The 57,415-nt window shown below is 42.9% G+C and overlaps 1 protein-coding gene and 1 long non-coding RNA gene across 2 annotated transcripts; both read right to left on the reverse strand.

Annotated features, from left to right (window-relative positions):
• Nucleotides 1–787: 787 nt before the first annotated feature.
• Nucleotides 788–54,173, reverse strand: LOC143295384 (uncharacterized). Its single transcript, XM_076607050.1, has 14 exons — nucleotides 54,040–54,173; nucleotides 46,289–46,464; nucleotides 44,762–44,989; nucleotides 43,614–43,776; nucleotides 43,283–43,491; nucleotides 42,710–42,854; nucleotides 41,587–41,758; nucleotides 40,956–41,205; nucleotides 38,467–38,643; nucleotides 16,112–16,253; nucleotides 4,930–5,134; nucleotides 3,848–4,028; nucleotides 3,154–3,321; nucleotides 788–2,535 (listed from the first exon to the last, which is right to left on the reverse strand). The coding sequence occupies exons 2-14, from the start codon at nucleotides 46,343–46,345 to the stop codon at nucleotides 2,374–2,376; spliced, it is 2,259 nt and encodes a 752-aa protein (XP_076463165.1). The 5' UTR covers nucleotides 46,346–46,464; nucleotides 54,040–54,173; the 3' UTR covers nucleotides 788–2,373.
• LOC143294849 (uncharacterized) lies at nucleotides 19,856–23,460 on the reverse strand. The gene is made up of 2 exons (XR_013056941.1): nucleotides 22,204–23,460; nucleotides 19,856–21,251 (listed from the first exon to the last, which is right to left on the reverse strand). It is a non-coding gene; the product is annotated as an uncharacterized LOC143294849 (long non-coding RNA).
• Nucleotides 54,174–57,415: the final 3,242 nt, after the last annotated feature.

The following is a 57,415-nucleotide window of genomic DNA, read 5'->3' on the forward strand; positions in this document are numbered from 1 at the left end:
TGGTAAAAATATTTCCATTTAAGGAAATAAAAGCACATAAGTATAATTTACTCAAAATGTGCAAAGGTAAAAACATTTGTGAATACCCCCAAGTTAAAACCTCCTCCACATGCGGTAAAACCTGTGATGGATTGTACTGTCGTGATTATATCAAATGTCATAGAAAAAATATGTCTTTCCTTGTTGTTTGTAAAGGGTGTGGTCTTTATTGCTGCAGTGAAAAAATGTGTAAAGCGTGTCTTGAAAAAAGTAAACGAGATTTTATTCTGGGGGGAAAATCTTATGACTTGTTTGATGGACCTATACCATGGGATCATGAAATTATAGGTTTCAGAAATGATTAAACATCAATTTTTTTCAGATCCCCATATATAAAGACATTCACTGTGGATGCTGTTCTAAAAGATGGGATGATCAAATTAACAAATTTTGAGATTTTCTATATGTCGGGGAGTCCGATAGTACCATCTATATATATGTGCAGCTTCCATTTATATACATTGTAATTTTGGGGGTCTGTAGCCAGAACCCCTATCCCCATGTAGAGTGTGTGTGCCCGAGCTATCATGTATATGTGCATAATAGGCGCACATGTGTGTGGGGGGTCAGTATGTGTATATATGTGTGGGGGTCGGTAGCCATTTTGAGGTCAAAGGTCAAAGTGGCCCAGAATACCCACCTCTATTACTATTTCCTTCATGTTCATAATATGTTTCAGTTTATATATGTTGACTATACTCTTGTCATCTGTCTGTTCAAAGCAGTGTGTGTGTTCTTTGTAGTCATCTCCACTTAATGTTTTTATCATCCGTGTTACATGAAACATTATACTAACATTACCAACGTCTAACTTTTGTGTGAGTGCAAAATTTTTTTTTTCGCAGTGTCTTTGCAACCACTTTCATTACGTCACAAATCTTTGTTTTTATTTGTCATTTTTCTTCCACGACAACACGGTTACTGTGTCCGAGTTCAGAAAGATAGGTACGAGTTTGCAAATTATATCCTTCCTCATTCCCCACCACTTCCAAAGAAACGCCACAGAAGTGTTACGGTTTTCCCCCAAATGACTTGGTACATGTGTGTAACTTTTCTCCATGAAAACAAATGCATCTAGACCACTGTTCAGGAAATATCTTCTCCCCGGTCTGATGTATGATAAATGATGGTGTACGTGTGTGGTTATTATTACTACTGTGCGCTTAAGTGGCCTTAATTCTCAATAACGGTGTAACTGAATGCACGTTGCAATGAGCAGTGCACACTTTGCAGTCTCGTACCTGTCTTATCCTTCCCTGGATTCATTTTTTTTGCAACCAGTTATAAAGGACACAATTGTTTTCCTTCCAATCATCAAGTGATGCATCTGCATTATACAAGGATTTCATTCTTTGTTGTCTTGCACATTTACACATTTTATTTTGTGCTTATTGTTCCAGGTATTGTGTATGAAATATTTGGTTTTTGGGTTTTACAGAATTTATGGAATTATTGTTTTGCTGATTTTTCTCCTTATGTATTACGTTTTATGTAATCATGTACGTCTTCATTTTTTATGCATCCAGTTTACATTCCTATTTGATTTTTTTTCTCGGTTTGGTTTAGCGTATATCACTGTACGGACTTTTGTTTGTTTGCATTTTCAGGTTTTGTTTTATCAAAAGCTGTCATTTATTAATGGAGCACACTATCCCCGATCGTTTTGAATAAAGCTTTTTTTTTCAAATTATTTTATCAAAAGCTGTCATTTATTAAGATTTATTATTAACATTTGCTGTCTTGTAAGTCTACAGTCTTTCCTGAACCTGAAAATATCTTAAATGTTTATGCAGATGCAATAGTTTTTGAGTTTCTGTCATTTTAGCAATGCTACCATCAAAACTGCAGGATTGGACATACAGAAAGCAAGCGTTTTCCTCAGAATTTGTGACACTGGCATTCAGCCAATGACATTAACAGCCATCTAAAAAAATTCTACTGTCTTCTGCTTTCTATATAAATCATATGTGAAGAGTTTGGACTATGAGAATGCATTAGTGGCAATTCTACAAGGGTTCCAAAATGCCATTTTGTGAGATTGGCTAAAATCGTGGATTTTTTTTAAAACTCAAAAACGATTTGAGATATTGCTTTGAAATTTGGTGTGGCTTCTTACTTTATTGCACTCTTTCATTCTTGCAAATATGAGGCTTCTGCTATGATTTTGAAAATTTGGCCGGACCTACCTACATTTATGATACCACTCAATTTTCCTTTTGAAATAATTTCCTTTGCACGAGCCAAAATAAAATTTTCTTATTTGCTGGTTGGAGTTTTTTTGTTCTTGTTTTTTGTTCCTGTACAGCTTTACCCACGTGGAAAGAATATTTAAAATCAAGCTCCTCTGGTCACACCGACACACTGAGGAGAGGGCTGGCTGACAATGTTTTCAAAAGGCCGCATCAGCTTTCGCATCCTAGTGGATCGTCCCTTTTTCAAGGCATCAAAAGACATGTACATGCCTTGGGTCTCAGCAGCAAGCTTGCCCATGTCCGTCTGCACACAGAAAAGAGAAGTTGTCTCAAAGGGAAAAAGATATGAACGTGTGAACCAAGACCAAAAAGACAACTGATATTTGTTTAGATGATTAAAATACTGTTTTTAATGACTCAATAATTTAAATGGCACATATTTATTCTTTTCATGAAAGAATTACCCCACTGTGAAAACAGTCTATATGATCACCTGTCTTGGTTGTCGTGGGTGTGTGTGTGTGTGGTGTGGGTCTTGAGGCCTTGTTGCTCTTGGTCAACATGGAAATCATAATGTGGACCTTTTCAAACGAATAACCTCTAATAATCCAAGCTCAAATGTAAAATAAACACAAAAACCGTGGCAACAACTATGATTATCGTTTTTGGCAAAGTTATGTAGAAAAAGCTATAATTCATGCAAAATACATACATGCCTGTATGAACATGAAAACTTTCCTGTCATTATGAAAACAACCGCCAAAGTGCTGTAAGTAAATGAAAAGAGCAGATAGGGGCCATTTCTTTGTATTTTTATGTACTTTTGTGTTAACATTATAAATCACCATGAGAAGAGTTTCTTCATTTTAAGGATGCTTAGTATATATCTTTATTATCATCATCATTAAAAACGTATGCATACTGTGGCGATAGAGATCTCGTTTCTGTTGCAGCCTCGACAAATGACCTGGCCATCCCAACTCGCTGACAACACACGAGCAAAGTCCAGGTCTGTTGACACATGAATCAGGGAGATGGCCTGACCCGAAAGTTGATTCTGGAGCTGTGTCACGTTCTGTGCCCTGGGGGTCTGTAAGTGTAAAAAATTTTTTTTTTCGGTAGTGTTTGTATACACACAGATAGGCAAGTGTGTGTGTGTGTGTGTGTGTTTGTGATGTATACAATACATTGGTATGCATGCATGCCATATCTCCTTCACCCATAACACGTCCATACACACAACACAGACAGAAATACAATCACATGTTCACACTTGCCCAAGCACATTCAACCCATTACATAATTGGATTTCTTACTGACAGTACACTCTCCATTCATACCGGTATATACCACATATAGGTGCCCGAGTCAATACAAAATACAAAACCAAAAGTAAATGCGTTGATAAAGAAATAAAATGTAACACAACTAAATTTTATTTCACAGGGATATGAAATAAGCAGTTAACATGCTTTTTACCAGCAAACATTGAATAAAAGTGTTGCAATAAAAATAAACAATGACATGAAGAGAATGAAAGAGTACTGACTAGAACAGCACAATAAAAAAGAAGTCCATAAACTATGTATTATAATTATGCTTTAACACTGGCTTACACTGGGCCCAGTGAAGAGCACAACAAAACGCCTTGCACTGGCACGGAAGGGGTAATTGGCAGCTATCTCCAAGATGTCGCTGACCCTTGGAGGATGGTTGTTATCTCCCCTCTCATTCTCTTTTGCTTTCAGTTTGGAGGCATCCAGCTTCTTATGCAGCTTCTTGGACGTTACGAACAGCCTGTCATACAGTAGATGTTTGAGGATGGGGAAGGATGAGGGGCGGAGGAACTGATTTTTAGCATTGTTGTCTAACACACACACACACACACGTACACACACACACTCACTCTCTGTCACCTTCCTTGAACCATTTCACTTTTTACACACATACACATGCATGCACACACACATACACACTCTCTCTTTCTCAGTCTTACATACACACTCTCTCTGCATGCTAAATAACTATTTTATACATGCCATCCTCCATCTCTCTCTCTCTCCCTCTTCCTTCATTTTACCTTCCTCACCCTTCTTTTTTTCTTCCCAACTCATCAACATTAGTCTTCTATTTTGATATGTATGTTTCCTTTATATATATCTGTGTATATATAGAGTATACTCATAATATTTTTGGCTTTATCATTAAGTATTGTGTAGTGTAAACCCTGTTCAGAGTGGGGACTGGGTGTGAAAAAAATCACCCAAGTCTTTATAATTATCATCAGAAATAGAGAATTTTGTCTTGTCATGTTACCCCCCCCCCCACACACACACACACACGCACACCCCCAATATCTAAAATGTCTCCCCCTCACTCTGTCGTCCTTAGTCTGCCTTTCTTCATCGTTTCTCACCCACTCACTAAATCTCTATACCACCAACTCTGCTGCGGCCACCAACAGCCAAAAATCATAGATCAAAGATAGGCATACAAATCAACAAAATTAACAGAAGAACGAGCACACATGTACACACACACACACACACACACGCGCGCGCGCGCGCAAACACAACACACATGAAAAACAACATAAACTGTCTCCCTCACTCTTCATTGAAGAGATAGACATGCTTGTGTGCACGCGCACCCCTCCCCTCCTCCCCCTCCCCCCAGAACATTCAACTGTCTGTCTCACTCTCCATCAAAGAGATGGGCATGCACGTGATTCTTGTATCCATGCACGAGCCCAAAGCGCGAGCCCTTGTTCAGATGGCCGGCGAGGTTGCCGATGACGTTGACCATTTCTTCAGGGGAGCGGTCACTGCTGCTCATTGCTGGACACATCACTAAGTCCACTGTGTGTCTGCTGCCTCTGGACTGGCGACCTGTACTGCAGCTATCTGCAGGGGGAATTATATAGCATAGCATAGCATAGAATATCTCATATCGCATCAAATCACATCACATATGACATGACAAATGAAATGACGTGCATTTGCACAAACTACATTGCACTGTTTGATGTAAAGTAACATTATGACATGACATGGCAACATATCACATGTTGTATCATATTGTGTTGTGACAGGTCGTGTCATTCCACTTAACCAGTAGAGTGCCTATAAGACGTCAGCTGACGTCCTACAAAAAGTATTGCCATAGTGCCTATAAGACGTCCACTGACGTCCTGCATATGTTCCGATTTTTCCTTCATTGGAGTTTGGTTCAGTTCACATAAACAGACGTTGAACAGTTAGTTGTGTCTGGATTGTAAAAATACTATTCAAATGAACTTATATCAGGTAGAAGACCTCTTTCTGCTCAATAACAATTTGCTAACTGACCATGTGATACACGCATGGAAAAAGGGGTTGCATCATGTGCAAACAAATGCATTGAAAACTGTGTCCAGAAAAGCACAGTCAGTCAGCAGATTTACACAATTCTGAAAGCTCTGCTTGTAATCATGGGCAGATTTCACAATGGAGAAGGATCTCTCTTATCTGATGATTGGTTTGAAAACAAAGGTGATTGACAACAGTTATGAAACTAACAGCCCATTTTATGGTAATTCAGTCTGTCCAATCAGACAACGTTTTTGAACAACTGGCTATGACAGAATCCGTGCAGCCAGTGTTGGAAGGAGGGAAGGAGAGGGAGAGGAGTGATGTAAGACAATCGGTTGAATGCCAGCCAGAGGTCATCAAGGGGGCATGGCTTTTGGGAAGAGTGAACTCCTATTTCAAAGCAGACAGAAGGCAATCAACAACCGCCAATGCCCCACGATTTTCACGAAACGCAGTGCTGAACCTGCACTGGCCGTGTAACACGTGCTTTTTGTTTCTAACGCTTTTTTTTTTTTCGCTGACTCGGCGGGATGACTTGTTTGAAGAGGTGGCAAGCAGGATTCACAGCAGACAATTTAATTGGCCCACGTGCAACTTTAAAGGAGTGAACGTCATCAAAGAACTTCACCCTCTCACTTGCAATCGCTCTTTGCTGTCAAAAAGCTTGCCAGTTCAGTTTCTGGGACTGTGATTGACATTTTACGTTGACTTTTCTCACTTTTGTCATTATTGGGACAGTGACTTACTTACATGTCTGCAAGCCCTGCGATTTGTTTTCATAAACTTATAGCCTGTTTTAATTTATTCTACAGGTATAAAGTGACAATAGGCTTGCTATTTCTAGCTGTATTTTGTTTCTTTTCTTTATGGATGTCTTGTAGAGGTGGAAACAGACTTTTTGTTGCACAAAAATTATGATCTTGACTTTACATGCGTGAACAGTTACCTACAATCAACCTAATTGGGATAAAAAGCCCAGAATCATATCTACACTCTTTCCTTCACAAAACTGTATACTTTCTTCCTGTATCGCCCATAGCTTTTGTGCTAGATTTTTTTTGTGATTTATTACCTCCGAATCCTCAAAATTCCCTGGCAAGGGGAGAGCACTTTTTTTTTTTTTTAAACAAAATTCTCTGGCACTTAACTGGTTAATGTTATGTCATAAACTGAAAAACTGATTTCTTTCTCTTCTGTTCCACCACAAGTTAGCAGTTTGGTCTTATCTGATCAGGTCTGGTTTGGTTTGGTCTTATATATATATCTATATATATATCTCTATATATATGATAGGATATGATATGGCATATATGATATGATATATATATAAACAAAATTCTCTGGCACTGAACTGGTTAATGTTATGTCATAAACCGAAAAACTGATTTCTTTCTCTTCTGTTCCACCACAAGTTAGCAGTTTAGTCTTATCTGATCAGGTCTGGTTTGGTTTGGTCTTATATATATATCTATATATATATATATATCTATATATATGATAGGATATGATATGGCATATATGATATGATATATATATATATAATCATGCATGAATCCTCCCCAGAAAGTTAATTCCCAATATTGCAGAAGCCCAACCCCAGAGAACTAGTGCGGGTTTACAGCAAAGCAGTGTACGACCGACATCAGATTCATCCTGAGGCAGCTCCAGGAGAAATGCTGCAAATAGAAAGGGGGTCAGCACATTACCTTTGATGATTTGACATGGTGAGCAGGATAATCCTGGAGAAGCTAGGCTGTCCACAGAAATTCCTCACCATGGTTATGCAGCTGCATAGGGGTCAGCTTGGCCATATCAGATATAGCAATGACCCCTACCCCTTCCAAATCTCCAATGGAGTGTACATTGGACTGGAGGTAACGTGTACTCCTAGGAAGCATGAGAATATGAGTGCACTGGTTCGAATCAAACACTCGCCAGTATTACCTCCCCCTCCACCAGACCTTGAGTGGTGGTCTGGACGTTAGTCTTTTGGAAGAGACAATAAACTGAGGCCCTGTGTGCAGCATGTACTTAGCGTACATAAATGAACCCACAGCAATAAAAAGGTTGTCCCTGACAAAATTCTATGGGGAAAAATCTACTTTGATAGGAAAACAAATACATGTGCAGGCAAAAAAAACAAAAACACAAACAACAACAACCTCCCCCCCCCAACCCCCCCCAAAAAAAAAGAAAGAAAAAGAAAAAAACAACAACAAAAAAACAAAGAAAGAAAGAAAAAGGTGGCACTCTCAGTGCAGCAAAGCGCTTTCCAAAGGAATAGCAGCCTGAATTTCATATAGAGAAATCTGTTGAGATAAAAGAGTAATGGTGGTGTGTCCATCGAGATTGATGATGACCATCGTTGTCATCCAGCTGGGGAATGGGGGGAGGGTGGTGGTGGGGTGGGGGGGAGCATGCTCATGAATCTATCTGTGAATGCGCAGATGGCTGAATAGTCCAATCTGCACACGAAATGTTAGCTGACAGTTGGGGCAGACAAAGACAGGCATATCATGTCTGGGAGCTTGTTTGTCCGTGACTTTCTGGCCTGCCTCTTCTGAACAGCTGCAGCAGTCCTGTTGGCCTCACACAGCTTGGCGCCTTTGTGCACAGCAGCGCGCCATTTGTCACAGTCCACTGCAGATTCCTCCCAGGAGTCAGGGTTGATATCAAACACTTTCAGAGAGACTTTCAGAGTATCTCTGAAGCGCTTCTTCTGACCTCCGTGTGATCTCTTCCCTTGTTGCAGCTCGCCACAGAAGAGCCTTTTGGGCAGCCGATGGTCTGGCATGCGCGCCACGTGTCCAGCCCAGCAAAGCTGGGACTGCATCAGGATGGTGAAGATGCTGGGAAGGGTGGCTTTTGCAAGCACCTCTGTGTCTGGGGTCCTGTCTTGCCACTTGATGTTCAGTCGCTTCCTGAGGCATGTTGTGTGGAAGTGGTTCAGCTTCTTGGCATGTCGTTGGTACACTGTCCAAGTTTCACAGGCGTACAGTAGTGTGGGGAGAACTACTGCTCTGTAGACCTTTAGCTTGGTCTCAAGACTAATGCCTCTTCTGTTCCAGACATTTGCATTGAGTCTACCAAAAGTTGCGCTTGCTCTTGCAATCCTGACGTTCACTTCATCGTCGATGGTCGCATTTCGCGACAATGTGCTGCCAAGGTATGTGAACCACTCCACCACACTGAGTCTCTGGCCGTTGACTGTGATGTTGGGCTCAATGTAGGGTTTCCCTGGGGCTGGCTGATGGAGAACTTCAGTTTTCCTCGTGCTGATGGTAAGGCCAAAGTTCCTGCTGGCAGTGGCAAACTTGTCGACGCTGAGTTGCATGTCAGCTTCAGATCCAGCGTTAAGGGCACAATCATCAGCAAACAAAAAGTCTCTAATGATGTCTGTCATGACCTTCGTTTTTGCTTGAAGCCTTCTGAGGTTAAACAGCTTGCCATCTGTTCGGTATTTTAGGCCGATTCCAACATCGCCATCTCTGAAGGCATCAGTAAGCATTGCAGAGAACATGAGGCTGAACAGCGTTGGAGCCAGACGCAGCCTTGCTTGACACCATTTGTGACAGGGAAAGGAGCAGATGTTTCGCCATTGTCCTGGACTCGAGCCTGCATGCCTTCATGGAATTGGCTGACCAAGGAAATAAATTTCCGAAGGCATCCATACTTGGCCATGATCTTCCACAGTCCCTGTCTACTCACGGTGTCGAAGGCCTTAGTGAGGTCGACATAGGTGGAGAACAGATCAGCATTTTGCTCCTGACATTTCTCTTGCAGCTGCCTTGCAGCAAACACCATGTCGGTGGTTCCGCGCTCTTCCCGGAATCCACATTGACTCTCAGGCAAATGACCTTGGTCAAGGTGTGCTGTGAGGCGGTTTAGTAGGATCCTGGCAAGTATCTTGCCTGCAATGGAGAGCAAGGAAATGCCCCGATGGTTATCACAGGCTTGCTGGTTCCCCTTTCGCTTGTACAAGTGAATGACAGATGCATCTTTGAAATCCTGGGGGATCGTCTCTTCTTTCCACATGAGTGAGTACAGCTGATGGAGCTTCTCAGTCAGCACAGTGCCTCCATCCTTGTAGACCTCCGCTGGTATGGAGTCTGAACCAGGTGCTTTGCCACTGGATAGCAGACGGATTGCTTTCTGGGTCTCAAGAAGTGTTGGCGGATCGTCCAGTGCTTCGTTGATGGGGACTTGTGGGAGACAGTCTATGGCTTCATCATTTATGGAGGAAGGGCGATTTAAGACACTGTTCAAGTGCTCAGCCCAGCGTTCGAGAATTTTCTCCTCCTCGGTGATCAAGGTATTCCCATCTGCACTGAGGAGGGGGGATGATCCTGAGGATGTGGGGCCGTAGACTTCTTTTAAGGCATCATAGAACCTCTTCATATCGTGCCTGTCAGCATATCCCTGGATCTCATCAGCTTTGTCACTCAGCCACTTATCCTGCATCTGGCGTAACTTTTGCTGAACAGTCCTGCGGATGACATTGTACGCATCCTTTTTTGATGTGGACTTTGGGTTGCTCAGGTAGGCTTGATGCAGACGGCGTTTCTCATCCAGAAGTTGCTTGATTTCAACACAGTTTTCATCAAACCAGTCTGTGCTTTCTGGTCATGGGTCCGAGGGTCTCTGAACTTGTACTATAGATCAGCTCACGCAGGGTCCTCCAGTCAGACTCCACATTCTGAGTCCAGAGAGGCGGATTCCAGACGATCTTCCAGCAGCTCCACAAAGGACTGTTTGATGGTGATGTTTTTCAGCTTAGCGATGTTGAGCCGTTTTGGAGCCTTCTGGCCTTGGGGGCGTCTCTTGGGCTGGATTCGAATATTCAGCTTCGAGACTACAAGGCGATGGTCTGTCCAACACTCGGCGCCGCACATGGTCTTTGTTACATGTACACCTTGCCCATCCCTTTTCCTGACGATGACGTAATCAATGAGATGCCAATGCTTTGAGCGAGGGTGCATCCATGACGTCCTGTTACGGGTAGGGAGGCAGAAAACTGTGTTGGTTATCAGCAGTTCATGCTCTGCACAGGTCTGAAGCAAAAGCAATCCATTTGGGTTGCAGTGGCCCACACCGTGCTTTCCAATCACTCCATCCCAGGAGATGTAGTCAGAGCCAACTCTAGCATTGAAGTCCCCAAGAATGATGAGCTTGTCTGCTTTAGGGATAGCAGCAATGACAGAGTGAAGGTCCTCGTAGAACTTCGCCTTCACTTCATCCGGGTTGGTCATGGTTGGGGCGTAGGCACTGACAATGGTGAGGTGCTTCTGCCCAGATGCCAGTGGGAGTTTCATGGTCATAACCCTTTGGGATTCCAGCTAGCTTGCTGACAAGTGCTGTTTTTACTGCAAAACCAACGCCAGCCGCACGTCGCTCTTCGCTTACTCGTCCACTCCAGAAGGTGTAACCAGATCCCCGTTCACAGAGCTCGCCTTCGCCTGCAAGCCGAGTCTCACTCAAGGCTGCGATGTCAATGTTGTATCTGGCGAGTTCCGATGCAACTAGTGCCGTTCTCCTTTGGCGTCTGTCCGCGTTATCTCTGTCAAGGAGAGTCCTTATGTTCCAAGCACAAATGGTGAGAGGAACGATCCTTGTTTTTTTCTTTTCTTTCTCTTTGTTTCGACTGCTGATGTAGGGTCCCTGCCAGCCGTGGTATGCTGGCCAGGGTGATATGGAGCAGGCAATTTTTAGGGCACCTTTTCTAGCCCCTTCCTCATGCCAGGGAGGTGAGCAGTGCATTCCTAAAAAGGGCTGCTCAGACGCTCAGACGGCTGCCGAGCTCCATTGCTGCTCCTGTCGATGAAGAACGACCCTATGGCCTGAGCCGCCTGCGTGCAGGTCTGCGGCTGCGACTGCCAGTGTACCCACACCTGTCGTTTCGTCGCTCGCCTGTCGCCACAGGACTTGGGGGTGATGAAATGATGAAGGAAGAAAGGTCATTAAGGATGACTGATGACTTGTGCGATGAGTTTGTTTAAAGTGAAGAGGAGTTACGCAACGTCGACCTCACTCTCTCGTCCAGGTCCACCAATTTCCAGTGGCAAGACTAAGTCGAGACGACTGGAGGATGAGCACGGATGCAGTGGATGACCAAGATATCCTTTCGGTGTCTCATCTTGCTCTCTGCACTCCACAGTGCGTTGCTGTAACCGCCTTCCTCTCCGTTGAACCGATAGGTTTCTTCCGCAGATTCTGCCAGATCCAGACTTCGCATGCATGGGTAGACACACCCCGGGGGCCAACTGCGTGTGGCATGCACACAGCACGGTAGAGCTAGATGGCCGTCGGTGGCTCTCCTGAGCCGACGCCCTTTCATGGATCTCGTTTTTAATTACATAAGGGTGTCTAGCCACCCGCTTCACCAGTCCCGGAAGGGAGCGGTGGGAGTGCCAGTTTAGTCGCCGGCAACCCGACCCTGAACAGGTTGTACTGGATTACAGGTTACCAGTAGCAGATCTAATGACCTGACCTGACCTGAATACAGTACAATACAAAGCCGCATTCTAGCCCTGACGCTCTTCTCCATCTTCTTCAGCATGATGCTAGAACACGCCACTCGGGATCTAGATGTCGCTTTCACACTGAGAGAAACCTCTTCAACCTACGTCGATTGCAACACACTGGAGAGAGTTATTCGAGTTTTCATTTGCTGGTGCTGCTGCTCTAGTAGCACACACTGAAAGGGCAGTATGGTGTATCATTTCCTGATTCAGTTGCAGAGGCTGCTGATCTTTTTGGTCTGTAAGTCAACCTGAAGGAAACTGAAGTTCCTCACCATCCCGCCCCCCTCAAGGAGCAGAACCCACCAACCATCACCACAAAGCAGACAAAACTGAATGGCCTCCAGCAGTCCTGCTACCTTGGAAGTATCATCTCAACTGTTGCTAGAATTGACAAGGAAGTGCCGAACAGACTGGCCAAATCCAACAGTGGCTTTGGATGGCTCCACAAGAGGTTGCAGAACAACAACCACATCAAAGCAGAGACAAAGATCAGCGTCTATAGTCGTGACGTTGACCACACTCCTCTACGGCTCTGAATCGTGGGTCACCTACCGCAGTCACATCCGCCCATTGGACAGATTTCACCAACACTGCGTCTGCATCATCTTGATGATCCATTTGAATGACTCCATCACTAATATTGAGGTTCTCAGGAAAGAAAAGGTTACCAGAATCGAGGCCATACTGCTGAAGACCCAGGGCACGTCTCCAGAATGGAAGACCACTGCCTACCCAAGATCATTCTATATGGTACACTGACATCTGGTCACCGCAACAGAAGAACACCCAGGAAGCGGTCAACGACACGCTGAAGAAGGCTCTCACAACCTGCGACAGCCCCTGGCCAAAAATGGACCACTAAAGCCGCTGACCGAAGTGCCTTACGCCACACCATCAACCAAGCCACCAGCACCTTCGAAGCAAGCCGTCATGTTAGCATGGAGAAGAGGACAAATCGGAAAAACAGGACCCAAAAAGGACTTAACTGATACGACCTTCACATATATCTTCGACTCCAAAGTAATCGACAACATTATATTACTGTATGGTGAACTGTTGTCTGGCTACCATTACACAGGGACACCTTGTTAATTGCTGTACCCAACTGGGCAAGACAATCGATTTATGTTATGGGAACATTCCTAATGCATACAAATATGTTCCTCTAGCATGATCATGATGTTTATTTCATCCCAGCCTGCAGACCAAAGATAAAGACACAAGCTGGCTGCGAAAAAGAGTGCAAGTATGAACACCAGAGAATGTGGATGAACTGAGAGGATGTTTTGATTGTACTGATTGGAGTGTATTGACAGACCCATGTGAGACTGTTCATGAAGCAGGTGATGTTATATCAGTATATGTGAAGTCATGATAATTCCAACAAAAGCAATTAAAATCTTTCCTTACAACAAACCATAGATCTCAAAGTCTGTCAAAAACCCTTTAAACAAGAAAAAGGCTGCGTTTCAGCCAGGGAACAAGAAGGATAATACACTAGTTTGGAAGAAGCTTATAGGGGAAATTCAAATAAAAAGCAGAGCAGCAGTTTCAGACAGGAAGAATGGCAGATGCATGGGGGGTTTAAAACTGTCACTGGGTAAACTATAAGGAAAACAGACGCTTGTGAAAATGAAAAGGGATGAACAGGTTGATTCAAACAAATTTAACGATTTCTACTGTCGCTTTGAAAAGAATGATCTGGTAGGGGAACTCGATAGTGTTCTCACAGTTGCAGGAAAAGATAGAAACGCAGGTCAGGTCTTTGAGATCGATGCAAAAGTTGTTAAATCTTTGTTTTTAAAACAGAACGTCAAAAAGGCAATATGCCGATCTGCCGAAGATTACTGAAAATATGTGCCTCTCACGGAAAGGTGTGACGTGTTCTGTATAATTTTCAACTGGTCTCTCTGGAAAAAAAAAAAAAAAAAAATCTATTTGTCCTATCCCAGAAGAAAAAAGTGCCCAGTCAAAATAAATGATTACCGTTCATTTGAACTGACTTCAATAGCAATGAAATGCTTTTAAATAAAATGTTCTCAGCCATCTATTTTCTCTTACTAAACAGCACGTTGACCCTCTTCAGTTTGCTTACAAAGCACACAGAAGTATTGATGATGGGATTTTAAGTCTCATTCACAATGCTTTCCTTCATTCTAATAACACTGGATCTTTTGTTCGTCAGGAATATTGATTCTATTCTTAAGAAATGCCAATCTGGAATATTTTGTTTGCAGAAACTAATAAATACTTAGGCCATCCCCGTCTTCTAGAAAGTGGAGTGATGGCCTAGAGGTAACGCGTCCGCCTAGGAAGCGAGGGAATCTGAGTGCCCTGATTCGAATCACGGCTCAGCTGCCGATATTTTCTCCCCCTCCACTAGACCCTGAGTGGTGGTCTGGACGCTAGTCATTCGGATGAGACAATAAACCGAGGTCCCGTGTGCAGCATGCGCTTAGAGCATGTAAAAGAACCCACGGCAACAAAAGGGTTGTTCCTGGCAAAATTCTGGGGAAAAATCCACTTTGATAGGAAAAACAAATAAAACTGCATGCAGGAAAAAAATACAAAAAATGGGTGGCGCTGTAGTGTAGCGACGCGCTCTCCCTGGAGACAGCAGCCCGAATTTCACACAGAGAAATCTGTTGTGATGAAAAGAAATACAAAAAATTACAAAATATTGGTATCAATTTCAAGATTATCCAAAGCAGCTACTGATGTTGCATCGAGTCTGTGCTCACAGTGTCAGACTGTGCTGGTATGGAAGTTTGGGAGTGAGGAAAGTGCATTTTGAATGATTTCATGAGTGTGTGCAGTAAAGCTGTGGGAATCAAACAAGTTCGAATGCAAAAGCTGCATGAAAAATGTGTGGTCTGAAAACAAGGTAGATAGCAACGTACAACACCCACACTCTAGTAAAGTACTATGAGTTGCTGCCATCAGGACGGCGCTTCAGGACTTGTAAATTGAAATCCTGAGCTTTGAAGACTTTTATTCCACGTTCAATTCACCTATTAAATACTTGACAACTATGTGTGTGTGTGTGTGCGCGCGCGCGCGTGCATGTGTGGGTGCGTGCATGCATGTGTTGGGTGTGTGTGTTAGTGCGTGCATATGTGCGCGTTTCCCCCTGTGGGATGCCGGGGGTCTTTCAGTACAAACTGCATCCCTGCCTTCTGGAAATTTTGTGCTAGAAAATTCCTCTTTTCTATTGCTATCTTTTTTCTGCATTTTTTTCTTCCTTCACTGTCTCATTTTTCTGCCTTCCCAGTCCAATTCCCTTTATTTGAGCAAGTCCTGACACTTTTTTCTTCTGTTTTCCGTACTCTATGATGCACTAACTGTACATTCTGCAGTGTTATTTGCTTATATGGCCTTTATATATATATTTTTGTTTGTTTTGTTTGGCTTTGAAATTTTATTTTTTGTTTTTGCCCTTTTTTAATTTTTCATTTAATTTAATTTCATTTTCTTTTAACGATTTTTTGTCATCTGGGGATGGTAGATTAAGCGGAAGGGCTGACGTCCTCAGCACGGCCTGATCTTATTTGTCCTAAGGAGCTAAATGGTTAAGATAGTATGTCATGACCTGTGTTTTGTAGGTTTATCTTGATTTTTTCATGTATGTGACAGTTTGTGTTTAACGCGGTTGGACATTAATTTTGTGTAGTTGGACAGTCCTGATATGGCCCTGTGCGTATTTCAAACTCGTGCATGTTTAAAACGACAACTGAAAAAACAAAACGAAACAAAACACAAAACCCCAAAAAACCACACAAACAAACATGGCCGATTGTTTTCCATCAGGTTTAAATAAAACTTTCTATTTCTCTCTATATCTCTCTCAAACACACACACACACACGGCACACAAGTGACACACTGTGACACAGACACTGAGTGACAATCACACATACACAGAAAAACACAGACAGACAAAACACACACACACACATACACACACACACGAGAACAAAGAGATAGGCATAGACAGACAGAGCAATGCGTACCACAGGCATTGCGATAGGTCTGTGTGTCTGCCTTGACCTGTCGGCCTTTGTTGGCACACAGGCGCACGTAGGTAGACACCACCGGACAGGCCTTGGTGGGGTCATGGGTCAACTTCTGGCACGTGCGTCGCACACACAAGTCCTGTACAACCGGTTTATAAACTGGTTTACCCATTTCTTTGCAGCTGATTTTTTGCTTTACGAAAACATGTAGCCTAAACGATCGAACAGACTGCTCTTGAAATTAAATATATCATCAGACTAATGTTCGCTTACCTCACTCTCCAAGCTCCATTCCTTCCTCCATTCCTTCCTAACACAGTTCAAATTTTAACCTAACATCATGGAATGCTGAGAATTCATTGTCGAAACGTATGGAGCAAGAGCCGATTACCCATGCCCCCTGAAAGATCTGTGCCCCCCCATGCCATCACCCCCCCCCCTCCTTCCCCTTCCTGTATATATTTCTCACTTTATCAGCTGACTGAGCTTTCAGAATTGTCTATGCATCCATTTATGCTGATGAGTATTACGAATCACAGGAAACTCGTGCTGAGTAAACGACGATGATTTGGGTCTTGGTTCGGTCAAGTTTAACCGTTTGACAAAATGCCCTCAAGATCATGTTGATCCAAACAGTCATCTGACTGTAGTATGTTTAAACTGTTTTCTCCACGGGAATACAATTGTTGCCAAGGAGTTTGTTTGCTGTAGAGGTCCAGTGGTCGTCAGTCAAGGTGGCCAGAATCATACTGGTAAAGGCCGTCTTCAGGGCCACCTGGCTGCCAGTCCTCATGCTCTGTCGACAACCTTCACATCCAATGATGGCACTATGCAAGCAAAGGGAGCAACAGCAGTCGCGAGCCGCCACCTGCCCTCCCGTGGCCATCTTCTGGCGCGAGTTTGCGAACCTTTCACAGACCATGGGAGAATGGCGACCCGGACTCGTCCACTCCAAGTGCAGCAGCAGACATACAGAAGTGAGGCATGCCAATGAGGAAGTAAATCAGACGCTGTTCCAGACTGTCAACTCGACCAAGATCGATTCTACCCAGTGAGAGGGCGCCACCTCAGAATCACGGTTTGAATGTCACGTGCACGCTAGTTATCTGGGTTGATATAAACAGTTCCTGTCTAACTTGTTTGGGCTTTACAGCTCATTTGGTTGATGCGAGTTTTTGTACGCATAACTGAATTCAGTTAAACCCTTTAATGGGATGAAACAGTATAAAGTATATCGCAGTTCATTATGTGTCTGCTGCCTGTGTTGTTTCCTGGCTACCATGGAAATGATTTATACTGCTGGTTTACAACAGACATTCCTTGATGGCCCATTACTGATACCAGATTGGTGCCGTTGCTCGGTGAGGATAGTTACAAGCTCTGCATGTGTCAGCCCCAAGCAAGGGGATTGCGCACCGTGGATTATAAACACAGACATTCCTTCATAGCTCTGCAGTTGCACCATACAAGTCTGGCAGAAGATGTAATGGCTGGCCCCAGCTCGCTCTATGTGGATGGTTTCGAGCCTTTGCACATGTCATCCCCTACTAAGGTGGTTTGTGCATCACTGATTTTGATGATCACTTCAGTGGAACACGCATCAAACAGGCCATAAAGTAACTGCTGTCCACATCTCCATACGGGAGGTGTATAACTCACAGCTGGTGCACGATACAGCTGACAAGCCAATAAGCAGCCATTGTCCACACACTCATTTTAGAATGTACAACTGGTTCCATTGGCTGGTGGAATCCCTGCATTTTCAAAGGTATACTAATTTGCCATTTGTAATGAGCTCCATGTGATGTGTACAGAATCTACTGCCTTATATTTTAGAAGCAAAATGTATATCTGATATAATTTTTTGGGACGCAGCACCGTGATAAGCTAACAGGTTTCGATTGCCTCCTGATAGTGCAAGGGCACTGACTGTGTGAAGGCATGGCACAGTATTCAGTTAATACCCCATCCCCTCACACTCAAAAGGCATCCTGTCCATTCTCCTATGATGTAGGAGAATAAGTGGTGACGATGATGACAAAGGACAGTAAGTAACGACGACGACAACGAAGGCAAGTTGGTGATGACTACAACGAGACTGGAAATGACGAACTGACAACGAAGACAAGGACAAACATATAATTCCTAGTAGACTTGAAGAAGGGCCAGAGAACGCAGGTGATGGAAGGCAGAGGAAGGCGGTGGTAGCCAACCGACGCCATAACCATGAAGTCTAAGGCGGGCAGTGGGAGCCAAGGGAAGACAGTGAAGTCAGTGGATGGCTACAGAAGTAGGAACACTGAAAAGCTTTTGATCGTCTGTTATCCACAGTTTGGATTCACTTTTAGCACCCTCAATTAAACAACCGATATAGGTATATGAGCACCTAGCCAAGAATTTATTATGAAAAACACAAACAATATAGGTATATGAACACCTAGCCAAGAATTTATTATGAAAAAACACAAACAATATAGGTATATGAGCATCTAGCCAAGAATTCATTACGAAAAAACAAACATCTTACAAGAGTTCAGGATAACTCCCCTTCCCAAACACAAGACTAGAACATTACAATTTTAAATAGTTAACTTATTACAGAATAAGTTGACATATAAAAAATGTATTATGCTGAATCTGTTAGTTTCAAAGGCTGACAATGAAGCCACACCCAAGAAACAGAGACATGATGGAAAAGGATATATGGGCTAGTCCCAATATCCTAACTTATGAATCACATTTAATGCGACCACACACACACACACACACATATATGTATATATAAAGCAAATAAACTGATTGGGTTCATAAGGAAAACTTCAATAAATCCCAATTATGATGAATAAAATCCCTCAATACACAAATAATCAGGTAATCACATTCTCATAAAACTTATGTTTAAAATATGTACACACATAAAACAGCAAAACAAATATATTATACTTATTTTAACTACCCTTCACCCCCCCCCCCCCCCCCCCTTCTCTCTCTCTTATTCACAGACATGGGCACAAGACGAACAGACAAAACACACGGCTAGAACTGTCGCAACAGTCTCCTCTTACCTTCTAGACGAGGTACTACCACCCAAAGGCTGGAATAACACCAAGACACAGAGCGATGAAGAACCAAAGCCACTCGGAGGAAAAAGATCCTCAGTAACGCAGAATCGGGCAACAGCCCTGAAGAGCTCCAAAACAGGCACGATTGCCAACTTTGACAGTCGCGGGTGAAAAGCCATGACTCCTGTAGCTGTCACTGACCAGCTAAGAAGAGGCTGATCTCAGTTCAGTGACAGCCTGAACTGAGACTGAGACACGAGATCCACGTGGAATCAGCATAATCCACACCGCTCTCCAGTTGACTGGGATGGGTGAACAAGGAGGGGCAAGGCACACACACCTTGGTTTGTTATGAGATGTTACAGATGTTTATACCCTTTAACCCCTTCACTGCCATAATATAACAGCTTTTTTGTACTGCTGTGTGCAAGGGTAAATTTTTGCTTTTTTCGGTAGGTTCACTAATCTGTTCACTGCTCATTCATTCACTTAGATATCCAAATGATTTTTTGCATGTTTTTTTTCTGATACCCTTGGCTATGCTGTGATACCAAAATAATTTGTGTTTGTGGGTACTTAGGGAAAAATTGATAAAATAATCATTCATTTCTAAGAAATAACATTTTCGGAGCATAAACATATACACAGCAGCACATAAAACCACATAAAAAACTGCATAGATTGTTTTTTGTGTTTACTGAATATCAGAACAAGCATCTGGTACACACATTACAGCCAGTAATTGTTCTTCTGAGATGTAATCCATGCATAACTGGGGGTACTGACAATCCAGCAGAAAGGGACATAATTTCACTTTTTTCAGTGGCTTTACTAATCTGATCACTACTGACTTATTTCTTGAAATATCTCTTTGAAACTTTGCTTGTTTTTTTCCCCTCATATCCTGAGCTATTATATGATGCCATAATAATTTGATTTTATATGCAATTAGTAGGAGCAAGATTGATATAATGAACATGCTTAAAAAAAAAGGGGGGGGGGATGTAAACACATACGTTGCAGCATATAAAACCACAAAAAATACTGCAGAAACTGAAGTTAGTGTTCATGGAACATCAGAGCAAACATCTGGTACTCACATTACAGCCAGTAAGAGTTTTTCTGAGGTGTAATCCATGCATAACTGGGGGTACCCACAATCCAGTACAAAGGGACAGAATTTTACTTTTTTCAGTGGGTTCACTAATCTGTTCACTACTAACATATTTGTTGAAATATTTCTCTGAAAGTTTGCATGTTTCTTTCTTATACTCTGGGCTATGATGAGATATCAACATAACTTGATTTTGTGGGTATTTAGCAAGTCAAAATTGATAAAAGTTTCTTTTTTTTCCAAATCAAAACCCACTTTCAGAGCATAAACACATACACTGCAACACAAAAAAAACATAGATGTACTGTAAAAACTGGTGTTAGTGTTCATGGAACATCAGAGCAAACATCTGGAACTCACATTACTGCCACTAAGTGTTCTTCCGAGCTGTAATCCTTGAATAACAAGGGGTATCACAATCTAGGTATAAAACTATATGAAACATGAATCACACCTCATTCGTTGATTGTTTGCAGATACTGTAGGGCTTCTGGAGATCGTATTGTTTTATTTTCTGTTGAATATGAAGATCTACATCAAAAAGAAAATGGGGAAAAAACACACAACCAAAATAAAACCCGACACTGAAACCACAGTTTGAAGAAAGATTAAAAAAAAAAAGAAAAAGAAAAAAAAAAGTACATCCATGTTCACTGCCAATACACAAATTTTGTGTGGTAATCCTTGAAGCACTGTGGGTAGCAAAGTGCAGGCTTGGATGGACAGTCAGGACAGTGATTACAGGTTTCCTGCCGGACATCCAGTTTCTTCCTGCAGATTCACAGCACAGGTAGATTTTTAGACCCAACCTGGCACACTTCATTGGTATGTACTGACGAAAGATCAGTCGGTCTTTCCACAGCAGCAGGCTCTCGTCAAAAACACCGCTTGTTGTGGCTCATACACCTCCTGTGCTGGCATGGTGGAGTTGTCATGGAAGTGGAGGAACTGCAGGATATATCTGAAACATTATTGAATAACAGTTGATCAGCTGCACACACACACACACACACACACACACACACACACACACAAAACAACAAAAAACACACACAAATACATACCCAAACTACACACACACACACACACACTGTATACATACATGCACTTGTTGCAAGTGTACACACACACACATACACTGTATACATACATGCACTTGTTGCAAGTGTGTACACACACACACACACACACACACACTACACACTGTACACATGATACATGCACTTCTTGCTTGTCGCATGTATACACAAACACACACACACACACACAAACAACAACAACAAAAAACACACACACACACAAATACATACCCAAACCACACACACACACACACACACTGTACACACATACACACACACACTGTACACATGATACATGCACTTATTGCCTGTTGCATGTATACACAAACACACACACACAGAGTCACACACACACACACACACACACACACAGAATGACACACACACACAACAACAACAACAAAAAACCACACACACACACACACAATTACATACCCAAACTACACACACACACACACACACACACTCAACACATGAAACATGCACTTGTCGCATGTGTACACACACACACTCACTCACTGTACACATGATATATGCGCTTGTTGCTTGTTGCATGCTTGTACACATGATATATGCACTTGTTGCTTGTTGCATGTGCGCGCGCGCACACACACACACACACAATGACACAAACACAAAAACAAACATTCACAGTCTCTCTCTCTCTCTCTCTCTCTCTCTCTCACACACACACACCAGCAACATCTTACTATACATACTTGTATCACTAAGAGAGAGAGAGGGTGAGGGGGGGAGAGGGAGAGAGAATGAACAAATAAAAAGAAGAGAGGGAGGGAGAAGGAACAAACAAAAGAATAAGAAAAAAAAACTGACCTGGAATCTGTTTCTGGTCATGACTGAGCTGGCGTCCATTCTTGAACCAGGTGTGAACCTGGTGTGACTGACCATGCCCTCTGCCCTTCCCCTTCACAACTGCCCCTTGTCTTCTGCCTCTTCCTCTTCCTTGACCCCTTCCTCAACCTCTCACAACAGGAGGGGGTGCAGTACTTGTACTGGGTACTGGTTCCACCTCCATTTCAATGATGTCTGACTCTACTTCAGTCACTGGACCAGTGGACGATTCAGACTCGTAATCTGAGTCTTCGTCATCAACACCAGTTTCTGACAAAAGCGGCTGGTTTTGGTTTCTGTCAGTTTCCTCCTCGTCACTACCAACGGATTCTTCATCATCGAAGTCTTCCTCACCACTGTCTGCATCATTTAAAATTTCCTGCAAAACTTCTAATGCAGAATATTGCCTATGAACAGGTCGCCTTGTCGAAGTACGCTGTTGATCCGCCATCTTGGATATATAATTGGGTCCAAGCATCAACAAAGGCAATATCACTTAGTCATGGTCAGTTGCTGAGTGGTCAATGGGAAAGAACCGTTGTTTAGAGTCCCTACAGAAGTCTGGGCCAGTTTTCAGCATTGTCTCCCATTTAGACTGCTCATATTTCGATGACGAAACTAGTACGAGATACTCTCGTATACAAGCGTACAAACCTTCTGAAATCGGTATGAGAGTGTCTCGTTACTGGCAGGGAGGGGGTTAGGGGGTGCACGGGAGGGGTAGTACCTCTAGAGGGGGGGCTTGTCACGCTCTTCCGGGAGTGGTTCGTCCTCTGTTGGTCCCCACCGGCACCCAGCTCTCACTTATGGGTCCTAGAAGCTGCTAGCATGCGGCAGTGCCCAACCCCCGGGCAATGACTTTGACAGGCTGGCTAAACTAGGTGAGGGTAGCCGATGGGTCTCAAACCCTCGGTGAGTTAGGGCTTGTGTAGCCGGGTTGGCTACGATCTTCGTTGGGCCAGCTTAGCAGACGATTTTTGTGACTCGCCGAAGGTTACCAAGGAAGCTGTAAATCGGTCACAAGTTATCTCCCTTTACAGGGAACCATATGATGATTTTCATCAATTTGTTAAATTATAAACACTTCCTTATAGATGAGATTATAGTTTTGTGTTATGGAACTTCAGAACGATCATACTTCTCAACTGTAATGATATCATTTGGCCAGAAAGCCTATAACTTTTTTAAACTAATATTTATGTGAATGAGTTTTGGCGCGATCTTCGAAATCCACTCAGTTGAAACATATAAAATACCTTCGTTTTCTATAAATCGATATAGTTGCCGTGGAATTTAGAATGTGCATTAAAATGTAAAGGATTAAGCCTTCTTCTCGTGTACTGCTTTCCGTGTACACCTAAGTTATAGGCATGCGATGGTACGAAATGTCTGACGGCATTTCGGCGCCACAAAACTATCTCTTCTTCAAGCCATTGGAATTCGTCAGTGCCGATTTGAGCAAAATACGTTTTTACAATACCTAGACATTTTTATAGCGTGTCTTGCAGATGTTTGCATTTCTGTTATCAATCTGATTCGTATCATACATGTATAGTTGTGTTGTAGTTGGTTTAAACGAAGTATTTCATTGTCGATCACAAGTGCCAAAAGCACCGCCAAGCGGTGCCGACACGGGGGCTGTCCGTTGAGTTTTCTCTTGAATTTTTATGTAAAATATTTTTACTCTAGAAGCAGATTTTATAGATGATTTTTATATAGTTGGAAATTCAGGATATTCAGTTACTTAATTGTTACAATTATATTCCATATCGCGACGTATTAATTGTTGTAATGTACAAAAATGATACATGAACTCGTTAAAACCTCGTTCATTCAGTGACTTTTTTTATTTACAGTTTTTAACTACATTATTTTTGTAGAAAATGGTTTAGCTTAAGAAAATGCTCGTCTCTTGTAGTTTTGTGTGATATATAATATGTCTATGTTAGTTCCCCGAGCCGAAAGTCAGAAGCCGCTAAATTTGGTCAAACAAACACAAGCTTGGCCCCTCAAGGCTCGCGGAGGGCCGGTTTCGTGAATCGCTTCACGGCGCTGGCTTTGCGGTTCGGCGGAACTGAATATAAGGAGTGAGTGAGTGCCAGACAAATTCAGAACTCTCCTGGCCTGGAAGAATGAAAGAATAAAAGAAGAAAACCAGCGCACTGCCTTCCCGAGTCTACCTTGCCTGGCTGCAGCTCTCTTCTGCTAACACCTTCTACCTGTCTTCACCTTCTCCAACACCACCTTACCACCCCGTCACAACTGGCGCTTGCGAGCAGGATTAGGAGAAGACAGAGAGAAGAGAGTGCAGCAGGTACTTCAAGTCCACGCAGACTGAGTAACGTCGCCCATCAACATGGCCCAATCCGACTTCCTGCCCAAACTCCCGACATTCTCTGGTGAGGAAACCGGCAGGGAAGTTGATGACTTCATCTGGGAGGCCCGTATGATCCTCCATCTGCAGCCCCTGGATGACGCGACAGCCTCTCTCTGGCTGATCTCAGCCCTTGCAGGCAGAGCTCGCCAGCAGATTGTCAGGCTGCCGGCGACAGAAGTGGGCACGCCAGCCAAAATCCTAACACTACTCGAGGAGAACTGGGGAGAGCAGCGTGACACCACAGACCTTGCCACTGCCTTCTTCACTAGGCAGCAGCAGTCCAAGGAGACGATTACAGTGTACGCGTCCCATCTTCGGTACCTCTGGACCAAGGTCAACAAGGCTGAAGATGGGATGATGCAGGTGCCAGCGACCATTCTCCGCGACGCCTTCGCCAGAGGTCTTCAGCCAGCTGCACTCAGGCGCGATGTCAGGCGCTTCATCAGAGACCACCCTGACACCACCTTCGAGGCGGCGAAGAAGGAGGCCCAGCGATGGCTGAGGGAGGACAGCGACGCTGACGACAGTCACAACGCCACTGTTGCCTGCCTACAGGCCCAGCTGGCTACATTGACGGCTGAAGTCAACAGTTTGCGACAACAGCAGCAGCAGTTCCCCATGCCAGCACACCGCCCACATCCTCCAGGACCAGCACATCATCCTCGCCGCTGTGCTGCTGACCGGGCCCCAGACCCTCCACACTGTGTCTGGTGTCAGCGGTCCGGCCACACTGAAGACCAGTGTCGGCACAAGCAGCGCTATATGAAGAAGGCCAGGCGACAGAAAGCTGACCACCAGACTCCAATGGCAGTCAACAACCAGTGTGTTGTCACCAAACACACTGGGCAATCTGGGTCATTGCCAGCTGCTCCAGCTCCAAACCAGCGACGCAGGAGACGCCGACGCAGACGGAAGCGCCACAGCACCACACCTGATGCTGTGATCCCACAGGTGTCACCTTCACCTGTACTCAACCTCACACAGCTGAGAGGCAGCCAACGACCACCACCTGCTGTCACGCCGACTGACCTGTCCCAACGGTCCTGCCATGTCAACAAAGTGTCAGACTCTGATACTGACACTGACACTGACAGTGGGGTGTGCCTGTTCAGTCCCATGCCAGGGCCCAGGACATCAGCCCTGCAGGCAGCACCAGAGCCGCCTCCACTACCACCAGCTCCCACCCCTAGGCGATCTCTACGCCTGACGACGAAGCCAGTAACATGGTACACATCTGGTGTTCCTTACGTTGGTCAGTGACTTTGCTTAGTTGCTGTCTCACTTGAAATTTGAGGAGACAAGATAGGTTAATGATGGACAATGTGTGGGACTGATTGTTCTCTTGTTTTTTTTGTTTGTTTTTTGTCATTGAGCAGTTGAAATTTTTCAAAGATTGACTTTTCCCCCCAAGCAAAGCTGTTGAATGCTCACTCATTTTGTTTGATCAAAGATTGATTTTCCCCCCAAGCAAAGCTGTTGAATGCTCACTCATTTTTGGTTGATAATTGCATCAAATTGTATTGTTGAAATTGTCCACTGAATTGCAAATATGTTTTATTGGTGCTAATGAGTTGGTCAAAAAGAAGAGAGAGACAGAGAAAAAATGACTCAGAGGAAACGTTTGTTAAAAAATGACAACTCCTTTCTAGTCTTCGTTGGGCCCGCGCTTCAGGTACTTCATCTTGAGGAATTTTGTTTCAGGTTCTCTCTAGTCAATACGGATGTGAAGCTGATGAAAAGGAATTATGTGTTTATACAACTATTTTCCCACAGTCAGTGTATAACATGCCGATATACATTTCAGACAATTAACATTGTTGGGACTTATTTTGTTATATTGGGAACACTGTTAATACAACACCTCCCCTTATAACCTGTACTGGTTTTGGCTTTGGGGGTTTGCATTTTAAATAACGCCCCTCAAGAGCATTTGACTAGAGTCTACCCACTGGATTGCCGTGTGCATTTTAAACACATACTGAACTTTAAGGGCTACATTTAAAATGATGCCCCTTTAAGAATTCAGTGTGGGCAAACCGTTTTGCCCTGACGTGGGTTATACATTTTGTGAAAATCTGACTCTGAGGGTTCACGCTCAAGATAACGTTCCTCGAGGGTTACTGATTATTGTTTGAGATTTTAATGGATTTTGCATTTTTCCGATTTTTGGAACTCAGTGTCTTGGGATTTGCACTTAAGATAATGTTTTGTGTGTTCGTTGGTTTGAATGGATGTATTAGTGCATGATTTAGGCCCCCTTTTATGTAGTCATGAAAAGTGCCAGCGAGGACGCTGGTTGTAACAGAGTAGGGGGGGATGTAGCCGGGTTGGCTACGATCTTCGTTGGGCCAGCTTAGCAGACGATTTTTGTGACTCGCCGAAGGTTACCAAGGAAGTTGTAAATCGGTCACGTTATCTCCCTTTACAGGGAACCGTATGATGATTTTCATCAATTTGTTAAATTATAAACACTTCCTTATAGATGAGATTATAGTTTTGTGTTATGGAACTTCAGAACGATCATACTTCTCAACTGTAATGATATCATTTGGCCAGAAAGCCTATAACTTTTTTAAACTAATATTTATGTGAATGAGTTTTGGCGCGATCTTCGAAATCCACTCAGTTGAAACATATAAAATACCTTCGTTTTCTATAAATCGATATAGCTGCCGTGGAATTTAGAATTTGCATTAAAATGTAAAGGATTAAGCCTTCTTCTCGTGTACTGCTTTCCGTGTACACCTAAGTTATAGGCATGCGATGGTACGAAATGTCTGACGGCATTTCGGCGCCACAAAACTATCTCTTCTTCAAGCCATTGGAATTCGTCAGTGCCGATTTGAGCAAAATACGTTTTTACAATACCTAGACATTTTTATAGCGTGTCTTGCAGATGTTTGCATTTCTGTTATCAATCTGATTCGTATCATACATGTATAGTTGTGTTGTAGTTGGTTTAAACGAAGTATTTCATTGTCGATCACAAGTGCCAAAAGCACCGCCAAGCGGTGCCGACACGGGGGCTGTCCGTTGAGTTTTCTCTTGAATTTTTATGTAAAATATTTTTACTCTAGAAGCAGATTTTATAGATGATTTTTATATAGTTGGAAATTCAGGATATTCAGTTACTTAATTGTTACAATTATATTCCATATCGCGACGTATTAATTGTTGTAATGTACAAAAATGATACATGAACTCGTTAAAACCTCGTTCATTCAGTGACTTTTTTTATTTACAGTTTTTAACTACATTATTTTTGTAGAAAATGGTTTAGCTTAAGAAAATGCTCGTCTCTTGTAGTTTTGTGTGATATATAATATGTCTATGTTAGTTCCCCGAGCCGAAAGTCAGAAGCCGCTAAATTTGGTCAAACAAACACAAGCTTGGCCCCTCAAGGCTCGCGGAGGGCCGGTTTCGTGAATCGCTTCACGGCGCTGGCTTTGCGGTTCGGCGGAACTGAATATAAGGAGTGAGTGAGTGCCAGACAAATTCAGAACTCTCCTGGCCTGGAAGAATGAAAGAATAAAAGAAGAAAACCAGCGCACTGCCTTCCTGAGTCTACCTTGCCTGGCTGCAGCTCTCTTCTGCTAACACCTTCTACCTGTCTTCACCTTCTCCAACACCACCTTACCACCCCGTCACACTTGTCTACCCAAGCATGTGAAGACTGGATCCGGCGGACTCTGTGGAAGAAACCTGCATGGTTCAACGGAGAGGAAGGCGGTTGCAGCAGAGCACTGTGGAGTGCTGAGGGCAGGATGAGGCACATAGGACATCCTGGTCATCCACTGCATCCATTTCCATCTCCAGTCGTCTTGACCTCGTCTTGCCACTGGATACAGACAGTCTTGGACAAGAGAGTGAGGTCGACGGTGCGCAACTCCTCCTCACTATAAAGTCATCGCGCAAGTCATCAGTCATCCTTCATCCCATACCATCATTTTCCCCAAGCCCTGTGGCGACAGGCGAGCGACGAAGCGACAGGTGTGGGCACTGCTCACCTCCATGGCATGAGGAAGGGGCTAGAAAAGGTGCCCTAAACATTGTCTGCTCCACACCACCCGAGTCAGCATACTGCGGCTGACGGGGACCCTACTCAAGTGGTCGACACACAAAGGAAAGAAAGAAGAAAACAAGGAGCACCCCATTGACCATTGCCACATGGAATGTGCGTACGCTTCTCGACAGAGGGGACTCGGACAGACCACAGAGACACACAGCACTCATTGCAAGTGAACTAGCCAGGTACAACATCGACATCGCTGCCTTAAGTGAGACCAGACTGGCAGAAGAAGGCGAACTGTGTGAGCGAGGCGCAGGCTACACCTTTTTTTGGAGTGGTCGCGGACCTGAAGAGAGACGTGAGGCTGGAGTTGGCTTTGCAGTGAAGACAACCCTCGTTGGCAAGCTGGCTGGCCCCCCGAAAGGAGTGAATGATCGCCTGATGACGATGAAACTCCCTTTATGCAACGGGAAGAAGTTTACCACCATTATCAGTGCCTATGCGCCCACCATGACCAACCTGGATGAGATTAAGGACAAGTTCTACGAGGACCTGAACGCTGTCATCACCACTGTTCCCATCGCAGACAATCTCATCATTCTTGGTGACTTTAACGTGAGAGTTGGCTGTGACAGCACCTCCTTGGAAGGCGTGACTGGGAAGCATAGGGTTGGCAACTGTAACAGCAATGGTCAACTACTTCTCCAGACATGTGCCGAGTATGACCTTATCACAAACACCGTCTTCTGCCTCCCTACCCGTAACAGGACATCATGGATGCATCCTCGCTCTGGGCATTGGCATCTCATCAACTTTGTCATCGTCAGGAAGAGGGACATGCAGGACGTACGAGTCACTAGGGCCATGTGCGGCGCCGAGTGCTGGACAGACCACCGCCTTATCGTCTCCAAACTTAACCTCCGCATCCAGCCCAAGAGACGGCCTCAGGGCATGAAAGCACCCAAATGCCTGAATGTAAACAAGCTGGAGCTAGGCAACATCAAGCAGAGCTTTGCTGACACCCTGGAGGAACGCCTTGAGTCCACCGTGCTGGACAACCAGAATGTGGAGGCAGCATGGGGCGCACTGCATGAGACGGTGTACAACACTGCCATGGAGTGCCTGGGGCTTTCTGCCAGGAAGCACAAAGACTGGTTTGATGAGAGCTGCACTGAGATCAAGCAGCTGCTAGAAGATAAACGCCAAGCCTACAGAGCCCACATTGAAGATCCCAAGTCACAGTCAAAGAAAGACATACTCAAGAGTGCACGCAACACCATCCAGCTGAAGCTGCGGCAGATGCAGGATTCCTGGTTGAACAACAAAGCTGATGAGATCCAGGGCTTTGCAGACAGGAACGACATGAAGAACTTCTATAACGGCCTGAAAGAAGTCTATGGTCCCACCACCTCCGGATATGCTCCACTCCTCAGTGCTGATGGTTCTACCCTAATCACTGACAAGGACGGGATCCTTGAGAGATGGGCTGAACACTCTGACAGTGTACTGAACCGCCCCTCCACCATCAATGATGAAGCCATCGACCAACTCCCCCAGGTGCCAGTCAGTGAGTCGTTGGATGCCATTCCAACTTTGGAGGAGACCCAGAAAGCTATCCGTCTGCTATCCAATGGCAAAGCCCCTGGCTCAGACTCCATTCCAGCTGAGGTCTACAAAGAAGGTGGTATGGCGCTGACTGAGAACCTTCATTACCTGTTCCAGCTCATCTGGCAGCATGAGGCAGTTCCACAGGACTTCAAAGACGTTTCCATCATACATGGTACAAGCGCAAAGGAAATCGTCAGGCCTGTGACAACCATCGTGGAATATCTCTGCTGTCCATCGCAAGCAAGACTCTGGCCAGAGTGCTACTCAACCGTCTCATAGTGCACCTTGAGCAAGGTCTCCTACCAGAGAGCCAGTGTGGCTTCCGGAAAGAACGCAGGACTATTGACATGGTGTTTGATGCCAGGCAGCTCCAGGTGAAGTGTCAGGAACAGAACGCCGACCTTTATTCCACCTATGTCGATCTGACCAAGGCCTTCGATACTGTTAGCAGAGATGGCCTTTGGAGAATCATGGCGAAGTACGGATGTCCCAGAAAGTTCATCACCATCATACGGCAACTACACGATGGGATGCTGGCCTGAGTCCAAGACAACGGAGAGACTTCAGAACCATACCCTGTCTCCAACGGAGTCAAGCAAGGGTGTGTTCTTGCCCCCACCCTGTTCAGTCTCATGTTTTCAGCCATGCTGACAGATGCCTTCAGAGACGCTGACGTAGGCATTGGCATCAGGTACCGCACAGATGGCTCACTCTTCAACCTCAGGAGGCTTCAAGCAAAAACCAAGGTGAGGACAGACACCCTCAACGATTTCCTGTTTGCTGATGACTGCGCTCTCAATGCTGCCTCCGAAGCTGACATGCAACACAGCGTCAACAAGTTCTCTGCTGCCTGTGACAACTTTGGCCTCAAAATCAGCTCAAAGAAGACTGAGGTAATACACCAGCCAGCTCCAGGAAGCCTTACGTTGAACCAAACATCTTCATCAACGGGCAACGACTAAATGCGGTGGACAAGTTCACATACCTGGGCAGTACACTCTCTCGCACAGTTGTCATTGACGACGAGGTGAATGCCAGACGCGCCAAAGCCAGCGCTGCCTTCGGCAGACTCCATAAGAACGTTTGGAACAGGAGAGGCATCACCCTGGAGACGAAGCTCAAAGTATACAAGGCCATAGTTCTCACCACACTGCTCTATGGATGTGAATCATGGACGGTCTACAAACGCCATGCCAAAAAGCTGAACCACTTCCACACCACCAGCCTCAGAAAACTTCTCGGCATAAAGTGGCAAGAGAAGATCCCTGACACAGAGGTGCTCACTCGTGCAAACTTGCCCAGCATCTACACCATCTTGATGCAGGCCCAGCTGCGCTGGGCAGGCCATGTAGTTCGCATGCCAGACCACCGGCTCCCCAAGAAACTGCTGTACGGCAAACTCCAACATGGCAAGCGCTCCCATGGAGGCCAAAAGAAGCGCTTCAAAGACACTCCGAAAGCTTCTCTGAAGGCCTTCAACATCAACCACGACACATGGGAGCTGAATGCAATGGACAGACCAAAGTGGCGTTCAGCTGTCCACAAAGGCGCCAAATCCTGTGAGGCCAACAGAATCGCTGCAGCAGAGCAACGCAGACAGGCCAGGAAAAGCAGTGCCAGCAAGTCCCTGACAGCCACCACCATCCCCTGTCCACACTGCGTCAGAACCTTCTGGGCGCGGATTGGCCTGACCAGTCATCTGCGCACCCACAGAGCCCAATCCACCCACCCCCAGGATGACTAGATGGTCCTCGTCGATCCCGACGGACGAACCACACACTGGCAGGGAAGCGGTTAAGTGGGTGAGTCAGATGTTGAACCCTTGATTCCATTTAATGAACTATTGAGTCATTTGTCATTAGATTATGGCCCAAATATCACCATGAGGTATTAATAATAAGTTTATTTATATTGCGCCTAAAAATAATTTTGCTTTATGCACTTTTTCAATTACAATAGTTTCATTTTAACAACATATATAATCCATTAGAAATATGCAGGTTGATCCAACTCATAAACAAACATGACAAATTAAAACATTTGGTCATCAGATTTCACTCACACACACACACACACAGTCACCTCACTGGCATGACAGGTACAATAATGTACCATCGCATCTCTTTCATTTCACTGTTCGGAGGCCTTGTGTTCACTGAAATGTGCCACCAACCCCATGTGTCATGAATAAAAATCAACACTGTTTACGCCACAAGCATGTCGATACTCATTCATGGTATGTCTGCCGCAACAGTCTTTGTCTCGTTTTCAGTCTGCAGCCTCATCAATTTCACATCACGACCATAGTCAATTTTTCATTGTCTCATTTTGTCTTCAAATAATCAGTTATGATTGTTAACTGAACTAGTATCACACACAACAGTCTTACTTCTTTTGAGCTCCCCACAAGTCATTTCTGGTTTCATTGTAATGTTCACCTTCATTAGGGCACCAATCCATACTATATGAATAGAAATTAAGTCTGATTTGACTTGTAGACCTCTATTTGTATCACTTTTTTTGTTGTTGCTCTGTCCTTGTCATGCCAGTCATTTGTGTTGTGTGGTCACCATTCAAAATGATCTGCTTACTGAGCTTCTGCTCTACTTTTTGCAGCAGTCATATCTGCTCACCTGAAAACTACACGCGTTTCATACTTCCACGCCAATGTCAAAAACTTGAATTTCCTTCCTTTCAGTTTTCCATATGCAATGGTCTGATACTTATCCAAAAAACAAAAACAAAAAAACAAACAAACCAACAACAACAACAAACAAACAAACAAACCAACAACAACAAACAAATTAGTGACGTTATCTGGGTTATACATACACGCTATGATAAGAACGTATCATGAGTTAAGAGATTTAAGTGATGTAATCCTGCCTTTCAGAGGTTCAAATCTCAAACCATGATCCTGAGGTGGCGCCCTCTCATGGTAAAACGACTGATTAAATGAGACTTACCTGGTGAGGGCGCCCCAAAAAATTATGGTCCCACCCTTTAACAAAATTTAATACAGAAAGACCTACCCTGACATGCTTTCGGATTCTAGAAACCAGCATATGCATTGTTTAATACTGATTAGCCCAGATTGCTAGCACGCACACTCAAACCATAATTCTTTCGGGGTGCCCTCTCATGAGCTATAACCCCAATTAAACATCGCCTTTCAGGGGGAGAGGCGTTGGCAAACGTCGGCCATCCTAACCGCTGGCAGCCCTCAACCAGCTTAACGGGAGTCTTTGGCTACAGTCACCGAAACCGCTCCCCAAAATGTTGTCCCGCATCCGCGCCGAGTGGATCTGAGAATTCTCTGCAGGAAGGCTGTATATATATGGGGTGCAAGAGATGCTGGTAGTAAGACAGCAAATGGCGTGGTGCAAGAGCTGACTAGGGTCCTTCCTTGCATCCTTCGTGAGCAGGACCTCATCAGGAGATCTGAGTTTTCCCTAGGTCATACAGATCTCAGTAGAAGGAAGAATATTATAAATACACATATGTGTAAGCCATTGTACAATAATGCACACGTTCTAATTTTTACATTTAGTCTTAACGTTTTCAATTACATCACCAAGAAATGACGAGGATCCAACATGGAGAACGCATTGCCTGGGACAAAGAAATGCCCCCTTAAAGATTTTTCTATCACCCACCTTTCCTTCCCCTCCCTACCCATTCACCCTCTCCTCATATCCATGTGTGTGTGTGTGTGTGAGAGAGAGAGAGAGAGAATGAATGAATGAATGAATGAATCATCGCATGCTGCACCTTTTTTAAGGACAAACAGTCAATCCTCAAGGCCAAGTCCAAACTGAAGGGCAGCGACATCTTCATTGGAGAGGACTTTTTGCTGCGAGTCAGGGAGGTGAGGAAGAAGCTGTCGCCACACCTGAAGAAGGCCAGGAGTGAGGGGAAGCGAGCGACTATGATCTTCGATCATCTCCTTATTGATGGGAAAAAGTTCTAGCTTGGTGAAGGAGATTCTCTTAGGGGGACTGACTAGGGGGGTGGCCGGCCCAATTCGACACCGGTGACAACTGAAAACCGTGCACGAGATAGCTGTGCAAAACCAGTGGACAGGAACGAGGTCAGTGACAAGAGCACAGTGAGTTATGAACCGGTTGACAATGTAAACATTGAATCCACGAGGGCTCAGGGGTGGGTGGCCGATGTGAATCATGATGAAAGAAATGTGTTTAATTCTGACAATCTGAACGTTATGATTGGTGAGCCTGTTGTTGTTTGTAATGATGTTGTTTATAATGATGTTTCCGGTGGAGATGTGATGAGAACTATATGTAATGGTTATGCAGAAAGTGATGTTGATCATATTTCCCAAGTACAAAAATATCCACCACTGAGAGAAGTTGATGTTGTTAGTCTTGCTGAGGGGTCATTTCAAAACGAAACTGTTAACAAGGAGAGTGAGAACAGTGTGATTTGTGGCATGATGAATGAACGAGTTGAAAAAAGTGCACAAGCGAGGCTAAAAGGAAGAGAGCGTGTGAGTGACAGAGAGCTACGTGTTGATGACTGTGGCGGCTCTAGAGAGCACGGACTTTGTTTTTCGTTCCTGCACTGGAATGTAAATGGACTTTTCTCCAAAATAAGTGACAAAGATTTTCTATCATTTGTGTTAGAATTTGATTTCATATGCATGGTTGAAACCTTTATAGAAGACTTTCGATGTATTGCATTTGACGATTATACTGTCTTTGGTAAACCAGCTGTTAAATTTACCAAACAGGGAAGGCGCTCAGGTGGTATACTATGTCTTATCAGAAACAGATTTATTCCTTACGTTAAAGAAATTAAGATGAAATCTCCTAATAGTCTAGTGTTTCTAATTGATAAAAAATTGTTTGGTTTACCGGAAGATGTCATATATGTGTGTTCTTATGTTCCACCTGAGGGCTCACCGTATTATACTTACTTCGATATTGAAAATGGTATAAGCGCACTTGAAGACTGTCTTTTTGACTGTATGCTTGAGTTTAATGATGCACATGTTATTTTGTCTGGCGATTTAAACAGTAGAATTTCCAACCTTTCTCAGGATTTTTTAAATGGCATTGATGTCCATTGTAATCAATTTAAAAATAGTCAAGCATTCATTAGCAGCCGTAGAAAATCAGCTGACTGTGTTGTTAATAACTATGGCAAATATCTGCTAAGTATGTGTACTGCACTTGGTTTGTGTATAATGAATGGTATATGTAATGGGGACACTGAGGGTAAGTATACATATATATCAGACACAGGTAGCAGTGTTAATGATTATTTTTTGTTATCTATGGATTTGTTTATCAGTGTTTTTTCCTCTTGTAAATTGATAGTATCAGAAAGAATTGAGTCGGATCATCAACCCATTGAACTGTATTTAAGTTTTGCAGACACAAGAAATGAAACACATGTGCACATACCAGATGAAAAACATATTATAGAAAAATTTGTATGGAACACTGATTTACAATATACTTTTACACAGGCAATGAACTCTGATGAAACACTACTGTTACTTGATCGTGCAATTGAATTGATTGACTTTGATTGTGATGCTGCTTTGAACATGCTTAATGACTGTCTTAAAGTGCATGCGGAATGTATGAAAAGAAAAAATAATCTGGCAATGCATGATAAACACAGCGACTGGTACAACAATGAATGTAAAACTAGCAAGTTAAAAGTGAAAAAATTGCTAAGGATATTTAATCGGACCAAAGATAAAGATGATAGTGATGCCTATTGCGTGGCAAGAAGAGAGTATAAAAATTTGATAAAAAGAAAAGAAAAGGAATACAATGATTTGTTACTGGATAAGCTTATCAGTGCGGTAAATAATCAAAGAGAATTCTGGGATGCTGTACATAAAATTTCATTTAAAAAGAAACAGGTTAGGAATAATTTAACAGTCGACGACTGGTTTATGCATTTTAAAAGTTTACTTGAATTAGAGACATCTGCAGATGTATCTTTTATAACTGAAGATGGTATTGATGAAAACCACAATGATGATAATGAAGGGGACATTGATTACATGAACCGGCCAATATCAAAAGAAGAGGTATTACTTGTTATTAGAAATTTAAAAAATAGTAAAGCTGCTGGACCAGATGGGGTAATTGGGGAAATGTTAAAATATGCTGGGGATAGAGTGGCTGATTTTTTCGTAAAGCTTTTTAACGTCTTATTTGATGAAGGTACTTTTCCGGAAAATTGGACAGACTCTATTGTACTCCCTTTGTTTAAAAAAGGTGATATAAATAATCCAGGTAATTATAGAGGTATAACATTATGTGATGTAAGTAGCAAGTTGTACAGTGCAGTTATAAATAATAGACTCCAAGAACTGATAAATGAACATAATTTGACAGGTGAACATCAAGCAGGATTTAAAAGAGGTTATTCAACTGTTGATCACATGTTCACGTTATTGGCACTGATACAAAAACAATTTTCTTTTAATCGTAAATTGTATGTGACCTTTATTGATTTTGAAAAAGCTTTTGATTCCATAGAGAGAAATTTATTATGGCCTATTCTTTTGAAAAGCGGTATTAAGGGTAAGATTTTTCGTTGTATCTATAGTATGTATACTAATGTTAAAGCCAGAATTAGATGTGGTGCCAGATTAACAGATTACATTAATTGTACCCGTGGTGTAAAGCAAGGTGATGTTTGCAGTCCTGTTCTGTTTTCCTTATTTATTAATGAGATAGCATTAGAAGTAATCAGAGAAGGTAGACATGGAGCAACATTTATGCCTAATTATTTTGAATTATTTATACTGTTATTAGCTGATGATGTTGCTTTATTATCCGAAACTGTGATAGGTTTACAAACACAGCTTAACAATTTATATCATGCGGCTTCAGCTCTACGTTTAAAAGTAAACATGAATAAAAGCAATATCGTTGTATTCAGGAAAGGAGGGTATTTAGCTGCCAGGGAAAGATGGTTTTATAATGGCGTTGTAATGCCAGTTATTAATGCATATAAATACTTAGGAATTTACTTTTCCACAAAGTTGAGTTTTGGGGCAGCCTGTAGCGATCTTAACAGTAGGGGAAAAAACGCTTTATTGTATATTTTACAGAAATTATCGAAACTGAAATGTAATTCTTTAAACATATATTTAAAGCTGTTTGACTCACAGATTCAACCAATAGTCCAATATGGTGCCGAATTATGGGGACTCGATAAAGCTGCATTTCAGTGTGAAAAGATACATTTATTTGCACTTAAGAAGTTCTTAGGCGTAGAAGAGCGAACTCCCAATGATTTGATATATGGGGAAACAAACAGATATCCTATCTATATAAATTCAGTTATAAAATGCATTAAGTATTGGTTAAAGTTACTGAGAATGCATGAATCTAGACTGCCTCACAAAGCCTATAAAATGTTATTTGATCTTGATGCGCGTGGCAAAAGAAACTGGGCTACAAGTATACGCTGTAAACTGTTTATGTTTGGATTTGGGTATGTATGGCTTAATCAAGGTGTAGAGGGGATTGATGAGTTTCTTCGGACTTTTAAAGAGACTTATTGTTTGTAGATGGCAAGAATGGGATTTCCATGTTAACAACAGTGAAAGATTTAATGCCTATAAAACCTTTTGTACTATACCCGATGTCAAAACCTATTTATTGATGAATATAGATAAACATTTAAAGTATATAATGACTAGATTTAGACTTGGTATTTCGGAAATTGCAGAACATAGTCACCGTTATAAAGTACATGATGAGTCTGATTTATTATGTCCACTGTGTAAGAAGGGGAAGGAAAATGAAGTGCACTTTGTTCTATCCTGTCCTGTTATGTATGACTTAAGAATGCAATACATACCGTTGAAATTTTTTAAGTTCCCTAGTCAGTTTAGATTATCGCTACTTATGGCATCTACACACGAACAAACTATCAGAAATTTCTCAATTTATCTGTACAAAGCGTTTAAGCTTCGATCCACTCTTACGTCGTAAAATTCATTTATTAAGCTTGTGCCACTTCTGATGACACGATTACTTTATTGAGTTCAGTTAAATAGGCGTGTTGTTATTTATCTGCTGTGTACTACTTGGTTAAGTGTATACTGCATGACAACGTATGATATTTGTCTTGCTTATTTATTTTATTTTTTCTTCTCACATATGTTTTTGTTTGACACCCTTTCATGAGGGGCAATGGCCTATATGAGAGAGAGAGAGAGAGAGAGAGTGAACACAATCATGGTCCCATATCTCACCAAGAAATGCTGAGGATCCACAACAGAGAAGCAGGATTCCAGTGGTGAAGACACGCCCTTCGTAAACAGATCCCGGCACACCTGGGCGTTGAGGTCCTCACAGGACGAGTCAGACGACGATGAAGACACCCGCTGCCCGCTTTCTTTTTTACACACTGCCTGTCCGCTAAGTTCGTACTGCAAAGCAGTCCGTCACCAGATTGTTTTATATACTTCGAGCAAAATTTAATCTTTTCACACCTCTTAAGAAGTGTGGAGGACAACCAATACACGAAGCTGGACAGCAACACCGACAACAACAAAACAACAACAACACAGTCTATTCCATGTACCACACAAAATGCAGTCTGCTCACTTACATAATAAATACCAGTTGTGAACTTGCTGTCATTGGCACATTAAAAACAAACTACACACCTTTCCCCTTCCTTTATATTCTTTCATACATTTTGTAAGCCTAACCGATTTGTTTTCTTTCCAGACAAAACAGGCTGATTTTTCCAGAACATGTTATTGATTTTTTCAAACAGACTAATCAACTTCTGTAGGTTTGGAAAGAATGATATGGGCGGGGAATTGGATGGTGTGATGTTACAGCTGCAAGAAAAGATGGAAGGTAGAAACGCTGGTTATCGATGCAAAAGTTACTGGATGCAAATGTTGTTGATTTTTTTTTCCTGTGAAACTTGATGCCAAGAAAGCAATGGGCCCAAATTATATCTGCGGAAGATTACTGAAAAAATGTGCTTTGACATCTGTGAAATTTTCAACTGATCTCTCTCGGAACACTCTGTCCCCATCATCTGAAAATAAACTCTACAATCTATGCTGTCCCCACTATCATCTTTAACTGACCAACACCTGGATCCTTTTGTGCTTGCGAACAAACCAAGCAGAAGTATTTAAGATGCCATTTTAACTCTCCTTCTCTTCCGCTTTTAACACAATACTACCTCATCTCCTTGCCCTCAAACTGCTGGGTTTAGATGTTGATCCTAAGTTCAGTTTTTGCATAATGACCTTTCATTTCAATAAAACTCTCAGTCCATCCGTTTTCAATATGTCCATTTGAAAAACTCTACGTTTACTGGTGCACCTCAAGGCACGGCACTGTCCCTAATCACCTTTACAAAATACACGAATGACTGCAGAGGCACGGAGGAAATTCCTGTCATGAAATATTATGACAATTATCCAATTTTGATGCTGTTCACTTCAGTCAAGTGAAATTAATAAGGCCTGTTTCTGCTACGAAAAGAACTATCTGGGTCTAAAAGTTTTGAAAACAAAAGAAATGTTAATATATTCTCTAAATGATTCCTTGCTGTTGTGGATGGCAAACGTATGTAGAGAGTCAATAAATACAGATATCAAGCAATGCCACTCTGGGATATTTTGTTTTCAGGAGCTTTAAAAAATGTATATAAAGTGAACTATTTCTTTTTTTTTAATCACGTTTATTCAGTGTGGACACATTTTCATCGGGTGTATTCCGACTAAAACGAAGCGCCACATTCTTTGCATGACAACCCCAAAGACTGGTGAACCTCTTCAGCTGAAAACTCATAGGCTTAAAAATAATTTCATACCAATTTAATCAAGATTTTTCCTGGTTGTTGTCATTGAGTTTGAAACAGTGTGTGTGTGTGTGTGAGTGTGCCAGTGCGCGCGCGCGCGTGCGTGCAAGCGTGCGTGCATGTGCGCGTGCGTGTGTGTGTGTGTGTGAACAAAACGAAACAAACAACTGAAAGGAAAGTCCACTGAGAACTTTGCTTGTTGGGGGGAAAAAAAGGAACTGAGATCTCCTGATTTGACTTATTCCATCCAATCTCTCACTTCGTCTTTTCAGTCACAGACCCACCCAAAACCTGACAACTTTGTTCCTTTAAACTCTAGTTCTCATCAGTCTGATGCCATCCCATTAGATATCCGATGCATACATTTTGGCATTAAATGACCGGCTTATTCACTCTCAGTCCACCCCCACAGTCCCCACTCAAAATATGTGTACCGAAAATCATTAACGTAAATCACGTTTTGTACATCGCATATTGTCCAAAGCAGCATCAACATTCGTTTCGGTCTGGAAATGTACAGTTTTTGCCAAAAAGTAAAAATTTTTCCACAAATGAAATTATGTAATGAGCAGAACAGCGGCTCATTACGTCATGATAAGCAGAACTGACATCAGTCATAGCATACTGAAATATGTATATTTTGTTGGCTTCAAAATACGAGAAAAAGATCATAGGAATAAGCATGTTATGACATAAGACCACATTAATTTAAGGACGACTAGCAAAAACACGAAAATAAAAACAACAAACAATAACTGATGTTTGACATTATGTATTTCGTATCCTGTGCTAGTATGATATACTAACAGAAAACGTCAAAAGAAACTACAGAAAACAAATAGCTTGAAGCATCATGTACTATAATAACTTGAACCAAGCAAAACTAGACGTTTCGTATTCCCTCGATCTCACCTCTTGCTGGAAACCGCTGGTGTTGGCCATAATGTGCCCGGAAGGCAGGCGCAAGTCATCGCCTGAATCCCGGGTGGTAGTGCCCAGCAAACCCACACTCTGGTTATGCAAATGTCCAGCCATCTCAATTACGTAGATCTGGCTCTCCTGGTCATAGGTCATGCGCATCTGACCCTCCACGCTGACTGTCAACTGCCCGTTGGACAAGCTGACCTTGGCTTGGTCATGGGTCAGGTTGGCTGGGAGTTTGCTGAAAGTATACAGATGATCTGTTAAAGGGCGTGTAAGTGAAGAGATGTGTAGGACAGAGTGTGCAAGCATGCGCGCTAAATCACATACCCTAAATAAATAAATAAATATGTGATTTCACACACACACACACACATTAAAAATACCCTTCTGAGTCCAAGAATCCAAACAATCCACCCACTCAAACACATATCCTCCCATCTGAAACATACCCACCCACCCACACCCACATTCTTTTCTGTTCTGCTCTACTCTGTCTTGTCATGATCTGTTCTGTTACGGTTCAATTCTATAGCATATAGTCCGACACTTCTTGGGGATTTTCTGTTTCATTCCACTCCATTGCATCCTGTTCTCTCCATACATACATGCATGAACGAACCTGACGGCCTGTGGGACAGTGCTGTCATTGATGAGTACAGTCCCCTTCCAGGCGAGGGAGACACTGGACTGTCTAAGAACCATGGTGGCGCTGCCCTGGTTCAGCAGGAGGGACTGGTTCTTCACCCCCAGATCCGTACACAACAGGTACGTGCATGGCGTCTTCTTTGGGACTGGTGGAGGTTAGGGGCGGGCACACACACACACACATACACACACACACACACACACACCACACACACAAATACCATTGATGGAATCATATTGAAATCGGAAGTTTATCATTTCTCTAATATTCATCGCTTCCGCGATGAATTTAACTACACGCTTAATTGCTGTTTCGCTATTATTACTGAGCACATTTACCAACATTGTTAACACTGAAGTTGACTTTGTTTATTGCATGACAGGTTGGTTGGTTGTTTTCTGTTGTTTTTTTTTTCTTTTTTGTGTGCATTTGTCTGCATAGATTGTAGGCTACACTGAAATAGTAATTGCATTTTTTGTTTTCTGGATCATTTCCACACAATGGACATACGACATCTTTTCAAAGAATTTTCGCTTAAGACCTTTCTTTCAGTTTTCCAATTCATTAACTCTCAATTGTTTCATTTATCAGTAAAAAAAACAACAAAAAACAACAACAACAAAAAAACAAAAACAAAAAAAGAAATAAAAATGAAAAAATGTAAGAAAACATTCTCAGTTTATGTCTAACCTCTATTTAAGAATCAATGGCTTCTCCATTACAATAAGAAATAATTTACAGCTTAGTCTTTTGTGACGGACTGTGACTCTCAAACCAGGAAGTAAAATTGCACTGGCTCTTTGTGCTGCAGCCTTGGGGGCTAGTTGGCCTTTGGGAACCATCCCGACGCCGCCTGTCCTACAACCCTCTTGGCCGAGAGAGAGGAAATGTAACTTGAGCAAGACACTCTCCACTATAATCAAACTCTAGCCCAGATGGTCCGGACAGCAGTTACCTCTTCTGCTGTTCTGATGGTCATAGTCGGACACGACTATCATATATTTCAGAATGCCAGATAACAACACACACACGCGCTGTCACGAGACGATCTGACACACACAGGCAGAGATAGAAACAGAGACAAAAATCAACTGACCATTGATATCATAGTGAAGGCCATCAAAGGTGTGGACGTGGTCACGGTCCAGGAGGGCCATGAATGGCAGGTCGGTCAGGACACCCTTGTTCATTTCCAGGCGACGCTGACGTTGTCTACTCAATAGCCGGGGCTGGGGCCGACTCTGACACACAACAAACATGAACATGTCATCCTTTGACCCCTGTTGGGGGATACAAGATCTTAAATAACGCATCACTAAAACTGAAACTTCTGAGATATCACACTACTGTAAGTGTACATTTTTGCCTTGTATCCAAATGATGATTCTCTGGATCTGAACTGGTACCAAAATTTATCTATTTGGTCTAAGGTCCAGTCGCCGATACTTCCACAAAATTTCAGGAAATTTCGCCCATAAGATTTTGCGCTGTTTTGCGCTGACTGAAAACATTGTCTCCCTGGTGAAAATAAAAATATATTTTAAATCAATATACTGATTTTGATATTTTAAAAGTGTTCCCATTGACATAATGGAAAAACGGCACTCACCCAAGCCATGCCTTGACAAAACCTTTTATCTGAATAACCAACCAAACACAGCAAACCCACCAGATACTGCTCCCACACGAAAGGCAGGGGCACTGTGAAGTTGAACTGGCGGGAGGCAGCAGCAGCACGGATGGTGGGCATGATGTAGAACTTGATGTATTGCTTGAGGGGAAAGGGGGGGTCCTGCACCACCATATAGTGAAGACGTGTGCTGAGCCACGCCGCTGTGGACACCGCCCTGTGCACACCCACTTTGTACGCCAGGCGACCTGTACAAGCTAGTAAGTTAACAGGCATGCACATGAACGCCCCCCAAAACACCACACACAGACAAACACACTACACGTACACACATGTACACACACACACACACACACACCGATCTGCATACCAATCTGAGATTTCTGCCATGACAGCTGCAAAGCTTGCGCCAACTTCAGCCCTCCTTTCAACAGCTTCGTCGCAATTGGCACGTTCATTCTGGGGTCAAGGCCGGCCACGGCGACCTTCTTCATTCGACCTTGAACTACCCGGTCAACAACCTGGGAAATGGTCTGCAGACAGTATTAGCATGACCTTTAACACAATGACCTTTGTAGGGGGGAAAAAATCATGTTACGACATTATGTTAAAAAAAGTATGTATGGCTTTGAAGTGGGTCAAAGGAGGCAAAATGTTACAACTGTGATTTTAACTGATGGTCAAGCCTCAAATGAAGTGACGTCTGTGTTACAAAGAAATATAGCTATACAAAATAAAGAAATAATTAAAAGAGAACATGTGCAATAGAACTTGTTCATGAAACTTTTAGTAAACGGGCCTGTCTTGAGCTGTTTGTCAAAAGTCTACATTCCAAACAACTAACTTATTGTTTCATGGACTTACATTCAACATGGTGAGGCGGAAAAGACATATATTGTCATACTTACACTGTGACGAAGATTCTCGACCGATCACGAGGTATGTTTTGGAGAATCGTATGATTCTTGTCACAACGGGAAATAGGTGATAAAATGAATTACAATATGACCATGGATGCCGTGGATCATGGAGAATAATATAATGTTACTGTATTGACAGAGTGGATTGTGGGACACAAAACTACATTACCGTGTTGACAGAATGGGTCATGGTACATAATTATAAAGTTACCATGTTGACAGAATGGGTCGTGGTACATAAAGTTAGTGTTGACAGAAAGTTACAGTGTTGACAGAATGGGTGATTGTTCCTAAATTCACTGTTGAGAGAATGGGTCATGGTACTTAAACATAAAGTTATCATGTTGACAGAACGGGTCATGGTACATACACATAAAGATACCGTGTTGACAGAATGGGTCATGGGATACAAAATAACGTTACCATGTTGACATAATGGGTCATGTGACATAATGTAACGTTACCACAATGTTAACACTCACACACAAAACTCCTCACCCTATCCACACACACTCTTCCCTTTCACCCACCAATCTCGCACAGAAACAGACACACTGACGGACAACACACAGACAGATACACACACACACGCACTCACCGAATTAGTGAATGGTAAGATCATATCGCTGACGTTCCTGTACACGTTGTCTGCTACCGTCTCCCCAAAGAGGAGGAAGCTGTGAGCCCCCACACGGTAGAAGTGGTAGAGGTCCGTGAAGAGCGGCTCCGTCATGGGCGCCTCCCAGCTCAGGCTGTGCTCCAAGAGGGTGGGCTCCAGCAGTCGGATGTGCCAGTTGAGCAGGGTCACGGCTTTCTTCGAACGAGGCTGAAGCAGCAACGTCGAGTTATACCATCGTCGCAAACCGGGTGTTGGTTGAGTTTTAATCTGGCATTCTCAGCATTGAATAACAACAAAAACAACAACCCATCATTAATGACTGACTGACTAAACTTTTGGCATTTGTGAATGAAAGAATTTCATCTCTCATCGTCCATTGGTAAATGGGTGCTGTCCTTATGTTGGCTTACATCTGACATACTTTCAGTTTTACAGCAGTGACACAATATACTGGGTCTTTGATTAAACCAAACAAATTTTTGAATTACCGATCAATAAATCTTTGGGGCATTGTGAATGAATTTCGTCTCTCTTTGTTGGTTGTCGGCCACAAGTGTTGTTCAGCCAATGAAGTTGTGCTCATGTTTAGGAAGTACAGGTATGCCCTTATTCGGGTTGTGTAGCGTTTATACTCTATTAATATACTGTTCAAATGTAACGCATCTCTGAACTTTATATTTGACCGAGTAAAGTGTCAGATGCGTTTGTTTTTATATGCCTTAAGTACAGTCAACCAGTATTTATGAATTTTCTCGTTGGTGGACATGTGGAAATCCAGTTCGTTCATGAAACGCCAGCTTGAACTATCAGGGCTGGTTTGGTGATATCGGGCCTGACTGAGGTTTGTGTCATTAGATAGATTGAGTTGGAAGTAGGATCGGTGGAGGTGGGTCTTCTCCTTGTTTATTCTTTTCTGTTCAGGGCCTGAACCCGTACATTCACTCATACTGTTTGCATTGGATTCTGCTCGCAAGATTCGTTAACAGAATTCGTGAATGTTAAACCCGTTCATCTCAACAGCCATACTCCGTTTCTTGGGGATGTATTTGCTGGGAATGTCCTTGTGTTTTCACAATTACCTTAACTATAACAAGATTCAGATTGCCCACAAACCCACCTTAACCTGAAACAAGCGAGCCTGCACATACACACCCGTACGCGCGCGCGGACAAACACACACACACACACACGCACACACACACAGGCAGCAGGCCTACACCAACTACAGCACCTGTAAGACAAGACATGAATGATGGTTCAGCTGTTCGTATTGTGTGGTTGTGTGTGCGTCTGTGTGCATGTAAGTGCGTGTGTATGTGTGTACACACACACACACACACACACACAGAGAGAGAGAGAGAGTGTGTGTGTGTGTGTGTGTGTGTGTGACAGAGAGAGAGAGAGAGAGAGACAGAGAGACAGAGAGAGAGAGAGAGAGAGAGAGAGAGGAGGAGGAGGAGGAAAGAGAGAGAGAGAGAGAGGTTGGGGTGGGTGAGGTTACACTACCTGTAGTGAGGAGAAAGTGAAGAAAACGAGATCCTTGCTCAGAAGCTGACCAGTCATGGTCCGGACCACACCAGCCGTGCTGTTGTGCTGATCGTCATGGACGGCTTTCGGTTCGCCTTTTGTGGGTCCAGCTTCACCTTCACGTCCAGGTGAGCCGGGCCTTTGAAGAAAGATACCTGAACGTACCATAAGCATGAATGTGAATTATAATCATTAAACGACCCAAGTGTTGATTTTGCCAAAAAGAATCACTCTCATTCCACCCCTCCCTCCCATATCTTTCTCCATATTTCAGTCTGTCCGTCATACACACACACACACACACACACGCACACACACATGGCATACTTGCCAAGCTGTGATCCGCGCGCCCCACACTTTCACCCTCACCTAAGCAACACACCACGCGCAGCAGCATCCACACACACACACACACACACACACAGACGCTGGCTACTGGTACTTGCATGCTTTTCTTTCTTCCACCTGTGCTGTGCAACGTGCATGACAGTTCTTGCTTTGTTCATGAAACGCTTTGTGCATTAAATCAACAAACGCCTCTTGTGGTTTGAATGTGTCGATACCGTCACTCTGATCCTACAACCACACACTACAACACACGTCTTTATTGTAAAAAAAAAAGAATTCTATTCGTTTCTGACAGGTGAATTCAGTCTTTGGCTAAAGAATTAGTTTAAAAAAAGAGATTACCAGCAGCCACTATGTGGTTTGTGTGGTGTACTGACATTCAGGATAACATGGGTTCAAACCCAACCACACGTACATAATTATCATAATTATATTTTTCAGGCTGTGGACAGTTCTTACCAGTTACCTGTGCTGTGGGTTCATATGGGAAAGCATGGGATGACAGTCGAGTCAATTCACTTCACAGATGTGTCTCTGGGAGTGCTGTTAATCAAATTTCCTGACCAAAACAGCATGCACCTCTATCTCTGGGGCCTGGTTAAGTCTGCCTGGCATATGATATGAAAGATGTGCAGTATATAGACTTGCCAGGTGGTCCCAGACCGAAACTGGACCTCCATAGCAGCGCCCTCATTATTCTCATCTGCACTCATCATCGAATGTAGTGTAGTAGAAACAGTGACGATGATGCAACAGCACTCGGTGATTTACGAGAAGGGACTTAACTGTAACTTTTCCGGACATGCGCGTAGGGACTACCTACCAACGGGTAAACAACCTTCGGTTCGTCTTCTTCGTAAAGATGTAGATCTAGCTTCCAAAGCGATTTAATCTAACATTCAAGTTACGATACATGGTGGCAGCGTGTGGCTACGATTCTAGCCTGTTGGGAAAAAAAGGCGTTTAAACCCCCAGAAGAGTTTGATTTTACGAAGCCTAGTGGCTGGCCGACTTGAAGCAACGAGAGAGGAGGAAAGTAAAGAAATAAACCTCCCAGTAGAGACCAGCGACCCACCCAACTTGTCCGAATTGCGGATTTCAGCATGGAACAGAGGCTTGTCCAGCAAAAGGGAAACAGTGTCAAAGATGCAGCAAATACATCAATTTTCAGAGAGTCTGCCGTTCGTGAGGTCAGTGAGAGATCTCCCAAGAGCCAACCAGCATTTTCTACACACCTTGGAAGCATTGAACAGCAGAGTGAAGAACCGCCATGGCGTACAAACCTAATGATTAATGGACGTTCCATTAATTTCAAAATTGATGCTGGTGCTGATGTTTCCGCCAAAACTGCGAAAATCAAATGCCATTTTACAGAGCTCCCGTGGTGATCTTTCACATGGAGGAACGTTCACAGCTCAAGTGAACAAGAATGATCAACAGAGGCTCGACGACTTGCGTGACCTGGCATTTGGAGAAATTGGAAATCCAGTACAGCGTGATCCTGTCAAGTTCAGAGTACAGGAAGACAGTATCCCCTACAACCTGACCACAAGACAAATACCACTCCCCTTGATGTATAAAGTTGAAGAAGAACTTCAGCGAATGGAGGAGAATGGAGTGATTGAACGCATCACAGAGCCAACTGCCTGGTGCACTTCTATGGTGCCAGTCCTGAAGTAAGGAGGCGGAGTGCGTATATGTGTGGACCTGAAGAAACTGAACAGAGATTTAAAGCGAGAACGGTACATTCTGCCGACTCTTGAAGACATCACACACAAACTAAAAAGGATCAATGGTGTTCACGAAACTGGATGCAACATTGGGCTTCTGGCAACTCCCACTTGTAACCGCTTCTGGAAAGATGTATTCATAGCATTTGATCAATTCAACAACCACGTAGAATTACAAAACTACAAGGAACTTGTATCAGAACCTGTATTTTATACTGACAAATTAAAAGTAGGTAACGTTGATTTTTGTTTCAATGACTTGGCAAAAAAGAATGTGTATTTAGTAAAAGATGTCTTAAGTGAAGACGGGGTCTTTCTGAGCCAACAACAATTCCGTAAAAAATGGAACACAAGGGTTAACTACTTACTCTATCAGAGTTGTACACAAGCAATAAAGCAATACATTAAAAAGGAAAGGATAGTAATAATTAACAACGAAAGTAACCAGACCACAAAAGCATTAGACATGATATGTAGAGTTACAAAAGGATCAAGAACATATAATATTTTGCTTGAAAAAATAGAAATATATGACATAAAACTGTTCGTTAACTGCGAAGGAAAACTGGATATTGTAATAGACTGGAAAACTGCTTTAGAGTTAATTAAGAAAATAAAAAAATTCAAACTAAAATGGTTCCAAATCCGACTTTGCTTTAGAATTCTGGTCACAAATAGTATTCTTAGAAGAACTGAATTGACAGAAAGTGAAAAATGCAACTTTTGCAATAATGAAAAAGATACTATACATCATTATCTGTGGGACTGCAACTATATACAGTCTTACTGGTTAGAACTGGAAACATTATTGAAAGGTAAGTGCCAAGTGTGTGAGAGATTATCCTTTAATATTGAACTAGTTTTGTTTGGAACTGACGACAAAACGAAAACAGACGAAGTACTCAACCTGATTATATTATGGGCTACATTTTTTATATACAAAAGCAGAATCAATAAAATCAGACCAACAATATCAGCATTTGTGACGGAAGTACAGTACAACTACCGCACTGAAAAATATGTGTCCAGACTGGAAATGCGCTATAACAAATTTGAACAGAAGTGGTTCCCATTCATGGGAATAATAAACGATTTAAATGATTAGTCTAGTATGGTACATCGGAATATATAAGAATGGTTAAAGAAACTAGTTTTTTGCTGTCAGTATCATATCTGTCTTATTTCTACTTTATTGAATTTTATTTTTGTATATAACACTGCCAACCACACGTACAGACATACCGGCGACAGGCGAATTTCTGCACCACCATGTGCTAAATCTCAATTGTCATTTATGTATCTGTGTTGAATTGAAATATCAAATGCTTTGGTGCCATTATGCCAACATTCAAGTGTTTGTGTGTAGCCCATTTCGTTTGCCAATGTGTGTGTGTGAATGCGCGCGCGAGAGTGTGCGAGAGCGAGCGTTTTGTGCATATGTGTGTGTTTGGGGAGGGGGGGGGGGGGGGGGGGGGAGGGAGTGTATGCGTGTTTGTGTCTGGCTGTTTGCTACTCTGTGTATATAAGAGAGAAAGAGAATAACATAATGATGGGACAGATGGCTAGCTTAGAATATCCACAATATTATGTAACAGGTTTTGACTTTTTGATAATACTGTTGTTTTTTGTTGTTTTTTTCTTCATGGTTATGTTTGTATATTTTTGTGGTATATTGACTGAGGGATTATACCTTAAAGAGTATTGTGTGTGTGTGCCTCACTGTGTGTGTGTGTGTTGGGACAGGGGAGATGCAAAAACAAAAAAACAAAAAAAAACCTTGCAGTCGGATGAATGATATAACTTCAGTGAAAAAAAAAAAAAGTAAAGAAACTACTTTCAGAAGCACTAACCCTGGCATTCTATGATGTAACAAACCCGACAGTAGTCAGCGCTGACGCTAGCTGTTATGGACTTGGAGGAGTGCTGTTTCAAAATCACAACGGAGAATTGAAGCCAGTCGCATACTACCCTTGTACCCTTACAGACGCAGAAAAAGGGTATGCTCTGATTGAAAAGGAATGTCAGGCGATGGTCTGGGCTTGTGAAAAGTTTGAACGCTACCACTGGTTTCTCTGGTGAACAACAACGACCTGCAGGAAACACTCCTCACATGCCAGAGACTACTTTAAGCGTCTGATACGATACAATGTGAAAGCAGAATTCACCCCTGTTAAGAACATGGTAGTGGTTGACACTTTATCAAGAAACCCAGTGTCAACGCAGAACAGCCTAGTCTTGCAAGAAGATGTCCAAGGCTACGTTGATGAAAAAAACTCATACTGGCCTGCGTCTGACACCAAGATCAGTCAAATCCAAGAGTCAACTCAGCAAGATGCTGGTCTGAATACGGCAAAACTGTTGGCCAAAACACAAGAAAGACGTCGTCCTTGAAGCCAGGGAATTCTTCACTGTTCGGCAAGAACTAAGTGTTCATGATGGGCTACTGCTGAGAGGAGATAGGAAGGTCATCCCTTTCTCCATGCAACAGGAAATGTTGGATAGAATCCATGACGGACACTTAGGCATCTCCAAGTGTCAAGAACTAGCAAACCAGGCAGTGTGGTGGCCAGGCATGAGTAGGGACATAGAAAACACAGTTTCAAAATGTTGATATTGTCTTGGAAAACGCCCTTCTCAACTTCATGAACCCCTTCTGCCATCAACTCTGCCAACACGTCCCTTTGACCGTATCGGAGTTGATCTCTGTGAATTCAAATGAGATTACTACCTGGTCTGCATAGATTACAACTCTGGGTACATTGACATTACTCATTTGCCAAACATCACTGCATACTCAGTAATCAACAAGCTGAAGAACACCTTCGCACATCATGGAATTCCGGATGTTGTCATTTCTGAGAACGGAAGACAGTTTTCTTCAGCAGAGTTCCAGAAATTTGCAACTGAGTGGAACTTTTACCATTTAACAAGCAGCCCACATTACCCATAAGCTAATGGAGCTGCAGAACGTGCTGCGAAGACAGCAAAAGAAATCCTGCAATAAAAGACCTGTTCCTGGCCTTGCTGACCTACTGCTTAACATCTATTCCTGCGCTAGGTGCAAGCCCAGCGGAACTTGCTTTCCAACGATGCCTGAGGACGACATTTCCATCTGTGCCCCAAACTCTGTTTCCAAGAAAAGCCAATCAAGACTGAGTGAGGAACCATTATGTGGCAATGAAACAGAAACAAACAGAAAAGAAACCATGATCGTCATCACAGAGTTCGTCCTTTGCCTGAGCTTCATCCTGATCACGTGCTGATCAAAACAGATGGAGAGAAAGGATGGAAACAAACTGGTGTTGTGAAGAAGAAATGCACCCCAAGATTCTACCTCATGAAACCACTAGTGGTGTTCTGAGGCGTAACCGAAGCACCTGTGTATCCAGACAGCTGCTTCAATGACAACATCAACTCCTAAACCTGGTACTGCTGATCCTGAGGCGTGACGACCACCTGCAGTCACTTATGGGTCAACATCAACCTGTCCAGGCCAGTCATGACCTGCTGATGATACTGTGTCTAAATCTGCTACTGAGGGCAAGCTTCCACCTGCTTTCCCAGTACACAAGACACCTGATACTGCACCACTTAACAATGATGTAGATAAAACTTATTTCACCCACAGCGCAGACGTGTGAGAAAGCCGATCAGGTTACGCCAAGACTAGGAAAACATTGCTTGCAACCCGACTGTTGAACTTATTCTGTGAATGTGTTTTATTGAGTTTTCCAAGGAATATTTTATCGTACTGACAGAGCGGAAGAAAACACTTCGTTTCTAGAGAAAGGGTGATGTGACAATATCACATTAGCGGATGCAACAGCAGTCGATGATTTACGAAAAGAAACTTTACTATGATTTTCCGGACATGCGCGTAGGAACGAAAATAAGAGACTTCCTACCAACGGGTAAACAACCTTCGGTTCATCTTCTTCATGAAGACGTAGTTCTAGCTTCCAAAGTGATTTAATCTAACATTCAAGTTACAGTACAGAAACCATAAAGAACAAGAAAGGCAAGACCTTCAAGACTCACTTATGATACACTTAAAAAAAAAAAAAAAAAATCTAATCGTTAAAATGTGTTCTGTATTTGTTATTATAAAGCTTCGCGTTTAAAAAGAAAAAGTCCTAACCAGATTCGAACCCCAGGTGTTCGGGTGAGAAAAAACTGCCTTATCCATTACACTATCATGGCTCCTTAACTGACGTTCTAAAATTTAATATTTGAACATACTTTTGTAAAGGGCGATAAATCAATTGCGGTATTCGCAGTGAGAACGCTGTCTAAATCATATTATTTTGGTGTATCTTGGGCATACAAAAAATCTTTAAGGGCAATAAAAAAAAAATTCTTTTTAATGGCTATCACCGCAATCACACTGCAACATTTAGCCGTTTTCACTAGATCTAGATAGATGTACAAGTTTAGTTACACCCGCCGGGAATGTAGTACGACACGGTCGATTCAATTTTTCTTTTATGTTCATTCTAGTTTTATAGTTTTATGGTTGATACCAAAAATTTAGTATTTTGTTAAACTAATAACATGTAGAGCCAAGTACAAGTACTTCTAAACGTCGTATGAAGTGAAAAGGACTTCATTTTGAGAAAAGTCAAGACTGGAAATTTTTTCGTTTCATCGTGATCAGTTCAAGGGTATTAACTCGCATGGTTTACAATTTTTTAACTGTGAATTCCGACTGATTCTGTGAATATTTTCATGGCAGTTTGGGGGCATATTCCGGTAAGTGATGAGGCGTTCACAAATCTTTCTCTAAATAAATATTTAACGGTCTCCTTCTCCAACTTTCCATCACATGTTTATTGTGTATTGTCCATTGAATATAGGATTGAACGGGCAGGTCAACAACTTGAAACAAAATGGCGTCGTTCGCGTTCGCGAAGAATATGAACACGCGCTTTGAATGTGTATAAATATGTGTACGCAATTGATTTTTGCCCATGACCTTCAGGGCTCAGCCAATAGATCTGTAAAGTCCACTCATCGTACTGATTTTGGTATTTTCCGAAAAAGACCACTTGGGCGAATGAACATGGTGAAAGCCCTGTACACTGAGAGTAAAACACACAAGCTTTTTATGTACTGAGTATAATTTCAAAATGTAATGTTTAAGATGAGAAAGATCAGTTTAAAGCAAATTAAGTCCCCTAGCGTTAATTACAGAGTAATTTCCCTTTTTTACTGCACCAAAACGTTTGCAAAATAAATAAAACTTCCATGCTTAGCAAAAGCAGTTCCTGTTTGAACAAAAAATGATAATAATGACTGCTCTTGTTGTTGTGTCAGAATATCAGATCAAAGTGCCAAGTTTAGAGAATACAAAAATTATAAATATAACAGTAAATGCAGTTTGCATATAATTAGGCTTCATTTTTTTGTGCCCATCCCAGAGGTGCAATATTGTTTTAAACAAGATGACTGGAAAGAACTGAATTTTTCCTATTTTTATGCCTAATTTGGTGTCAACTGACAAAGTATTTGCAGAGAAAATGTCAATGTTAAAGTTTACCACGGACACACAGACACACACACACACATAGACAACCGAGCACCGGGTTAAAACATAGACTCACTTTGTTTACACAAGTGAGCCAAAAATCAACATGATAACGGCCGAGGACTCACCCTGCCCAGGGTGTCCAGACGTTGGGTGACCATGAGGGCACCCGGGGTGGACCAGTCAACATCACTGTCAAGTACCATGTTCAGCCACGTGCTGTTCAAGCTCACGTCAGTGGTCAGGCCCTTGGGAGTCAGGTTGGACTTCTCTGTTGTTGGTTTTTCACATACAGCGTCAACAGGTTGGTCAGACAGTTGGACAAATCAAAGGGTGCAAGAGCACAAGTACACTACACTATGCTACACTACACTACACTACACTGCTTTCTTCTTGATAGTACATTGTAGTCTGAAGATGACGTTTGCCATGACAGCCCAAGTTGCTCCGCAGTCCAATACTGGAGGCACATAAGTGTGCGCAGGCGTTAAACGGTAGTGTGTTATCTGAGAAGGGGCAGACGCAGCTATGTAACATCTGTTTCTTGCAGCAGCAAGACGTCGCTGATCTTCTTCACAGTCAACCGTCGTTCTGTAATGAGAGACCTCCATGCTGGTTTGTTTGCTGCGGAAGTCTGTATGGTGCTCCACTTGAGGTAGCTCTTCAAAATGTCCTTGTACCTCAGTATGGGCCTTCCCTTTCTGCGCGAGCCTTCACAAAGCTGACCGTACATCAGTTTTCTGGGTATGGCGATTCTGATGACATGAACAGTCCAGCGAAGCTGAGCCTTCAGCAAGATCAACTCAATGCTCGTTAAGCCAGCTCTGTCGAGTACTTCTTGGTTTGTGACTTTGTTAAGCTAGTGGATGTTCATAAGTGTCATTCATCAATGTAATCGTCTGAAATCACTTCAGTGAACAGACGTTAAATTTATGACCAACCAACTGCAATACAACGCAAACCAGAACAGCAACACAATTCAATACAGGGTTACACTCATTACAGCAACATTAAAGGCACAGCAATTATAAATTTCAGTCCACTCACTAAGAATTACTACAGCGAGTTCAGGTCAAGACAGCACTACACACACAAAACACAAAACTTACGTGAAAATGAAACAATGCATCCAGTGACAACACACTTCTGTAACACTAACATCTCAGACAATGTTATTCTATACTCTGCAAACACTGTGATCGTCATCGACATAACTGTACTTCTTCATGCCACAAACTGGGTGAACTTTATATCACAAAATAGCTCTGTTCTTAAAATCACTCTACATTTACACTTAATATTGATGGCTGGTGAGCTCTACTTCACTTTACATATGCAATCATTATCGATGGCTAGTCAACTCTATATTACTATACATGTGTGTTGTTTGTCTGTCAGCACGACAAAGAGCATCTTAGTCATCCTGGGGGCTGGGGTTGTTGGGGTCGGTGTGTGCGCAGATGGCTGGTTAGTCTAATCTACACGTTAAGGTTCTCTGGCAGTGTGGACAGGGGATGGTGGTGGCAGTTGGGGGTTCCAAGACTCGGGCTTTCCGCGCCTGTCTCTGCTGCTCAGCAACAGCTGTCCTGGTGGCTTCACAGGTCAAAGCACCTTTGAAAATGGCAGAGTGCCATGTGGACCTGTCCACAGCTGCATGCTCCCATGTGTCCGCGTTGATGTTGAAGGCCTTCAGGGATGACTTAACATGTCCTCGAAACGCTTTTTCTGGCCTCCATTGGAACTCTTGCCCTGTTGTAGTCCGCCATAGAAGCCAATGGTCTGGCATGCAAGCTACATATCCTGCCCAGCAAAGCTTGATTGTATGAGGATGGTGTGAATGCTAGGCAGACCCGAACGGGAGAGGACCTCGGTGTCTGGGACCCTGTCATGCCATTTGATCCCAAGGAAGTTCCCGAAGCAGGTTGTGTGGAAGTGGTTCAGTTTCTTGGCATGGCGCTGGTAAACTATCCAGGTCTCACAGGCCTACAACCGCGTAGGAAGTACAATAGCCCTGTACACTTCACTATACATATATAATTAATATGGATGGATGGTTGGACGGTGAACCCTGTACCAATTCACGCACATAGTTAATATCAATTGGTAACTATAAATTCCTTTTTCTCTGTAGTTGATATGGGAAAAAACCCGTCTATAATAGTTATTACCATCAGCAACCTACTTCTGTGCTTAATGTCAAGGACATTGTGAACATTTTGTCGTGATCATCTATCGTTTAGGGCTGTGACGTCACCCCCACACCACTCATCTGTCCCACCTCGCTCAGCCCCCCAGAACCGCCTACCTCAAAACACAAAATATCCCCGACCTCCTGTCACATGTCAGTGCCACCAAACCACAAGGAATTATCAATGTCAGGTTGTCATAGGGCTGCTCACCTGAAAAGACTGCACTGCTGCCGAGTCATCGCGGTGGTGTTCAGTAACGCCTTTGATTCAACGTTACCAACCGAACACCTGCTAACCCCCACCTACTGATGATAACAATCTCTTTGTACTTGTGTACTTATAGTTATTCTCTTTATCTTCAACAGCATCATACCTCTCCACTTAATGTCGAAGACGGGATCCTCGTGATGCAGGTTGAAGATGGCCCGCACGGTATGTAGCTGAGGGTTGGGGAGGGAGTAGTTGATCTGGTGGGTGAGGTTGGTGCGCGGGGACACGAGAAGCATGTGATACATGAAGTGATCATCTCGCTCAAGGTCCAGCAGGAAGGAGAAAGATCGGTCGTATCTGTTTGGGGTGTCAAGTGTAAACATATCATTATTGCCTCAATAGTTATGTATCATGTTCGTTCAGAACTGTGCGAAGCAAGATATGTGAACAACAGGCAATGATCTACAAATCATTCTAATGCTATACCTATACAGGTATATCTGCACATGTGCTTGAGGCAAAAACAAATTGGATGCCTTAGTTTTGTATATGTAAGTGTTCTGGAAATGTCTTTTTATTTGTCTTGTTTGGCTTGGTGGACTTTGGATATGTGTTCTTGTTTGATTTGCCTTAGGAACTGCTGTTCCAGGGTGTGTTAACTACCATAATGACCTTTCTTACTTTCATACACATTACAGAAACGCACGTGCGCTCGCGCGCACGCACACACACACACACGCACAGAAGCACGCATACATGCAACTATCAAAGCACGCACACATACCAAGAACACAAACACAGACACATCACATGCGCGCTCAAACACAAGCACGTGTGCGCGTGCGTATGTCTACTCACACAGACGGAAACCGCTACACACACATACAGAGAATGAATGAGAGATGAGGACAATGACCAGGACAAGGACAAATGTTGTTTTTTTAACCAGGCCTTCTGTTCATGTCTAAGGGGTGAAGGTTCACAATGGGGCAGGCATGATGCATGAACACGTATCAAACATTACTTATATATGCATACATTCAGTTCAGTCGGTTCACGTCCAAGATATTTCCTAACAGTTCATGCACGCACAAAGTATACTAAC

This window comes from Babylonia areolata, chromosome 20 (assembly GCF_041734735.1).
Source record: "Babylonia areolata isolate BAREFJ2019XMU chromosome 20, ASM4173473v1, whole genome shotgun sequence".
Taxonomy (NCBI): domain Eukaryota; kingdom Metazoa; phylum Mollusca; class Gastropoda; order Neogastropoda; family Buccinidae; genus Babylonia; species Babylonia areolata.

Excerpts from the sequence above, each read along its gene's own strand:
- LOC143295384 (XM_076607050.1), bottom strand. The coding sequence starts at position 46,345 with ATGACTGGTCAGCTTCTGAGCAAGGATCTCGTTTTCTTCACTTTCTCC. Across the intron at positions 44,990-46,288 it reads TCACTTTCTCCTCACTACAG|CCTCGTTCGAAGAAAGCCGT; the intron begins GTAGTGTAACCT and ends TTGCTGCTTCAG. Across the intron at positions 42,855-43,282 it reads TCGTGTGGGAGCAGTATCTG|AGTCGGCCCCAGCCCCGGCT; the intron begins GTGGGTTTGCTG and ends GTTGTGTGTCAG.